The sequence below is a fragment of the Triticum aestivum genome, chromosome 2D (genome assembly GCF_018294505.1).
Source record: "Triticum aestivum cultivar Chinese Spring chromosome 2D, IWGSC CS RefSeq v2.1, whole genome shotgun sequence".
In the NCBI taxonomy this organism is placed as follows: Eukaryota; Viridiplantae; Streptophyta; class Magnoliopsida; order Poales; family Poaceae; genus Triticum; species Triticum aestivum.
The window spans coordinates 604629015-604701103 of record NC_057799.1 but is presented as its reverse complement, the minus strand read 5'-3'; the positions used below and the strand labels follow the sequence as shown (position 1 = coordinate 604701103).

Sequence of the window (72089 nt, the reverse complement as noted above, 5' to 3'; positions counted from 1 at the left end):
TTTATGGAGGACACCATGCTGGAGATAGAACTTCGCATAAGGTATTGCAATCCGGTTTTTATTGGCCTACTCTTTTTAAAGATGCCCGTAAGTTTGTCTTGTCTTGTGATGAATGTCAAAGAATTGGTAATATTAGTAGACATCAAGAAATGCCTATGAACTATTCACTTGTTATTGAACCATTTGATGTTTGGGGCTTTGATTATATGGGACTGTTTCCTTCCTCTAATAGGTATACACATATTTAGTTGCTGTTGATTACGTTACTAAGTGGGTAGAAGCTATTCCAACTAGTAGTGCTGATCATAACACCTCTATTAAGATGCTTAAAGAAGTTATTTTTCCGAGGTTTGGAGTCCATAGATATTTAATGACTGATGGTGGTTCACATTTTATTCATGGTGCCTTTCGTAAAATGCTTTCTAAGTATGATGTTAATCATAGAATTGCATCTCCTTACCACCCACAGTCTAGTGGTCAAGTAGAATTGAGTAATAGAGAGCTCAAATTAATTTTGCAAAAGACTGTTAATAGATCTAGAAAGAATTGGTCCAAAAAACTTGATGATGCATTATGGGCCTATAGAACTGCATATAAAAATCCTATGGGTATGTCTCCGTATAAAATGGTTTACGGAAAAGCATGTCACTTACCTCTCGAACTAGAACATAAAGCATATTGGGCCATTAAAGAGCTCAATTATGACTCCAAACTTGCCTGTGAGAAGAGACTATTTGATATTAGCTCACTTGATGAATGGAGAACCCAAGCCTATGAGAATGCCAAACTGTTTAAAGAAAAAGTTAAAAGATGGCATGACAAAAGAATACAAAAGCATGAGTTTAATGTAGGTGATTATGTTTTGTCATACAACTCTCGTTTAAGATTTTTTGCAGGAAAACTTCTCTCTAAATGGGAAGGTCCTTACGTTATTGAGGAGGTCTATCGTTCCGGTGCCATAAAAATCAACAACTTCGAAGGCACAAATCCAAAGGTGGTGAATGGTCAAAGAATCAAACATTATATCTCAAGTAATCCAATAAATGTTGAAACCAATGTTATTGAAACCATAACCCCGGAGGAATATATAAGGGACACTTTCCAGAACATTTCAGACTTCGAAAAGGAATAGCTATGTGGTACGGTAAGTAAACCGACTCCAAAACAGTTCTAATGGCAATTTTTCTCTGTTTTGGAATATTTAAGAAAATAGGAAAATAAGAAGTAGTCTGAAAGGGACACAAGGCATCCACAAGGGTGGAGGGCGCGCCCTACCCCCTGGGCGCGCCCCCTGCCTTGTGGGCACCTCGTGTGCCCTCCGGACACCGTTTTCTTGCTCGATACTTCTTTTGGTCGGTAAAAATTCATTATATAATCTCCTGAAGGTTTTGACCACCGTACCATGCAAATATCCTCTGTTTTTGTTTTGAGCTGTTTTCTGCCAGAGTTTTCAGGGCCAATCATCATGTCGTCCCCCTCCTCCAACAACACGGGCGATGATGCTTGGCTAATGAAGATAGAGCTGAAGAGAGAAGAACCCGGGGAGATCAACAAGGATGATAGGATCAAGAAGGCCACGGAGGATCAAGCTTCGGCAGCAGAAGAAGAAGACATCCTTCAACCTCATTACAATCTTCTTACCCCTACTGAAATTGAAGCTTTCAAGATGATTGAAATAGTTCAGGTGCTGAACAAGTATCTAACTCGTGAAAATATTCTGTTGCAAGAGCATATCACTGCACTCAAGGGCATTATTCGTAAGTTGGAGCACCTCCTACGCTCGATGTTGGAAGACAAGCCTACATCATCAACAACTCCATCATCACCACCTCCGAAGAAGGAGAACTGAGTATCGGGTATGGGCACTCCCCTTGGCAACTGCCAATCTTGGGGAGGTGCCCCGGTATCGTATCACCATCACACCTCTATCTTTACCGTTTTTCTTAGTTCAATCCTTTTGGTAATATCTTGATCTATTAGAATAAAGTTTTAGTATGATCTAGTTTTGAGTTTTGCTTTATGATCCTTCTATGTAATAGAGTCCGTGAGCTATATATAATAAAGATTAGTTTTGAGTCGGGGGCTTGGTTATCTTGCTATGCTCTTGAGGGAATAAAAATAAAAGAAAAGAGAAAGAATAAAAAGAAATAAAAGAGATCATATTGATCTTATGGAGAGTAATGACTTCACATATAAAAGAGTATGACGAATAAAAGTTGTTGAGAGTTGGCAAACATAGTTTTGGTCATCGTTGCAATTAACAGGAAGTAATGAAGAAAGAGAGGTTTTCACATATAAATATACTATCTTGGACATCTTTTATGATTGTGAGCACTCATTAAAATATGGCATGCTAAAAAGTTGATGTTGGACAAGGAAGACAACGTAATGGGTTATGTTTTTCTTATATCCGAAATAAAGTATATTGTCATGGATCATCCAACATGTTGAGTTTGCCTTTCCCTCTCATGCTTGCCAAATTCTTTGCACCAAGTAGAGATACTACTTGTGCTTCCGAATATCCTTAAAACCAGTTTTGCCATGAGAGTCCACCATATCTACCTATGGATTGAGTAAGATCCTTCAAGTAAGTTGTCATTGTTGCATGCAATAAAAATTGCTCTCTAAATATGTATGATCTATTAGTGTGGAGAAAATAAGCTTTTTACGATCTTGTGATATGGAAGCAATAAAAGCGACGGACTGCATAATAAAGGTCCATATAACAAGTGGCAATATAAAGTGACGTTCTTTTGCATTAAGATTTCATGCATCCAACCATAAAAGCACATGACAACCTCTGCTTCCCTCTGCGAAGGGCCTATCTTTTACTTTTGTCTTATACCTTATACAAGAGTCACGGTGATCTTCAACTTTCCTTTTTACATTTTATCCTTTGGCAAGCACATTGTGTTGGAAAGTTCCTGATATATATATATCCAATTGGATGTAAGTTATCATAAACTATTATTGTTGACATTACCCTTGAGGTAAATGGTTGGGAGGCAACACTATAAGCCCCTATCTTTCTCTGTGTCCGATTAAAACTCCATACCCATAAGTATTGCGTGAGTGTTAGCAATTGTGAAAGACTAAATGATAGTTGAGTATGTGGACTTGCTGAAAAGCTCTTATATTGACTCTTTCTGATGTTATGATAAATTGCAATTGCTTCAGTGACCGAGATCATACTTTGTTAGTTTTCAATGAAGTTTCTGATTCATACTTAACATTGTGAATAGATTGTTACTTTAGCATAAGAAATCATAGGACAATATATACATATGTTGCTGTTATAAGAATGATCATGATGCCCTCATGTCCGTATTTTATTTTATCGACACCTCTATCTCTAAACATGTGGACATATTTTTCCTTATCGGCTTCCGCTTGAGGACAAGCGAGGTCTAAGCTTGGAGGTGTTGATACGTCCATTTTGCATCATGCTTTTATATCGATATTTATTGCATTATGGGCTGTTATTACACATTATATAACAATACTTATGCCTATTATCTCTTATTTTACAAGGTTTACATGAAGCGGGAGAATGCTGGCAGCTGGAATTCTGGGCTGGAAAAGGAGCAAATATTAGAGACCTATTCTGCACAACTCCAAAAGTCCTGAAACTCCACGGAAGTCAGTTTTAGAATATATAAAAAATATTGGGCGAAGAAAGTTCCAGAGGGGGGCCACCCACCATCCACGAGGGTGGGGGCGCGCCCTACCCCCTGGGCGCGCCCCTGCCTCGTGGGCCCCCTAGCAGGCCTCCGATGCCCATCTTCTGCTATATGATGTCTTTCGCCCTGGAAAAAATCATAAGCAAGCTTTCGGGACGAAGCACCGCCGCCACGAGGCAGAACCTGGCGAAACCAATCTAGGGCTCCGGCAGAGCTGTTCTGCCGGGGAAACATCCCTCCGGGAGGGGGAAATCATCACCAGCGTCATCACCATCGATCGTCTCATTAGGAGGGGGTCAATCTCCATCAACATCTTCACCAGCACCATCTCCTCTCAAACCCTAGTTCATCTCTTGTATCCAATCTTTGTCCCAAAACCTCAGATTGGTAACTGTGGGTTGCTAGTAGTGTTGATTACTCCTTGTAGTTGATGCTAGTTGGTTTATTTGGTGGAAGATCATACGTTTAGATCCTTTATGCATATTAATATCCCTCTGATTATGAACATGAATATGATTTGTGAGTAGTTACGTTTGTTCCTGAGGACATGGGAGAAGTCTTGCTATCAGTAGTCAAATTTTGTATTCGTTCGATATTTTGATGAGATGTATGTTGTATTTCCTCTAGTGGTGTTATGTGAACGTCGACTACATGACACTTCACCTTTGTTTGGGCCTAGAGGAAGGCATTGGGAAGTAATAAGTAGATGATGGGTTGCTAGAGTGACAGAAGCTTAAACCCTAGTTTATGCGTTGCTTCGTAAGGGGCTGATTTGGATCCATATGTTTCATGCTATGGTTAGGTTTACCTTAATACTTCTTTTGTAGTTGTGGATGCTTGCAATAGGGGTTAATCATAAGTGGGATGCTTGTCCAAGGAAGGGCAGTACCCAAGCACTGGTCCACGCACATATCAAATTATCAAAGTAACGAACGCGAATCATATGAGCGTGATGAAAACAAGCTTGATGATAATTCCCATGTGTCCTCGGGAGCATTTTCCTTTATATAAGAGTTTGTCCAGGCTTGTCCTTTGCTACAAAAGGATTGGGCCATCTTGCTCCACCTTATTTACTTTTATTATTTGTTACTCGTTGCAAGTTACCTTATCACAAAACTATCTGTTACCGATAATTTCAGTGCTTGCAGAGAATACCTTACTGAAAACCGCTTGTCATTTCCTTCTGCTCCTCGTTGGGTTCGACACTCTTACTTATCGAAAGGACTACGACAGATCCCCTATACTTGTGGGTCATCAGGGGAAGGAAGGGAAGAGGGGGAGAAAGAACGGGGAGCCGACCCCTCCCCAATTCGGATTGGGCTTGGAGGGGCGCGTCCCACCACTTGGCCGCCTCCTCCTCTCTTCCACTAAGGCCCATTGACCCCCCCCCCCGGGGGGGTTCGGTAACCCCCCGGTACTCCGGTAAATATGTGATACACCCCAGAACTATTCCGGTGTCCGAATATAGTCATCCAATATATCAATCTTTATGTCTCGACCATTTCGAGACTCCTCGTCATGTACATGATCTCATCCGGGACTCCGAACTACCTTCGGTACATCAAAACACATAAACTCATGATACCGATCGTCATCGAACGTTAAGCGTGCAGACCCTACAGATTTGAGAACTATGTAGACATGACCGAGACTCATCTCTGGTCAATAACCAATAGCGGAACCTGGATGCTCATATTTGCTCCTACATATTCCACGAAGATCTTTATCGGTCAAACCGCATAACAACATACGTTGTTCCCTTTGTCATCGGTATGTTACTTGCCCGAGATTCAATCATCGGTATCATCATACCTAGTTCAATCTCGTTACCGGCAAGTCTCTTTACTCGTTCCGTAATGCATCATCTCGTAACTAACTCATTAGTCACATTGCTTGAAAGGCTTATAGTGATGTGCATTACCGAGAGGGCCTAGAGATACCTCTCCGACAATCGGAGTGACAAATCCTAATCTCGATCTATGCCAACTCAACAAACACCATCGGAGACACCTATAGAGCATCTTTATAATCACCCAGTTACGTTGTGACGTTTGATAGCACACTAAGTGTTCCTCCGGTATTCGGGAGTTGCATAATCTCATAGTCATAGGAACATGTATAAGTTATGAAGAAAGCAATAGCAATAAACTAAACGATCATAGTGCTAAGCTAACGGATGGGTCAAGTCAATCACATCATTCTCTAATGATGTGATCCCGTTCATCAAATGATAACTCATGTCTATGGCTAGGAAACTTAACCATCTTCGATTAACGAGCTAGTCAAGTAGAGGCATACTAGTGACACTTAGTTTGTCTATGTATTGACACATGTACTAAGTTTCGGTTAATACAATTCTAGCATGAATAATAAACATTTATCATGATACAAGGAAATATAAATAACAACTTGATTATTACCTCTAGGGCATATTTCCTTCATTATCGTCATGGATAGTTCTTCCTCTATTGCGTGCACTCCCGAGAACGAAGTTCTCAACTTTAAACAAAGGGGAGGGGAGAATTTAAAACATGCTTGGTATAGAATTTTCAATGCTCATAATAGATCTATCAGTAAGCAATCTACCGTTGTTCTTCTTTGTTTTTTATGTGGGCATCACCACTTGGTATAGATTCATCCTTGATATGATTACCGGTGGTCTTGATGTATCCCTCTCTTGATGCTTTTAATGCTATGGGAAATTTAGTAGGCTCACCACCTCTTATGATTAATGAAACAACTTTGACTCTTGAGCATGTTATGGAAAGATTAGATGCTATTGAAAATAAAATGCTTACCGAAGAGCATATTGAAAATTTGGATAAAAAGATGCATAATTTTGCTACTAAAATTGGGTCAAAAGCGGGAGAAGTTTCTAAGTTGTTAAAAGAAAAGGGAATCGTAATTCATGAAAGAATAGAAGAAAGCCCGTCTCGGATTGATAAACCGGAAGAAATCTTTAGTAATTTGAGTATGGCTTTTGCTTACACTAAAACTATTGAAAAAACTCCTGTAAAAATTGGCAAGACTACCCAAGTTACTAAGAGCAAGGGTGCCACTTCTAGTAAAGAGGATCTTAAGATGATTAGTATCCACCTGGATTTTGTTGAAGTTATAAGAGATCCCTTTGGCAAGAGTGAATTCTTTATATTTGTTCCTAGGAGTATTTTCATTGAAAACCTCTATGCTAAATCTCTAAGGAATTCTAAGTATTTGGTTGAAGAGTTGAACAAAGATGACAAAACTTAGATCCTTGCTTTATGCCTAGCTAAGGGCGTAAAACTATAGCGCTTGTTGGGAGGCAACCCAGTGAATACAATTTATTTTTGCTTTTTTCTTTCTGTTCTTGAGTGTTTGCACAATTATGCTACTGTTATGATTGTGTTTTTTGTGCGTTTAATTAGTGTTTGTGCCAAGTAAAGCCTTTAGGATCTTCTTGGGTGATAGTTGTTTGATCTTGCTGAAAAACAGAAACTTTTGCACCCACGAAAACAATTGTTAAAAATCAACAGAGCGTGATAAAATGCCAATTCTTTTTGCAGAAGATTAATATACAAATTACTCAGGTCGTCATAATTTTTCAAATTTTTTGGAGTTACAGTAGTATTCGAAATAGTCATATTTCTACAGATTGTTCTGTTTTTGACAGATTCTGTTTTCTTTGTGTTGTGTGCTTATTTTGATGGCTCTATGGTTTTTGCCATAGAAAAGTTGGAATACAGTAGATATAATGCAATAATAAAATATGAATTGGTTTGATACAGTACTTATAGTGGTGATTTTGCTTTCTTATACTAACGGATCTCACGAAGGTTTTGTTGAGTTTTGTGTGATTGAAGTTTTCAAGTTTTGGGTTATCTTACGATGGATGAAGGAATAAGGAGTAAGAAGAGCCTAAGCTTGGGGATGACCCGGCATCCCAAGCTATTATCCAAAAGGGAGCAAGCAACTAAGCTTGGGGATGCCCCGAGTGGCATCCCCTCTTTCTTCTAACGACCATCGGTATTTTACTCGAAGCTATATTTTTATTCGTCACATACTATGTGTTTTGCTTGGAGCGTCTTGTATGATATGAGTCTTTGCTTGTTTTATTTTGTGTTTTAAGTCTTGATTCCTTGCTGGACACACCTATTTGAGAGAGCCAAAATTATGTCATGACTTATTAGAATTGCTCTCTATGCTTCACTTAAATTTTTTATGAGCTATGGACTTGCTCTAGTGCTTCACTTATATCTTTTTGAGCACGGTGTGCTTATTTATTTTTGAATAAATGCTCTCTTGCTTCACTTAGATTTATTTGAGAGTTAGTAAAATTTTCAAGAAATTCTCTCTTGCTTTACTTAAATTAATTTGAGAGAAAGAAATATTATGCTCATGATCTTCAGTTATATTTGTTTGAGCTTATGAAAAGCAACACATGAAAATTAGTTCCAAAGTGATAGATATTCAAGAAGGATATAATAAAAACTTTCATGAAGACCATTGGACAAAATAAACTTGATTCTTAGTAATAGTTTTGAGATATGATGATGTGATATGTGAGTCATGTTGATGAGTAATTATGCTTCAATAAGAATATTGGTGTTAAGATTTGTGATTCCCTATGCAAGCACAAAAGTCAATAATCATGCAATGAAATTACATCCTACTTGTGGTGCATTATCCGGTGTTAATTATGCTTAATTCTCGCTTATGACACTACTAGGGGAAAACCTTACCAGTAGCGCTGGTTTTTGAGCTACCAGTAGCGCGGGCGCCCGCGCTACTGCTACGGTGCTACAGCTATTTTGTAGCAGTAGCGCTTGTTTAGGCCAGTGCTACTGGTATGTTCAGATACTAGTAGCGCGCCACTTGAAAGCGCTACTGGTAAATAAGCGCTGCTGGTAATATTTTGGCTCGCGCCACTGCGAAAATTTATGTTTTTTTTTCGCATTTTGGCGTTGTACATGTTTAAACAGATATATCTTTTATACAATAACAACTCATCATGAACTATTCTGTTTGAATAGCATATTCATTACCACTAGTCATCACCACCAAACAATGTTCGCCAATGAGACATCATATAACAAGTTGGTCACTAGTCATAATCACAACTCCTCCTCGTCAACAACTCTTAACACATTGTAGCACATAATAACACATTCTAGCTAGGACCTACTCCTCTCATAGGACCTACTCTACCCTCTCTTAGGTAAAATATCATAAAACAAGATAGGCATTGACTCTCCATTAAGGAAAATGGACTCTCCATAATAAAGAACGAAGATCATCCTGTCTCCAAGCCTTGGCCTACACACAATGTTGCTTCCAAGTAGCTCTCTACGATGGTTGAAACATTTTTCAAATCATTTATTATCATGGCTTCCTCGCTTTTAGAAATCCGGTATGGACATGAGTGATGTGGATACTGCGGCTGACCTGGCCGTGGTGGTCGTAAGCTCATAACATCAACGCGACCTCTCGGCAACATCAGATGAGGTACACAGTCCATCGGGATTTTCTGTTCAAAAACATAGTAATAACTTTGTAGTTAGCAATGTAGTTTAGTTTTAGAAGAATTTATGCAAAAGATGCACGGATGTCGTAATAGTAGAAAATCTTACCATGCTATCTCCATTGATGTTACCGTAGTTCAACACGTGCACTAGTGGCACTATTGACCATAATGTGGAGGAGTTTGATAATAGCTATTGTAATTCTCAAGATCAGTAAAAAATGCGATAAGACCATCTTTCTCCAAGTTAATTGTGCTTCATCATTGTAGTAGTAGTAGGTTCTATCTACCATCTTCCGTACATTTTTTGAAGAATGAAAATAAGCTGTCAACTATTTTGAAATAAACAATATAAATTACTTAATAAATATGTTTGAGAAACTCACACAGCGGTAGAGCTGGAAGCGTGTCAACAAGGACCCAAATGGTCATATTCTTTTCGTCGATGTTAGGATCACCAAGATCGAAGGTGAGAAGCATACCGTCATGAAAATCATACGCCTTGCAAAGTGCTTCCCAATTCAGGCAACCAAAATTGGATGAGTTCACAGAATTGTATAGATTTACAGCAAAATCATAACCATGATGGGTCCTTAGTTGAATTATCTTTGTCTCCATGCTTTCATGATCTTCAAAACCCATCTTCTCCAAGACATAGCGTCTTGCATGGCATGGGATAAGCTAGTCGAATTGTAAAAGACGGAAATTACACGTTGAAGAAGCAGAGAAGTCGTGCAAAAAATAACAAAAAACACTTGTCGTCGTTGCGTACCGTTTCAACATCGAAGTTCCCTTGGAGCTTGATGTTGAAGCGCCGACCTTCTACCAGGTGAGGCCTGTCGCACAGACCGCGCTCATCTTCGCAGTACTCGCACATAGCGAATTCCCTTTCGTCGTCAAACATGTCCTATATGTTCATTGTTGAAACAGACATGCATTCAATAAGCAAAACTAAAATCATAATAGAGATAAAACAAAGTACTCCATTCAAATTAGCATGCATTCAATAAGCAAATAACTAATAGGTAATTAATAATCCATCATCGAATACATATATAGTAGTTTGTAGCAAAGATCATCATATAATATCACTAATACATCTCGAATAATAGCTCCTCTAGGTTCAATGGGCCGCGGTGGACACCCAAAGAGAAGGAACCATCACATGATCATAGCTCCGGTGAGATCCTTGAAGAATCTGCCAGGTATTGGAGAACCTGTCGTCCGCCAACGCAACCATGTAGCGATGGACGTGCGCGTCCTCCTCCGTGATACAGTGTTGTACCACCTGCGCGGGGGACTCAAGCCTCTGCACCGATGCAGGCCCACGTGACCGCCACCAAAGACGCTCCGGGTCGATGACGCACTGGCTCCTCACTAAGATGCGCTCACCACAAAGTAGCACAACCCAGTACCAGCCCGACGGAGCCCAGTCCCGGACATGGCCGCTCTGCTCAAGCAGGCCTCCTCCGCCAAGTCGATGATGAGGATGCGGGATAGGCATCGTCGACGTCGAGAACAAAATGCTTAATTATGAAAACAAAATTAATAAACACTTAGCAAAATTCGGCATGACCTTTGCTAAAAGTAGGACATATCGAGCGCCTGAAATTTGCCAGAACGTAAACAAATCGACATTTCTGGCAAAACAAAGGCCACTCGGAAAAATATGACATTTCCAAAATATGACATGTCCACTGCAAATTTGCATATAACATGAACAATTGATTTAACTAGAAAACAACAACAATTGCTTTAACTACAAAAATACCTAGAATTCTGTTAACTACACCTAAAACAACGAAAACACCTAAAATTCTATTAAATACACCTAAAACACCTAAATTCCATTAACTACACCTAATTAAAAACCTAGCTAAATTTAAAAACCTAGGGTTCATACGAATTAACTAGGCTTCATATATACTACCTAATCTGTCCTAGCTAGGGTTCGATCATAACCTACATTATTCTAAGAACCTACATTTTTTCAACTATATAGGATTCAAAATAACTACTCTCTAATAACTATAATTAGGGAGGGAGGGAGGAGTACCTCTCGGCGGAGGACGGCCGGCGCGCGGGGGGGGGGGGGGGGGGGGGGGTTCGACCGGCGGGGGAGGATGGCCGGTGCGGGGGGGGGGGGGGGGGGGGGCGGCCGGCAGGGGAGGAGCGCCGGCGCGGGGAAGGGCAGCCGATGGGGGAAGAGGGCCCACACGGGAAGGGCGGCTGGAGTATGACGCGGGGGCGGTGGCCGGATCGGGGGATTGAGGGATTCTGTGAGTGTGAGCATGTGAGTGTGAGTGAGTGAGAGGGGAGGGGCGCGCGGGCCGGTGCGGGAGGAAGCAGAGGTGGGCTTAGCAGCAGCGCGGGGGAGGAGGCCCAGCGCTATAGCTAAAGCTGCAACAGGGGGCCGAGAGCGTGGCCCATCACTACTAGGGAAAATCCTGGCAGCAGCGCGGGTTTTAGGACTATCAGTAGCGCGGGCAGGAGCGCTACTGGTACGGCGCTACAGCTAAAGGTTAGCAGTAGCGTTGGTTAACCCACACTACTGCTACACCGACTTAGTAGTAGCGTTTTCTCGACGCGGCGCTACTGGTAATTACTAGTAGCACTTCTCCCAGCCCGCGCTACTACTATTATTCCATATTTTATTTCTTTTTTATTTCATGTTGTATTCATACACCTCTATACAAGTTTTCATACATCAGCAATTTAGAGATTGTTTTTACATCATAATGAGTTATTACATCATTGGGTGAAAGAACCGTGGACTAGTTTCAAGTGGATGGACATCCACTTGAAACTAATTCGCGGTTCTTTCACGCAATGGTATAATAAATATCATCATCATCATATCATTAACAACTTATCATCATAATACACCATTGTCATATAACACCTCCTCATGATCATCGTTTTCATCGATGAGACATCACATAGCAAGTTGGTCACTAGTCATAATCACAACTACTCCTCATCATCAACTCTAACACATTGTACCACATAATAAACATATTGTACCTCATAGGACCTACTACATTCTCTTAGGACCTACTATATTCTCTAAGGTAAAATGCAAAAAACAAGATAGCCCCTGGCTCTCCATTATGGAGAATGCAGATTATCCTGTCTCCAATTCTTGCCTTTCGCTTAATGTTGCTTCCAAGAACCTCCTTACGAATGTCCAAACATTTTTTCCACTCTTTGATTAGCATGTGTTCACCGGTTTCAGAAATCCGATATGCACAGGTGAGATCCGTAGGATGACCTGGCTGTATGTTCAGAACTTCAAGGCGACCATTGTAATACATCAGATGAGCTACACAATCCATCGGGATTTTCTGTTGAAAAACATAGTAATAACTTCGTAGTTAGCAATGATGTACTAGTTTTAGAAGTATGCAAAAGATGCACGGATGTCGTAATAGTAAAAAGTCCTACTAGGGTATCTCCATAGAAGTTATCGTGGTTCAACAAGTGCACTAGTGGCACGTATTCACCATAATTTGGAGGAGTTCGATAATAGGTATTGTAATTCTCAAAGAAAGTACAAAATGCGATCAGATGATTTTTCTCCTTATAAGTTAATTCAGAGCCATCGGTGTAGTGGGTTTTGTCTACCATCTTCCGCACATTCTTTGAAGAATGAAAATAAGCTATCAACGGAAATAAGCTGTCAACTATTTTGAAATAAACAATATAAATTAGTTAATAACTATGTTTGAGAAACTCACATAGCGGTAGAATCGAAGCGTATCAACAAGGACCCAAATGTCCATATTGTTTTGCTCGATGTCAGGATCACCAAGATCCATGGTGACAATCATACCCTCATAAAAACCATACATTTTGCAAAGTGCTTCCCAATTTTGGCAACCAAAATGGGTTACGCTCTGAGAATTGTACAGATTTACTTCAAAATCCATATCATGATATGTCCTTAGGTGTATTTTCTTTGTTTCAAAATTTTCATGGTCTTCAAAACCCATCCTCTCCAAGACATAGCGTCTTGCATGGCATGGGATAAGCTAGTCGAATTGTAAAAGATGAAAATTAGATGTTGAAATAGTTAAAGTCGTGCTTAATTACAAAAAAACTTGTCGTCGTTGCGTACCGTTTCAACGTCGAAGGTCTCCTCGAGCTTAATGCTGAAGCGCCGATCATCGTCCAGGTGAGGGCACCTGTCGCACAGACCTCGATCGTCGTGGCACCAGCTGCACTCCCTCGGGAGACTTTCGTCATCCGAGTACGACATTTCCTACATTCAGAATTCAAAGATTAAACTTGTACAATTAAATATATGTACTAAAATCATATTCTAGCATATCCAGGCCACTCGATATTTCCTACATATTCTGGCACAAGTCATGCCAGAATTCACGGAAAAATCTGGGATGACCTTTGCTAAAAAAGGACATATCGAGCGCCTGAAATTTGCCGGAACTGAAATTAATCAACACTCCGGCAAAACATAGGCCACTCGGAGGTGTAACCTGAACATGACCGGCCACTTGGGCAACCACATATCCTATTTGAGCAACACAGGATATACATGTTTTTATCTACATCATATATATCTTATAGGACTCATATTGACGTGGAGATTTGGCTGGTCTCACCTCGAGGTTGGCGGGGGTCGGTGACGGGGACGACGGCGGGGATGATGGAGGGGCTATTAATTCAACTAGTTCTTACTAATATAAACTTACTATAAATAGAAAAAAACTAGTTCTTTCTAAAAATAAAGTAGTTCAACTAGTTATATTAATTTTCTTACTAAAAATACATTAGTTCTATTAATTCAACTAGTTCAACTAGTTTATTAATTTACTTACTAAACTAGTTTAACTAAAACTAAACTAGTTCAACTAGTTTATTAATTTACTTACTAATTATTTTAAACACTTACTAAATAAACTAGTTCTATTAAGCACTTACTATAAATAAACTAGTTCTATTAAGCACTTACTAAATAAACTAGTTCTATTAATCACTTAATATAAATAAACTAGTTCTATTAATCACTTAATATAAATAAACTAGTTATATTAATCACTTACTAAATAAACTATTTCTATTAAACACTTGCTAAAAATTCTACTACCCTAGTTCTACCCTAAATTTTCTTACTTCTATTTTATTCAAAACACCTAAAATAGTCAAAAAAATATTCTGTTAAAAAACCTACATTCTACAATGTCTACATTCTAAAATCTACATTTAAATTACCTACAATTTGCAAGAACAGAGACAAGGGAGGGAGAGAGGAGAGAGGAGGGGGCGTCCGGAGGAGGAGGAGGGAGGGGCGGTGGGAGTAGGGCTGCCGGCGGAGGAGGGAGGAGGGAGGAAGGGAGGCCGGAGGAGGGGGGAGGGGCCGGCCGGAGGAGGAGGAGGGAGGGGCGGTGGGAGGAGGGCTGTCGGGGGAGGAGGGAGGAGGGAGGAGGGGCGGCCGAAGGAGGAGGGAGGAGGGGCCGGCCGGAGGCGGAGGGAGGAGGGCGGGGTGGAAGGAGGAGGGAGGAGGGAGGGAAGGAGGGAGTACCTCGGTGGAGGACGGACGACGGGTATCGGCGCGGGCGAGAGTGACTGAGAGGGAGAGTGAGTGAGAGAGGGTCGGCCGCGTGGGGAGGATAAGGTAGGGTTAGTAGTAGCGCGTGTGCGAGAAAAGCGCTACAGCTAAGAAGAATAGCAGTAGCGCTGGGCGAGGATACACGCTACTGCTAAGTTGGGTTAGCCATATGCGCCCAGTTCAAACATAGCAGCAGCGCTTTTTGCTAGTACACGCTACTGCTAAAGTTATAGCAGTAGCGCGGTTTATTTACGGGCGCTGCTACTAACTAGCAGTAGCGCATGATTTTGTCCAGCGCTACTGCTAAGGTGCTGTGTATAAGGTTTTCCCTAGTAGTGCATCAACAGTAGCGCTGGCCGGGAAATCCCGCCCTACTGCTAACATGCGCTTGCAGCGCTGGTGTTGTCCGGCGTACTGCTAAATAGCAGCAGCGTGGGGTCTTTAATCAAAGCTACTGCTAAATATCTACCTATAAGCATTTTCCTAGTAGTGTGAGATTATTTGTTTCTTGGTTGGTCGCTTCTCAATCTTTTGCTAGCCTTCATTTTGTACTAAGTATGATCTCTACTTGTGCATCCAAAAATCTTTTAACCAGTTTTGCCACATGAGTCCACTATATCTACCTATATGCGGTATTCTTTTGCCGTTCTAAGCAAATTTGTATATGCCATCTCCAATTTTCAAAAAAAACTTCTCTTTTGTGTGTTCGTACTACTCACGAAGGATTGAGGGGTGGCTCATATTTTCCATGCTAGATGTGTTATTCTCATGATGAGTGTTTATTCACTTGTCATTGCACGAGAGTAAGGCAAAGGTATTAGGGATGCCCAGTCCCGAAATGGAAAATGAATTTACTTTATGTTATCAAATAATAATTTCCTTGGAAAGTGTTGGTATGAAGGGCAACCGTGGATACGGTTAGCCATGGAAAGTGAAAGTATGGTTCAAAAAGGAATAAACTTTATTTTCTGTTTGGGAACCGCCTATGATATATCTAGCATGGAAAATGTTGGGAACTCTAAGTCGTTTTCGTTGGTGGGAAAGACACACCTCCCAAAATGTTTTTATCTCTAAGTTTTTCGCTTTGAGCTCTGGCACCTCTACAAATCCCTACTTTGCTTTGCGAAGGGCCTTTCTTTTACTTTATGCAATTTTTATTTTTGAATTTGAGTCTCCATCTTCTCTTATAAAAGCACCAACTAGGGGGCACTATGATCGTACTTGAGTATTGGGTGTAGTTAATATTCGAGTGTGTTTCATGAACAGATCAATGGTTGAGCATGATGGGCTAGGGATAACTTACTTTAGCATTGATATTGTGAAAGACATGGTTGCTTGTTGATATGCTTGAGTATTTAAGTTATCATGTCAAAACTAGACTATTGCTTTGAATCACATAGAAGCCCAAATGTCCATGCTATAAAGAAAAGAAATATGATATGACATGTTAGGCAGCACTCCACATCAAAAATTCTATTTTTATCACTTACCTACTCAAGGACGAGTAGGAGTTAAGCTTGGGGATGCTGATACGTCTCCAATGTATCTATAATTTTTTATTGTTCCACGCTGTTATATTATCAATCTTGGATGTTTTATAATCATTTTATAGCAATTTTATATCATTTTTTTGGTACTGACCTCTTGACATAGTGCCAAGTGCTAGTTGTTGTTTTCTGCATGTTTTTTACATCGCAGGAAATCAATACCAAACGGAGTCCAAATGCAACGAAACTTCACAGAGAATTTTTATGGACCAGAAGACAACCAATGGGCCAAGGATGCGCCTGGGGGGTGCTCCGACGAGAGCACTACCCACCAGGGCGCGCCCTGGTGGGTTGTGCCCACCTCGGGTGCCCCCCGGACCGCCTCTTTGCTCTATAAATACCCCAATATTCCAGAAACCCTAGGGGAGTCGACGAAAATCAATTCCAGCCGCCGCAGAGACTAGAACCACCAGATCCAATCTATACACCATCACGGAGGGGTTCACCACTTCCATTGGTGCCTCTCCGATGATGCGTGAGTAGTTCTTTGTAGACCTTCGGATCCATAGTAAGTAGCTAGATGGCTTCCTCTGTCTCGTTGAATTCTCAATACAATGGTCTCTTGGAGATCCATATGATGTAACTCTTTGCGGTGTGTTTGTTGGGATCCGTTGAACTTTGAGTTTATGATCAGATCTATCCTTTTATATCCATGAAAATTATTTGAGTTTCTTTGATCTCTTATATGCATGATCGCTTATAGCCTCGTATTTCTTCTCCGATATTTGGGTTTTGTTTGGCCAACTTGATCTATTTATCTTGCAATGGGAGGAGGTGCTTTGTAGTGGGTTCGATCTTACCGTGCTTGATCCCAGTGATAGAAGGGGAACCGACACATATGTATCATTGCTACTAAGGATAAACCGATGGGGTCTATCTCTACATAGATAGATCTTGTCTACATCATGTCATCGTTCTTATTGCATTACTCCCTTTCTCCATGAACTTAATACACTAGATGCATGCTGGATAGTGGTCGATGTGTGGAGTAATAGTAGTAGATGCAGGCAGGAGTCGGTCTACTAATCTTGGACGTGATGCCTATGTAATGATCATTGCCTGGATATCGTCATGATTATTTGAAGTTCTATCAATTGCCCAACAGTAATTTGTTCACCCACCATTTGCTATTTTTCTCGAGAGAAGCCACTAGTGAAACCTACGACCCCTGGGTCTCTTTCTCATATTATTTGCCTTTGCGATCTAATTTTCCTTTGCTTTTATTTTCAGATCTATTAAACCAAAAATACAAAAATACCTTGCTGTGTTTTATTATTATTTATTTTATTTGGCATTCGATCTATCAATCTACTACAATTTATTCACGTCCATTTTGCCTACTTCTGGCGCCGTTACCCGAAAGGGATTGACAACCCTTTTAACACGTCGGGTTGCGAGTGGTTGTTATTTGTGTGCAGGTGTTGTTTACGTTGTGTTGCTTGGTTCTCCTACTGGTTCGATAACCTCAGTTTCATCACGAAAGAAAATACCTACCGCTGCTGTGCTGCATCATCCCTTCCTCTTTGGGGAAATACCGACGTAGTCCTAGCAGACATCAATAGCCCACATTTTAGCGCATGATTTTTTTGGAAGACACGTTTCGGAGGTGGAAATACAACACATCATCACCGTAGATTCCTGTTTAATAGTATAAAATATCTGAAAACTTTTATTTTTCAGTTCAAAACTGACATAAAACCCCCAGTTGTTGCGTCTCTCACATCACACATCCAAAAAATCCAAAATATTTTCAGGATAGTCGATGATATATTTAGGTTTTTCTGTAAAAATAAAAAATAAACAAGTGAAAGTTTCACTTTGCTGAAAGATAATCTGCTTGTCAATTTGTAATGAGATATTTATCTTCCTTGCATGTGATACTCCCTCCATCCCGATTTATAAGTCTGGTTCGGATTTGTAGGTCTTCGAGGCAACTAGCAAAATATATGTTATTTGCCAAAAAAATATTTAGAAACTTAATCGATGATGAACTTCTCAAAAAGCGAGTTTGTCATTATCACGATTGAAATATACCCAAATATGAAAATTGACCGTCTTTCAATATTTCAAATACATGATTATAAACTAATAAATAGAGTAAAAATTGCCATGACACAACGAAAAAAAATCTACCTATATGTAGTATGAAATTGCCATGCTACATACAGAACAACAATTTAGTATGGTATAGTCAATAGATTTGCCATTGCACATTCAATAAATTTGTGGTGGTACAATACATAAAAAGCATACACACGATAAAATTGAAATGGTGTTAGTACAAGAAAACATGTACAATTAAATTTTACCATCGGCCATGGCAACTTTGGAAGAAAATGTTCTATAGATCATGGGAAACTTATAAAAAAAGGTTTGTACTTGTAAAGGATTTTTATTTGTTATATAAGCCATGACATTGTTGGGAAACCTATAATCATCACATGAAAACTTGTTGGAAAAAGCTTAATTTATCACATAGCAAATTAGGAAATTATAGATGTCTATACATAGGAAATTTTGTACTTCAACATGGCAAAAATCAATTTAAAGATGTCTAGTGGCATGGCAAATTCAGACAATAAAAGGATGAATATGTGTAGGGAAGTGCAAGAAAATTGTACTAGTGTCACTAGATCAATCATTATTGAATTTTCTATGACGCAAAAATAGAAATGCACCTACATTTTCCTTAAATGCAACAAAAAGGTTCCATGTTAAAACATGTTGTATAACATATCTAACCCGGGGCATGGACGCTTGTTACTAAGCGGAGGAAAGGGAAGAAAGGCCGGCCGTCGGGGCCGCCGCCGGTGGCGAAGACGGCAAGCGAAATTCGAGCGGCCAGACGCGACCATCGGGGCCGCCGCCACAGCCACCGCCGGTGGCAAAGACGGCAAGCGAAATTTGAGCGGCCAGACGGGCACGCTTGAATTCGTTGGTGGGCCGCGAAAACGGGTCCGACACAGCGTTGGTCGTGGGCTCTCCAGTTACCGGGTATGAGGCCCAGAGGGAGGCCCAAGCCACGCAGGTGATCACTCACGTCCCGTCGCTGCATGCATCGCCGGCACCCGAGGCATCGCATTGTGTTTCCGTGGCTAGGGTTTTTCGGCCTCCAGGGTTTCCGTCGGTAGGAGCTGGGAGGGCCTCGAGACGTACCTGCGGCGCCGGCGTGATGGCTGGCCGGGGTGGTCCGCCGCCTGCTAGGCAGGGGCCGCCACCCACTACGGGAGCGGGATGCGGTGGTCCGCCACCTAGGCAGGGGCCGCCGCCCGCTACGGGGGCGCCCGCCTTGGGGCCTCCGGCGAGGACGGCTACCGGCCGGGCTAACGTGTGGCAGCAGGAGGAGCCTGCCCCGCCGCCGGCAGCCAAGGCGCAGGCAGTTGGTCGTGGCCGCGATGCCGGTCCGGGATGGGCTGCGCAAGGCGGTAATGGCAGAGATCACCGCTACAACCGGTACGGACAGTGGGGTGATGACGGCTACGACGTTTATGGCGAAGGTCAGCATCGAGGGTCGTCTTGTGGCGGCGGCCAGGGTTTCAATGGATACAATGGCGGCGGACCGGGACGCGGTTTCCAGGGGCAGCCCGGAAATTTTGTGGAAGGTGTTGCTGGCCCCAACGACCGGTTCCGGGGTGGGCATCGTTTCTGTGGCAGGAGAGGAGGAGGGCGGCGCCCACCTCCACCACCGCCGGCTGCCGAGGTAGTGCAGACGCCCCAAGTGGCGATGATGGATATCACGGCAGTGGCGGCTTCACCTGCTTTACCCGAGGTGGCTGCGGACACGGTCCGGGCTCTGGCTGCGGTTAACATCCCGGTACCAAACTCTGGGGCTGCTAAGTCAGGTGATGGTGCAGCTGACAAGGGTACGGACAAAATTATGGTAAAAAGCTTTCGGATTGGGCTATGAAGAAGAAGAAGAAGAAGAAGCTGCCTTGCTATAGATGTGGCGAGCTGGGACATTTTGTCGCAGAGTGTACTAATGAGCTTTGTGATTACTGCCTCATATCGCAACATGTGTTTGGTGATTGTCCGCTTCTTTTAGGCCCTAAGCCGGGGGTTAATATATTCGAAGTATGCTGTCAGGAGTTGATGTTCTTTGAGTCACCTGATGTGACCCCTATGACTCATGTGGTGGAGAGTTCCTTTCCAGTAGTGGTTAAGTCATTCGTATGCTTCTTGGTGTTAAGTCATTCTCCTCCGTAACTTTTGGCATCAGTTTTATTTGGTTTTCTCTAAAAACACTTTTGGTCTCTCCGAAACACTTTTGAGTCTTTCTCGAAAAAGAAATTTAACATCTCCAAAACTATTTCAACGAGTTTCTCCGATGGTCCTAATCTGTCTAGTACTAAACAGATCGATGACCCTTATGCGTGTGACCCCACAGGTCCGGTAAAGTATAGACATGACCAGAACTCCTTTAATTCAATGATCACCAGCATAAACGTGGACAACTATATTGACCCCTATAGCCACAAGAATGAATATTGACAGAACCTGTAGTTACCATGTACACTTACTTTTGCTTTGCGATACTTTACAAAACCCGAGGTGAGATGTATCAACATCCCCATGACCTACAACTTGATCACTATGTCAGTTTCCTCGTTATCGGTTTTGTTCTCTTTTCTTGTTCCCGTGTTCTAGAATCCCCGTGAGTAAGGCAAGTTGTGTCAGGCCAGACGATGATGGATATCTTCACACCAAGAGGGCTCTAAAAATATATCTCCACTATTAGAGGAGCAAATTTCAGTCTCAAGCTATCTAGTCCCTTGTCATACTTTTTCGATGAATTTGTAAGTTGCCGTTACGGTTACTCTATTACGGTTGACGTTTGACAAACCCCAAAGTGCGTCATCCGGTATGATGAAACTCGATACTTCATGGCATAAGGAATCGTGGATACCACTGTTTTAAATAGCTAGCCGCTATATAGCCTTTTCAGCAAGGTGCCGCTAAATGATCCTATGTACAAATAACCCGCTATAGCCCGCTATAGCTCCGTTATAGCTGATTTTGAGCTCCGCCGCTATTTGGCAATAGCCCGCTATTTAAAACATTGGTGGATACATTAACACCTTTGTGTTATATACTATAAACTTGTGACAAAAGGATATATTAGTATAACAATCAATCTGGGACAGTTCAACACAGTGTCCTTCTAACACTATGTCCTCAAAGTTGTCAGCATCCTTATTATACCAACTTATGCCCATGATCAGTAAAATGAAACCATCATGCAACACTTGAGCAAATCTTAGAGGGGAGATTAGTATTCTATTTTACCGTTTATTATTCCACACATACATACGAGTTCTCCTATGAGCCTCTTGTATATGCTGACTCGAGAACCATTGCAATTATAGCCAGAACATCAACATTAATTACAAACATGAAAATAAATAATTACATTTATTATTGCATCTAGACCATATTTTTAATATGTATATACCACAGGAGATATTTTCATGGAGATGTTTGATATTATAGATATAAATATTATTTTTCTATAAACTTGGCCAAAGTTTAGTTTCACTTGTAGAAAAAAAATATGTGTGCAATATTTTATGAAACCTAGAGAACATATATTAAAATTTAAAAAATATAATTATGAGTTTAGTTTTAATAGTCGAGTGTGCGCAATGCATGTCTCCCTTAATGTGCGACAATCTATCACGCCTGATATGCACACCTGAGAACCATGCATGCACGTGCATTATCACACAAGGTACAAGCATCACTCTTTCTCTTGTTTTCCTTGCTGTCTTTTTCATACGTTCTTCTTTCCTCTTGGCTCTAGTACCATGTCTCCTCCTCCATGATATTGGCACCCCTGTCGGCCACCATCTAATGCTACCACTCGAAGACCTTTTTCATACCCTCTTTTACAACGCCTTCCCATCCGGGCACCACGCTGACCTCGTTTAGCCATGCCCGTATATTTGATTCCTTTTTGGCATTGGTGTAAATGGACCCATCATGCCCAAATCAGACGATAGTGTTCCAATCTTCACTAGTGGTTCATATCACCTCCCTTAGCCGTTTCGGCTCCGGGGAGGTGAGGGGAGCCACATATCAATGTGTGCCATAGAGTTAAGTCCTCTTTTGTGAGATTTGTGTCCTGTATGGCAGTGTCCCAGGGATAGAAGCATTGTCATAAGGAAGACAGTTACATATTAGAAAAAGGCTTACTAGTGGTGCACCAGTTCTGCCTACTAATGGCGCATTACTGGTGCGCCACTAGCACCACGCCACTAGAATATTTTAGTAATGGCGCACCACAGGTGCGCCATTAGTATCCCATAGGTGCGCCATTAGTAACTGGTATACTAATGGCGCACCAGATGGAAGTGCGCCATTAGTAGCATTTTTAAAAAAAAAATCGTTTTTTTCTTAATCTCAGGTCACTATTTCACATATGAGATATCCAACACATATATATACAACAAGCATCCATATAACAATCATATCCAACACACAAGTTTCATCATATATACATACATAGCCAACACATAGTTCCATCGTTACATATTACAAAAGTTTCACATTGTTCATCCAACATCGTTATCCATCCAACACCATATTACAAAAGTTTCACATAGTTCAGTTCTCATTGTTCTTCTCCTTCTCCTTCCTCAGCCTGATGCGCCAAGAGCGGCGAGGCGGTGGAGGCAGCTGTGGGATGTACCACAATTGGCGTGGTCATGTCGCCCAGCTGTGGGATCGCCGGCGCCACCACCGGTGCGTGGTCATTGTCAGGCACCACCACCATCGCGAGGCCATCTTCAGGCAGGACGGGCACGACCATCGCTAGGTCATCCTCAGCCACCACCATCTCTTGCCCATGGTCAGCCACCACCATCTCTTGCCCATGGTCAGCCACCACCATCTCTTGCCCTTGGTCAGCCACCACCAGCGCTAGGTCATCCTCAGCCTGATGCCCATCGTCATCCTGCAGCGGCCCACTCTGCTCCTCTTCTCCCGCACTCCAGTCTCTATCATCCTTCTTGCTGTCTTTGCTGCTGCCAGAATCGCTGCTGCTTTCGCTAAAGCCAGAATCGTTGTTGCTTTTGCTACAACCATAATCGCTGCTGCTTTGGCTGTAGCCAGTGTCGCTGCTGCTACTCCCATTGCCTGTCCAAATGCAACAATGGCCGTTAACAATCGATGTGAGACAAAGCCAAATGTAGAGGAATAAGAAGAGGCAGAACGCACTGGCATCTTCGTCGTCAATGTAGCGCATGCGACACACAGTCGTGTTGAAAACCTTCACGATGAGCATTGTGGCGTCATCGTCGTACCTGAAGAGAAGAAAGAACCCGGTCCGTAGGTCGTAGGCACTGTAGAACTTCTCCCAGCCACGGCACAGGTACATGTGGCCCTCCTCGATCACCAACTCCACGTCCCACAGCCTGCGAACCCCGCTGCCGGCCTGTCAGAGCTTCACATTATGTGGCGGATCTTCACCCAGCATGTTCATAAAAGTGTCAGGCAGCCTCTGCAATTTGGGACAAGGAGTGATGTAGCAAACAACAGAGTTATCATAATGAGATGGGTGAAGGGGAGATCTCTCGTTTTATATACCTGCCTCGTGGCTGATACTGAAGTCCCAAGTATGATACTGAAGAACTCGAAAGCATCCAACTCGTACTCCGGTGAGGCAGAGCGGCGGTGGCTGCTTCCCCCCATCTCTGATAAGCAGCAGAAGAGACCAATTAGTACCAGGATTATACATCGACTAATTATACATCTGACCCAATTTATAAAACATGCGATGTATTCCACAATACAAAGAACAACTACCATTAATAGGTTGTTGTTTAGAAGGTTTCCCACATGTGTATCAGAGAACAAACATATGATCTAAGGTGAAACATTAGTGCCATGGTTAGTGGTAATTGGTAAATGCTATTTCTTTCTTTAGTCGATTTCATTTGCCTTGGTCTGAGAAAAAATGCTACAGTTAGGAAATGCAAACATCAGATTAGAAATTATGTAGAATAGATAATCAACTTTGCTGATTCCTAATAATAGACTTATTGATTGACATTTAGGATCAAAATGCAACCAATGAAAAAAGAAAACAGAGGATCAGAGACAAGCCATGTCTTGCATTGTTTCTATTTTTGTGTTTACGGAAGTACCTAATGGTATTTTTATGATGTTTTGCAGCTGGTGAAAACGTATGAAATTGCATTGTTTTGCAGCTGGTGAAAGAAGCACCTAATTGCATTAACACATGTCCAGTTCCAATAGAAATCTTGGGGTACATTCATGCTTGAGACCCATAACAGGAGCTTACTAGCATTAACACATGCATTAACACATGCATCAAGCACCAGCTGCATTGTTTTGCAGCTGGTGAAAGAAGCACCTAAACTACAATACCTTACATGTAAGCAGTGCAAAAGGAGATGAAGAAGATATCAGTTGCTAAACCCGACAGCAATTGTTACACCGCTTTAATATCTCTCAACACTTTCTAGTAGCAACTAACAACCTATATCATCACATAAGGTTTGCCCTATTGAAGTTTTGCACGATTTGGAATATATAACAGTTAATGATGTAATATGGCAATGAAGCAATTGCATTAAAAAAACTAAGACATGTGGAAGAGTGGACATTGTACCTGTCAAGGGAGAGGATTGCTCTGCGACACCACCACTTCTCAAACTTGGCCTTCACAACACACTACATAGACAGATGCAAACTAAAATATGAATTCCTTTGCACTGGGATCATAAAACAAAATATTTAGAACTGAATCATATAGTAATTAATCACAATCTACAGGGCTGCTGCACTCTAATCTTTGCAAAAGAACAAAAAAATAACATTGTTTTAACCTAAACAGAAGTGCCAAATACTAAACAATGACCATTGTTGTTATACTAGTGAACTATCTGCTAGAGATTCTACACCCATACTGAAAGCAATGTACGAGGCTACGAGCTGCCACCTTTTTGGCGCACCAGGGAGGTCGAGCTGGGCTGCTAGACGTCGACGGGGCGGATCTCGACTGCGAGGGAGTCAGTCCATGGTGATGGAGTCGGCGCTGGACAGGTGGGAGGGAATGGGGAATGGTGGAGAGAGGGAGGAAGGAGGAAGGAGGAGAGGTACCTGGTCGCCGGAGGGGTCGGGGTCGGGGTCGGCGAAAGGGTCGCGGTCGGGATCCGAGCTCTTCCGGGTCCTCGCTCGCCGCGGTCGAAGGAGAGCAGGGGCCGTGGTGGAGCACGACAGGGGCAGGCGGGATGGGCGCGTCGGGGCCGCGCTCGCCGGCGTGCAGGCGCGGCGGACGGAGGGGGCGGTGGCGTACGGTTGGGGTCGAGGAGTGGGGGATCTAGCGAGCGAGGGAGGGAGGGAGGTGACAGTGCGAGGGGAACAAGTATAAAAATTCTAATGGCGCACCTCCCCCTGGTGCGCCATAAGTACGTCGATTCTAATGGCGCACCTCCCCTGGTGCGCCATTAAAATTTTGTTTTACTTACTAGCCCGACTGGTCAGGTTATATCCCACCTAACCCTATCTCCATCAGAACACGCCCACTAGCCCGACTGGTCAGCACGCAGCACACACACTAGGAGGTCCTGGGTTCGATTCCCAGGCTCCCCAATTTTTTTTATGCATTTAAAATGCTGTTTGATATTTATTTGTGTTTAAATATGTTTAAACTTGTTTAAATCATAACAGTAATATTTTTTTTATAAAAACAGTAATAATATTTATAAAAAATGCATTTAAAATGCTGTTTGATATTTATTTGTGTTTAAATATGTTGAAACTTGTTTAAATCATAACAGTAATATTTTTTTGTAAAAACAGTAATAATTTTTATAAAAACAGGGTGCGGGGGGTGCTCGGCGGCGGTGGAGCGGGGGAGGGTGCGGTGGGTCGTCGGGGGTTGCGGGGGATGCTCTGTCCTTGTCGTTACCGGTGTAGGATTCCATCGTTACCCCAGAGTTCTGATAACCATCGCTCTTCATGTCCTTGTCCTCGGTGTAGAATGTGTAGCTGTTGAATGCGAGGCGGAGGTTGCGGCACGCGCGGGCGAGGGCGAGGTTGGTGTCGGCCCTGCGGCGCTGCTCCGGCGAGAGTGGGGTGGGGTCGGAGGGGAGGATGGGGAGAGGGAGGCGGCGGGGGCGCGGATTGGGAGCGGACGGAGAGGAACTGGCGCGGGGGAGAGGGACGAAGGGGAACTGGCGAGGGAGAGGGAGGAATTAGCTATAGCATTCATTTGTGACGGTGGAGCAGGCCGGAGAGGGTGCAGGGGGTCGTCGGCGGCGGTGGAGCGGGCCGGGGAGGGTGCGGTGGGTCATCGGCGGCGGTGGAGCAGGGGAGCTAGGGTGCGGTGGGTCGTCGGCGGCGGTGGAGCGGGGGAGGGTGCGGTGGGTCGTCGGCGGCGGTGGAGCGGGGGGTCGGCGGCGGCGCCCGGTGGAGCGGGGTAGAGAGTGCGGGGGGTGCTCGGCGGCGAGGGGGGCCGGATCTGGCGAGGTGGGATAGCGATCGAGATGGAGGGGGATCGCTAGTAATGGTGCACTGTTCCCTGGTGTGCCATTAGTAGTTTTGCAAAAAAATAAAAAATAAAAAAAAATATAGTAGTGGCGCACTATGTGGCTAGTGCGCCATTACTAGTTAGAACTAGTAATGACGCACTGTGTCCTGGTGCGCCATTAGTATGTTTGGAAAAATAAAATAAAAAAAATTGTTACTAATGGCGCACCGTTTGTCTGGTGCGCCATTAGTGTTTTTCACACTAATGGCGCACCAGCACATGGTGCGCCATTACTATATAGCAATGGCGCACCACATGTCTGGTGCGCCATTAGTGGCCATTCCATCTATAGCCCTTTTCCTAGTAGTGATGGACTCATCATCCCCATCACGGTGTGCCCATCATGATCCACTCCATGGAACTAGTGGTTCTTAGTGTTTGCCTTTCATGCATTCGGTCTTCTTTGTTGTCGGTCTAGCTACAAAGTATTAGTCTAACGACATCCCTCGCAAGAAGTGTGTTTCCGATCATGGTGTATCCAATGATTTCCGTCTCTCGCATTTTCGGGTGGGCTACTCTCCTGCAGTTTTGGCAACAACGACATGAAAAGATTTGGTTTTACTTGGTGTTGGTAGTTGTTTTGGCTATTTCAATATGAAATTTTTCTTTCCGAAATCAATAAAGCTAAGTCGTTATTCTATGAAAATGGAACAAAACGGTCACACAATGTTCAACCTACTCGTTTGAACTATATTTTTTGGTCGTGCCTAGCATGCAAAGTATACCTATTGTGAGCGATAAAGAGCGCTCACTTGCAGCTGTAGTCGGTCCCACGTGGCCCGGTCGAGTTCCTAATTGTGTGTGCTATCAAGATCCAATTGTAGTGTGGTCTTTTTGTCGATCCGGTTTTGTATTCGGTTTCAACGTTTTTGTTCAATTTCTTTCTTTTCTTTTCTTTATTTTTCTCTTCTTTGGGGTTTCCTTTTCGGCAACATTGTGCACCAAGTACAGGCTGGCCCAAGCTCTGGACGGGTTCATTTTTATAATAAAAATATTTTCGTACCAAAACTAGAATTTTTGAAAAGTGTTCTGTACAAAAACATTTTTACAACAGGTTCCATAGTCTGTGAAACATGTAGTACGTTGGTAATGCCCATAAAAGTGACCGCTAATGAACTCATGTAATTACTCGACAAATTGCAGCCTCTGCACCTCTCACACCATGTCTTCCAAGCGTCCCATCCACATTTATTTTCATAAATCCTTGCCGTGGTCTAATCCACGCCTTCCAAACTGTAACACGAGCAAGTTGTGCCATTGTTTGCCGTGGACAGGCAGTGGCTTTGATCTCTACCATGAAGTGCTTCACAATAAGACGAGTGGACATTGGGGCCTAAAATTCCTGCTCATAAATAGCTTTTCTTATGGGGGTACGAAACTGCCCGTAAGGTCACCATTATCTCTTCAAAATCATCTCACTGCAACAAATCATGCATAGTAGCTAGCCAAAATTTTGCATTCGTGATTGTAGTCATAATCATATGTTCAAGCAATTCCTCCTTTGCAAGAGCCCACACCGACCTGGCCAAAGTGCATCCAACTAGTACATGCTTCTACGAATCACACATACCACATAGTGGGCAAAGTAAGGCATCAAACATCTTTCTATGATTAAAATTGTCAAGGTAGGGATTGAATGCTTTGCGAGACGCCACAATAAAACCTTAAGCTTCGCTGGTACCGCAATGCCCCACATACTAGTCCATTGCTTCGCCGCTGACACCGTGTCCGAAGTACCACTGTTACCAGCCAGCCCTCTCTCATAATTTTTGTGTTTACCAACATGCGGTATGCAGGACGAATCGAGAAACATCCATTTGTTTCATGAGCCCAAGACCAGAAGCCCGAAATATTCCTTGTGCACACTGTAAGGCCCAGGATCGAGGCGGCATCAATAGGTAAGAACGAGTAAGAACGAAGAGCCCGACGGTAGTCCCGGCATCGATGCTAGCAATAATCCTTCAATCGACTAGGATTGGACCATAACGACCAGTAACTAAATCCTAGCGCCTGGCCCAAGCGCCGGCGTTGTACAGGCCCTAAGAAAATCGGTGGGAGGAGGACCGAGGGGGTACTGTCGATTGATGGTGGGGGTAGTAACGAAGGAAGGAACGACCTACCTACTGCCCTTTTAAGTGTAGAGATGCCGAGCACAAAATAATAGGTTAGTGATAGAAAAATAAAACAAAAAAATAAACTTAAAAAATGCATGCAGGCGTCAAATGGGCTCGCCAACTTTGATTATAGTTAATTTTTTTTGGCAAGATTTGATTTGATTGGGTATGAGTACTGAAAGACAAGGAAAGTTTGGGTTTAGTTGAGATTTTCTTAAGATTTGATATGAATGAGTTAATGCATGATGTTTTTATTAAGTGCCAATTTGATTGAGATTTTTTAATATTTGATTTGAATAAGTTAGGGGTCGTTTGGTTTGTGACTAACTTTGCCGGCACACCTAACGTTAGGCAAGTTCGGTCAACTTAGGTGCTTGTTTGGTTCAAGCCACAGCTTAGGCAAGCCACACTAGGACCCCACATGGCATATACACAAAAAGTGTGATAAGATTCCCTCTCGGCAACTTGTGACTCTCATTTTAATGAGCTAACCTTAGGCAAGTTTGGTAAAAATATGTGGCAAAGTGTGGCAATGCAAAGCCTAGAACCAAACACCCCCTTAAAGCATGACGTTGTTTTGGAAAAGTGTTGATTGATTTGAATGGGTTAATGCATAATGTTGTTTTTGTTAATTGCCGATTTGATTCAAATTAAATTTTAAATGAGTTAATGCATTATGTTGTTTTGAGAAAGTGCCGATCTGATCGAGTTAATGCAAACGTCAAATGGCCAGCCCAAATTAGTTGTGCTTAAACGAAAGGTTGCCTATAAGAGGCTCGTAGGCAAAATATAGAATTGGTTGAAAGTAGGACGACACTACCAACTTCTCTTCAAAAGTAGAGATTAAAGTAGAGATTTAGGAGTAGAGATAACCGGACCTTTAAGGCGCGGAATAGGAACTGGGATAAAGAGCAGCGCCTGGCAGAGAAAATGGAGCGGCGGGTTACCATAACATCCATGTGCTAGTGCGGTTGACCGGTTGGGCTGGTCGTCGGCTGGACGGTCTGCTCGGCAGCACGGCGGCTGGCGGCCGGCGCGGCCAGGGCTTGTGGGTACGCAGGAGACCGGCAGTCTGGCGGCCATGCACTCTCGCAGTCGGAGGGCCGTCCACCACTTGTAATTTCTTCCCGAGGTGTTTGGTGGCTTGGTGCTAGCTGCTGATTGAGTCGGTGGGGATCGGAATCTATGGTGAGCAACTCGTTAAAGAGTCAATAATATTCCGTGAATAGATAGAAGATTGCAGTCACGGGTTCCTTGGTTCGATTTGTAGTTCCCGACCGTGCAAGCGAGGTGTTGGATGAAATGCTCAACTGAGTTCCGGCCGAGCGGGCACTCGATGGCACCTAGGCGGGGCCGAGCTGCATCGAGGTACTTTCTTCTTTCTTTCGCTGTCGGCCGGCTGGTCACCAAAATTGCCATTGCCTGGTAGCCTGGGAACCTTCAGCGACCTCTTGAACCAACCTACCTAGTGAACACACTCCATCCACCCAATTCGGATGGCATGCTGTGACCAACAGCAGCCAAGTTGGACACGAGTTTGAGTTTCCACATATAAAACACAAGACTGTGAAATCACTGATTATTATGCCACACTCGTTTCCCTTTCCTTTCTTACGACGGCATAGACTTTCCAGCTTGTACCAAAGAGACGTCCCTGATTGAGCTCAAGTTTATATCCAAATAGGACGATTGAGATGTCACTTGAGCTACTAGACAGGCAGGATTAGTCTATGCGTTTACTAATTCAGCTACTAGATTATGAACTCATAGGGAGTGCAGCATGCTTACATTGACTAGTCTATACGCGTACGTACTACTGTATCTGGTTGGCGTTGAAGTCAACTTAGAAGACCAAAGGATTTTAATTCCACACCAATTATGGAGGAGATAGATTACTAGTACGAGTATCAGCTGTCTAGCAAGTTCCCAAGCCATGCTAAGCTTGCCCAACAGCATGTTGCATGCTCATGCAACTTCTGGTAAGCCTGTATCTCGCCGCATGTCACAAGCAAAGCTCGTCGCCGCGACGCTCATGGCACTTCAGCTCCTCATGGCAACAGCCGTCACCGCCGTCCAGGTAGCCTTACCTGGGTGCCCGCAGGCCTGCGGCAACCTCACCGTCCCCTACCCTTTCGGCTTCCGGCGAGGCTGCTTTCGCAAGGGCTTCAACCTCACCTGCGACGAGACGCGCCGTCCGCCGAAGCTGCTCCTGGGCGACGGCGTGGAGGTGGACGCCATCTCCCTGGCGGACGGCACGGTACATGTCCAGACCAAGGTCGTGGCATTCCGACCACTTTACACAAACAGTGCCGTCGGCACGAGGAGATCTATCGACCGCAACTACTCGTGGTACGGCGGCCTGCCGGAAGTGTACAAGAGCGGCGCGCAGCTCGCGGTGTCCACCGAGCACAACGTCTTTGTGGCCATCGGGTGCAACTTCATCGGCTACCTCCTCGCAGTCAGCGATGGGGGTCGCGAGTATGTCAGCACATGCTCCACGCTGTGCAACGGCAAAACCCGGGACGCCTTGTGCACGGGCGTCGGCTGCTGCTGGACGACCATCGCGCAGCGCTACCCCGGGTACCAGGTGAAGTTCAAGGATTTGGACGATACGGTGGCAGCGTACGCGGGCCAAAGCCGTGCGTCGGTGGCCGCCTTCATAGTCGATCGCGAGTGGTTCGTAGGCACCATGCAGAACACTGTCAGCTTCAATGATTTTGTCAATGATGATTTCGGTAACGGGCCGTCCAGCATGCCCACCGTGCTGCAATGGTGGCTAGACGTAGATAGCGACCGTGACTTGGTCGTCAAGGATCCACGTTCTGCATCTCGTTGGAGATGCATAAGCTCCAATAGCTTCGCTGCCTACATCGGCGACGCAGTGAACAAAGTAAGGTGCAACTGCTCGGATGGATACGAGGGCAACTCGTACATCGTTGACGGATGTCAAGGTACCACCGCTCTCCCAACTTTCCCTCTGTTCATCATCCTTTAGAGTTTTGTTAAATCTTCTTACAGTCTTGCTAAGTCTCAGTCGTCTGAGAGATTTTACTTTGAGATCCATACAAAATTTCTTTTTAGTTTTTTTCTTTTTCTCTCTTGCATGTTATGTCACTTGAGTGAGGCTTGGTTAAATCTCAGTTGATTGAGAACTAGCCACACCCATCTTCTTATTACGTTGACAAGGATAGGACCCTTCAGACCGCATCACAAGAAAGCAGCCACCGCCACCCAAAACCCTTATCCACCGCCTTCGCCCTCCTTAATTTCCCCTTGTTGCTGCTAGAGACTAATGGCCGGGCCAAGCTCCAACACTAGTGAGTGAAGGTGGCGGATGGAGGTTTCGCTCTGGTTGGCTTCGGTGGCGATATACGATCTTGAGACAGTGCGCGGCTTGAGGCTGAGACTATGTCCATGCATCATTGCCATTTTTGGTAGGGTCGGTGCTCTGGTAGCAACGAGTTTGTCGCTGTGATCCCATCTGTAGGTACGCCGGCTGTAGCGGTAGCCTTATGGGGCCCAGTGAGGTGGTCTTCCCCCTCGGGCAGACGGTGGCGCCGTAGTCCTGCGTTGCTAGGCGGTTATCGCAATTGGGATTTCTGTAGTGCCGGTAAGATTCCTCTCTCGTCAATCTTCGTCGCTTATGTGATGATGGCATACACCGTTCGGATCATTTGGTGGCGACCGACACTTGGCTGCTTATGCGAGCACTTATCTCAAGACTTTGATTTGGTGGTGCTTCTTGAGTATACAGTCTCAAGCTATAGGGTCATAACCCTAAGTCCGGCCATGGTTGGTTATACCTGGCAATGATAGTGTGTTTCCTACCCTGTTGAAGACATTGCTTGGATTTGCTCAGACTTGATCTTCAGGATGAAAACCTAGTATTTGGCCTTCAGATGTTGGATCTGACATTGGCGGTGCTTGAACGTTGCTCCCTTCTGGAGGCGTGCTACTGGAGAACGTTTCTTATCATCCTTGTGATATCAAGAGAAGGTTGGTGCATATGGTCGTTGTAGTTCGTTGATTGTTATTTTGGTCACTTCAAAAAAAAATCATCACCTATGTATAGCTATGGTCTTGCTTTACTCAGCTATTTGCTGGCTTGATTCTTTGTGTCTATGCGTTGGTTTTGGTTGTCTGTATCCTAATTATGTAGATGCCAGATATGTGCTCAAGAGATCATAAGTTTCAATCACCCAAAGATTATAAGCTACTAAGATTAAAATGACACTCGTGGGTGGTGCAAGGGGGAATGCAAGGCTCTGTTATGTTTACGATAGGATAGATGCTCCGCGTGGGCGCAACCAGTGGGGTTGCGTTGCACAACGTGTGTTGGTGGTTTGTGCACGCTCTCTTTACTTATGTCTAATAGACGCAAGTTGTAGCGTGTCTCTATAGGTGATAGTGCTTGCGCCGCTAAACCCATTACCCCCTTTTGATACATGATGCACAAATAGTGCAGGTCTCCGGTAAGTCTTGTGGAGTATGTCATGTACTCACCTTTCTATAGCGAACACTTATACGTATATGGTGATGGACGGCATTAGATGGCTATCCCATAGACAGCGGTCGTCTGGGCAGGGAATGAACGCCTTTGCTGTGTTTATTGTTGATCAGGACTGATTCAACAGAAATGAAAACGAGATGATGGTCAACTTCACTTATCCATGCCAGCAAACCATGGTTGAGAGTGTTCTGGTAGTGTTGGAGGACATGTTGTCGTTGTCTGTCCAGCCCAATTCTTCGGAACTTAGAAGTTTAAGCTTGAACAACGATAGCTACTATGTTTTTGAAGATTATGAAAGAAGGCGGTGCAACTGTTCTAAAGGATACGAGGGTAACCCTTACATCGCTAATGGGTGCCAAGGTATGCTAGTAATAGTTTTTGGTATGTTCTTACCTAGTTGCGGTAGTTATAATGTTGTGAGAGCACATGCATGTTGGGGATCGTAGCAGAAATTTAAAATTTTCTACGCATCATCAAGATCAATCTATGGAGTCATCTAGCAACGAGGGAGAGGAGTGCATCTACATACCCTTGTAGACCGCGAGCGGAAGCGTTCAAGTGAACGGGGTTGATGGAGTCGTACTCGTCGTGATCCAAATCACCGATGACCGAGCGCCGAACGGACGGCACCTCCGCTTTCAACACACGTACGGAGCAGCAACGTCTCCTCCTTCTTGATCCAGCAAGGGGGAAGGAGAGGTTGATGGAGATCCAGCAGCACGACGGCGTGGTGGTGGAAGCAGCGGGGATCTCGGCAGGGCTTCGCCAAGCTCAGCGAGAGGGAGATGTGTCACGGGAGGGAGAGGGAGGCGCCAGGGGCTGTTGTGCGGCTGCCCTCCCTCCCCCCCCCCCACTATATATAGGGGCCCTGGGGGGCGCCGGCCCCGGGAGATCCAATCTCCAAGGGGGCGCCGGCCCCGGGAGATCCAATCTCCAAGGGGGCGGCGGCCAAAGGGGGTGGCTTCCCCCCCAAGCCAAGTGGGGCGCCCCCACCCCTAGGGTTTCCAACCCTAGGCGCAGGGGGTGGCCCAAGGGGGGCGCACCAGCCCACCAGGGGCTGGTTCCCCTCCCACTTCAGCCCATGGGGCCCTCCGGGATAGGTGGCCCCACCCGGTGGACCCCCGGGACCCTTCCGGTGGTCCCGGTACAATACCAGTGACCCCCGAAACTTCCCCGGTGGCCGAAACTGGACTTCCTATATATAATTCTTCACCTCCGGACCATTCCGGAACTCCTCGTGACGTCCGGGATCTCATCCGGGACTCTGAACAACTTTCAGATTTCTGCATACTAATATCTCTACAACCCTAGCGTCACCGAACCTTAAGTGTGTAGACCCTACGGGTTCGGGAGACATGCAGACATGACCGAGACGACTCTCCGGTCAATAACCAACAGCGGGATCTGGATACCCATGTTGGCTCCCACATGTTCCACGATGATCTCATCGGATGAACCACGATGTCGAGGATTCAATCAATCCCGTATACTATTCCCTTTGTCAATCGGTACGTTACTTGCCCGAGATTCGATCGTCGGTATCCCAATACCTCATTACCGGCAAGTCACTTTACTCGTACCGTAATGCATGATCCCGTGACCAACCACTTGGTCACTTTGAGCTCATTATGATGATGCATTACCGAGTGGGCCCAGAGATACCTCTCCGTCATACGGAGTGACAAATCCCAGTCTCGATTCGTGCCAACCCAACAGACACTTTCGGAGATACCCGTAGTGCACCTTTATAGCCACCCAGTTACGTTGTGACGTTTGGCACACCCAAAGCACTCCTATGGTATCCGGGAGTTGCACAATCTCATGGTCTAAGGAAATGATACTTGACATTTGAAAAAGCTCTAGCAAACGAACTACACGATCTTGTGCTATGCTTAGGATTGGGTCTTGTCCATCACATCATTCTCCTAATGATGTGATCCCGTTATCAATGACATCCAGTGTCCATAGTCAGGAAACCATGACTATCTGTTGATCAACGAGCTAGTCAACTAGAGGCTCACTAGGGACATGTTGTGGTCTATGTATTCACACATGCATTACGATTTCCGGATAACACAATTATAGCATGAACAATAGTCAATTATCATGAACAAGGAAATATAATAATAACCATTTTATTATTGCCTCTAGGGCATATTTCCAACAGTCTCCCACTTGCACTAGAGTCAATAATCTAGTTACATTGTGATGAATCGAACACCCATAGAGTTCTGGTGTTGATCATGTTTTGCTCTAGGGAGAGGTTTAGTCAACGGATCTGCTACATTCAGGTCCGTATGTACTTTACAAATATCTATGTCTCCATTTTGAACATTTTCACGAATGGAGTTGAAGCGATGCTTGATATGCCTGGTCTTCCTGTGAAACCTGGGCTCCTTGGCAAGGGCAATAGCTCCAGTGTTGTCACAGAAGAGAGTCATCGGGGCCGACGCATTAGGAATCACCCCTAGGTCGGGAATGAACTCCTTCATCCAAATTGCTTCTTGTGCTGCCTCTCAGGCCGCCATGTACTCCGCTTCACATGTAGATCCCGCCACGACGCTTTGCTTGCAACTGCACCAGCTTACTGCCCCACTATTCAAAATATACACGTATCCGGTTTGTGACTTAGAGTCATCCAGATCTGTGTCGAAGCTAGCATCGACGTAACCCTTTACGACGAGCTCTTCGTCACCTCCATAAACGAGAAACATATCCTTAGTCCTCTTCAGGTACTTCAGGATATTCTTGACCGCTGTCCAGTGTTCTATGCCGGGATTACTTTGGTACCTTCCTACCAAACTTACGGCAAGGTTTACATCAGGTCTGGTACACAGCATGGCATACATAATAGACCCTATGGCCGAGGCATAGGGGACGACACTCATCTTTTCTCTATCTTCTGTCGTGGTCGGGCATTGAGCCGTGCTCAATTGCACACCTTGCAATACAGGCAAGAACCCCTTCTTGGACTGGTCCATATTGAACTTCTTCAATATCTTGTCAAGGTACGTACTTTGTGAAAGACCAATAAGGCGTCTCGATCTATCTCTATAGATCTTGATGCCTAATATATAAGCAGCTTCTCCAAGGTCCTTCATTGAAAAACACTTATTCAAATAGGCCTTTATACTTTTCAAGAATTCTATATTATTTCCCATCAACAATATGTCATCCACATATAATATGAGAAATGCTACAGAGCTCCCACTCACTTTCTTGTAAACACAGGCTTCTCCATAAGTCTGTGTAAACCCAAACGCTTTGATCATCTCATCAAATCGAATGTTCCAACTCCGAGATGCTTGCACCAGCCCATAGATGGAGCGCTGGAGCTTGCATACCTTGTTAGCATTCTTAGGATCGACAAAACCTTCCAGCTGCATCATATACAATTCTTCCTTAAGAAAGCCGTTAAGGAATGCCGTCTTGACGTCCATTTGCCATATCTCATAATCATAGAATGCGGCAATTGCTAACATGATTCGGACGGACTTCAGCTTCGCTACGGGTGAGAAAGTCTCATCGTAGTCAACCCCTTGAACTTGTCGATAACCCTTAGCGACAAGTCGAGCCTTATAGATGGTCACATTACCATCCGCGTATGTCTTCTTCTTAAAGATCCATTTATTTTCTATGGCTCGCCGATCATCGGGCAAGTCAGTCAAAGTCCATACTTCGTTTTCATACATGGATCCTATCTCGGATTTCATGGCTTCTAGCCATTTGTCGGAATCTGGGCCCGCCATTGCTTCTTCATAGTTCGAAGGTTCACCATTGTCTAACAACATGATTTCCAAGACAGGGTTGCCGTACCACTCTGGCGCGGAACGTGTCCTTGTGGACCTACGAAGTTCAGTAGGAGCTTGATCCGAAGTACCTTGATCATCATCATCATTAACTTCCTCTCTAGTCGGTGCATGCACCACAGGAACATTTTCCTGAGCTGCGCTACTTTCCGCTTCAAGAGGTAGTACTTCATCAAGTTCCACTTTCCTCCCACTTACTTCTTTCGAGAGAAACTCTTTCTCCAGAAAGGATCCGTTCTTAGCAACAAAGATCTTGCCTTCGGATCTGAGGTAGAAGGTATACCCAATGGTTTCCTTTGGGTATCCTATGAAGACGCATTTCTCCGACTTGGGTTCGAGCTTTTCAGGTTGAAGTTTCTTGACATAAGCATCGCATCCCCAAACTTTTAGAAACGACAGCTTAGGTTTCTTCCCAAACCATAATTCATACGGTGTCGTCTCAACGGATTTCGACGGAGCCCTATTTAAAGTGAATGCGGCAGTCTCTAAAGCATAACCCCAGAATGATAGCGGTAGATCGGTAAGAGACATCATAGATCGCACCATATCCAATAGAGTGCGATTACGACGTTCGGACACACCATTACGCTGAGGTGTTCCAGGCGGCGTGAGTTGTGAAACAATTCCACATTTCCTTAAGTGTGTGCCAAATTCGTGACTCAAATATTCCCCTCCACGATCTAATCGTAAGAACTTTATTTTTCTGTCACGTTGATTCTCAACCTCACTCTGAAATTCCTTGAACTTTTCAAAGGTCTCAGACTTGTGTTTCATTAGGTAGACATACCCATATCTACTCAAGTCATCAGTGAGAGTGAGAACATAACGATAGCCACCGCGAGCCTCAACACTCATTGGACCGCACACATCAGTATGTATGATTTCTAATAAGTTGGTTGCTCGCTCCATTGTTCCGGAGAACGGAGTCTTGGTCATTTTGCCCATGAGGCATGGTTCGCATGTGTCAAATGATTCATAATCGAGAGACTCTGAAAGTCCATCAGCATGGAGCTTCTTCATGCGCTTGACACCAATGTGACCAAGGCGGCAGTGCCACAAGTATGTGGGACTATCGTTATCAACTTTACATCTTTTGGTATTCACACTATGAATATGTGTAACATCACGTTCGAGATTCATTAAGAATAAACCATTGACCAGTGGGGCATGACCATAAAACAAATCTCTCATATAAATAGAACAACCATTATTCTCGGATTTAAATGAGTAGCCATTTCGCATTAAACGAGATCCGGATACAATGTTCATGCTCAAAGCTGGCACTAAATAACAATTATTGAGGTTTAAAACTAATCCGTACGTAAATGTAGAGGTAGCGTGCCGACGGCGATCACATCGACCTTGGAACCATTCCCGACGCACATCGTCACCTCGTCCTTCGCCAGTCTCCGCTTATTCCGCAGCTCCTGTTTTGAGTTACAAATATGAGCAACCGCACCGGTATCAAATACCCAGGAGCTACTACGAGTACTGGTAAGGTACACATCAATTACATGTATATCACATATACCTTTGGTGTTGCCGGCCTTCTTGTCCGCTAAGTATTTGGGGCAGTTCCACTTTCAGTGACCACTTCCCTTGCAATAAAAGCACTCAGTCTCAGGCTTAGGTCCATTCTTTGGCTTCTTCCCGGGAACTGGCTTATCGGGCGCGGCAACTCCCTTGCCGTCCTTCTTGAAGTTCTTCTTACCCTTGCCTTTCTTGAACTTAGTGGTTTTATTCACCATCAACACTTGATGTTCCTTTTTGATCTCCACCTCCGCTGATTTCAGCATTGAATATACCTCAGGAATGGTCTTTTCCATCCCCTGCATATTGAAGTTCATCACAAAGCTCTTGTAGCTCGGTGGAAGCGACTGAAGGATTCTGTCAATGACCGCGTCATCCGGGAGATTAACTCCCAGCTGAGTCAAGCGGTTGTGTAACCCAGACATTTTGAGTATGTGCTCACTGACAGAACTATTTTCCTCCATCTTACAACTGAAGAACTTGTCGAAGACCTCATATCTCTCGATCCGGGCATGAGCTTGGAAAACCATTTTCAGCTCTTCGAACATCTCATATGCTCCGTGTTGCTCAAAACGCTTTTGGAGCCCCGGTTCTAAGTTGTACAGCATGCCGCACTGAACGAGGGAGTAATCATCAGCACGTGACTGCCAAGCGTTCATAATGTCTTGGTTCTCTGGGATGGGTGCATCACCTAGCGGTGCTTCTAGGACATAATCTTTCTTGGCAGCTATGAGGATGATCCTCAGGTTCCGGACCCAGTCCGTATAGTTGCTGCCATCATCTTTCAGCTTGGTTTTCTCTAGGAACGCGTTGAAGTTGAGGGCAACGTGGGCCATTTGATCTACAAGACATATTGTAAAGATCTTAGACTAAGTTCATGATAATTAAGTTCATCTAATCAAATTATTCAATGAACTCCCACTCAGATAGACATCCCTCTAGTCATCTAAGTGAAACATGATCCGAGTCAACTAGGCCGTGTCCGATCATCACGTGAGACGGACTAGTCAACATCGGTGAACATCTTCATGTTGATCGTATCTTCTATACGACTCATGCTCGCCCTTTCGGTCTTCCGTGTTCCGAGGCCATGTCTGTACATGCTAGGCTCGTCAAGTCAACCTAAGTGTATTGCGTGTGTAAATCTGGCTTACACCCGTTGTATTCGAACGTTAGAATCTATCACACCCGATCATCACGTGGTGCTTCGAAACAACGAACCTTCGCAACGGTGCACAGTTAGGGGGAACACTTTCTTGAAATTATTATAAGGGATCATCTTACTTACTACTGTCGTACTAAGCAAATAAGAAGCAAAACATGATAAACATCACATGCAATCAAATAGTGACATGATATGGCCAGTATCATATTGCTCCTTTGATCTCCATCTTCGGGGCGCCATGATCATCTTCGTCACCGGCATGACACCATGATCTCCATCATCGTGTCTTCATGAAGTTGTCACGCCAAAGATTACTTCTACTTCTATGGCTAACGTGTTTAGCAATAAAGTAAAGTAATTTACATGGCGTTATTCAATGACACGCAGGTCATACAAAAAATAAAGACAACACCTATGGCTCCTGCCGGTTGTCATACTCATCGACATGCAAGTCGTGATTCCTATTACAAGAACATGATCAATCTCATACATCACATATATTTCATTCATCACATCCTTTTGGCCATATCACATCACACGGCATATGCTGTAAAAACAAGTTAGACGTCCTCTAATTGTTGTTGCATGTTTTTACGTGGCTTCTATATGTTTCTAGCAAGAACGTTTCTTACCTACGTAAAACCACAATGTGATATGCCAATTTCTATTTACCCTTCATAAGGACCCTTTTCATCGAATCCGATCCGACTAAAGTGGGAGAGACAGACACCCGCTAGCCACCTTATGCAACTAGTGCATGTCAGTCGGTGGAACCTGTCTCACGTAAGCGTATGTGTAAGGTCGGTCCGGGCCGCTTCATCCCACGATGCCGCCGAATCAAGATAAGACTAGTAACGGCAAGTAAATTGACAATATCGACGCCCACAACCGCTTTGTGTTCTACTCGTGCATAGAAACTACGCATAGACCTAGCTCATGATGCCACTGTTGGGGATCGTAGCAGAAATTTAAAATTTTCTACGCATCACCAAGATCAATCTATGGAGTCATCTAGCAACGAGGGAGAGGAGTGCATCTACATACCCTTTTAGATCGCGAGCGGAAGTGTTCAAGTGAACGGGGTTGATGGAGTCGTACTCGTCGTGATCCAAATCACCGATGACCGAGCGCCGAACGGACGGCACCTCCGCTTTCAACACACGTACGGAGCAGCGACGTCTCCGCCTTCTTGATCCAGCAAGGGGGAAGGAGAGGTTGATGGAGATCCAGCAGCACGACAGCGTGGTGGTGGAAGCAGCGGGGATCTCGGCAGGGCTTCGCCAAGCTCAGCGAGAGGGAGAGGTGTCACGGGAGGGAGAGGGAGGCGCCAGGGGCTGTTGTGTGGCTGCCCTCCCTCCCCCCACTATATATAGGGGCCCTGGGGGGCGCCGGCCCCTGGGAGATCCAATCTCCAAGGGGGGCGGCGGCCAAAGGGGGTGGCTTCCCCCCCAAGCCAAGTGGGGCGCCCCCCACCCCTAGGGTTTCCAACCCTAGGCGCAGGGGGTGGCCCAAGGGGGGCGCACCAGCCCACCAGGGGCTGGTTCCCCTCCAACTTCAGCCCATGGGGCCCTCCGGGATAGGTGGCCCCACCCGGTGGACCCCCGGGACCCTTCCGGTGGTCCCGGTACAATACAGGTGACCTCCAAAACTTTCCCGGTGGCCGAAACTGGACTTCCTATATATAATTCTTCACCTCCGGACCATTCCGGAACTCCTCGTGACGTCCGGGATCTCATCCGGGACTCCGAACAACTTTCAGATTTCCGCATACTAATATCTCTACAACCCTAGCGTCACCGAACCTTAAGTGTGTAGACCCTACGGGTTCGGGAGACATGCAGACATGACCGAGACGACTCTCCGGTCAATAACCAACAGCGGGATCTGGATACCCATGTTGGCTCCCACATGTTCCACGATGATCTCATCGGATGAACCACGATGTCGAGGATTCAATCAATCCCGTATACAATTCCCTTTGTCAATCGGTACGTTACTTGCCCGAGATTCGATCGTCGGTATCCCAATACCTCGTTACCGGCAAGTCACTTTACTCGTACCGTAATGCATGATCCCGTGACCAACCACTTGGTCACTTTGAGCTCATTATGATGATGCATTACCGAGTGGGCCCAGAGATACCTCTCCGTCATACGGAGTGACAAATCCCAGTCTCGATTCGTGCCAACCCAACAGACACTTTCGGAGATACCCTTAGTGCACCTTTATAGCCACCCAGTTACGTTGTGACGTTTGGCACACACAAAGCACTCCTATTGTATCCGGGAGTTGCACAATCTCATGGTCTAAGGAAATGATACTTGACATTTGAAAAAACTCTAGCAAACGAACTACACGATCTTGTGCTATGCTTAGGATTGGGTCTTGTCCATCACATCATTCTCCTAATGATGTGATCCCGTTATCAATGACATCCAATGTCCATAGTCAGGAAACCATGACTATCTGTTGATCAACGAGCTAGTCAACTAGAGGCTCACTAGGGACATGTTGTGGTCTATGTATTCACACATGCATTACGATTTCCGGATAACACAATTATGGCATGAACAATAGACAATTATCATGAACAAGGAAATATAATAATAACCATTTTATTATTGCCTCTAGGGCATATTTCCACAATGCATGTGTTATCTTAGTTTTTAACATTCGATGTAAAACCCCCTTGTTTCCAACATTGTGCTTTTCCCCTACAGATATCGATGAGTGCTTACAGCCAGATGTTTATCCCTGCCATGGAACATGCATCAATATGCCAGGGACATACAGATGCTCAGCAAAGAAAAGAATCATCAGCTTAGCAGGTACATAAAACACACTTGATAGAAGTCTTCCGTTGTTGATAATTGCAAAGACAAACTTTCATGTTTTGTTCCTCAACTATTGCGAGTTTAGTTTTTTCCCTGAACTAAAATACAATAAATTTATATTAGAAACTTATTTTTGTTAAATACCACTATTACTAGGACCTAACTACTTAATATTCAGTTTACAATTAGTTATCTCTAATGCTTACTCAAATCATGACCAGGGTTGTAGATCACTCAAACATGGATAACTAAAAGGACGAGTATAAAGTACTTCCAATATGAATGGCCCAGTAGATAGTCATATTTCCCAAGAAAACCTTTTCATTGTACAATTTAGTAGTTTGAAAAATTGAGCTCGGCAGCTTGATTTCTTGAAGTGAACACAACATATATTGTTCAATCAATCTTATGTTCGCTTTCTGCAGGTCTAATTACCATAATAGCAATTGTTGCTGGTTTTGGCCTACTATTTTCACTCCTAGGTGTTGCCCAAGTCACAAAAAAACTCAAGAAACGAAGAGCCAAGAAGATCAGACAAAAATTCTTTAAGAAAAACCATGGACTGCTTCTGCAACAGTTAATCTCTTCGAACAAAGATATAGCCGAACAGATGAAGATTTTCAGCTTAGAAGAACTAGAACAAGCAACCAACAAATTTGATCATAATCGGATCCTTGGTGGCGGTGGGCATGGCATGGTGTATAAAGCCATCTTATCTGATCAACGTGTCGTGGCCATCAAGAAGGCCAAAATTGTTGTGCAGAGGGAAATCGACCAGTTCATAAATGAGGTTGCCATACTTTCACAGATAAACCACAGGAATGTGGTGAAACTTTTTGGTTGTTGTCTCGAGACAGAAGTTCCTCTACTAGTTTATGAGTTCATATCGAATGGAACTCTCTCTTGTCATCTCCATGGCAAAAGTGAGAACCATTTGTCATGGAAAACTCGATTGAGGATTGCGTTGGAAACTGCAAGGGCTATTGCATATCTACACTCTGCAGCTTCCATATCAGTATACCATAGAGATATCAAATGTGCCAATATTCTACTTACTGATACTTTAATAGCAAAAGTATCAGATTTTGGAGCTTCGAGGTCAATTGCAATAGATGAGACAGGAATACTTACAGTTGTCCAAGGAACCTATGGTTACCTTGATCCTGAATACTACTACACGAGTCGACTGACGGAGAAGAGTGATGTTTACAGCTTTGGTGTCATCCTAGCAGAGCTATTGACAAGTGTCACACCAGTTTTTTCTTCTCATTCATCAGAAGGAACAAGCCTAGCATCACACTTTGTATCACTAATGAGCAACAATCGCTTGTCAGATATTCTAGATACACAAATTATTCATGAAGGAGGAGTTGAAGATGCTGAGGTGGTTGCAACACTTGCACAAGCATGCTTAAGCTTAAAAGGGGAAGAAAGACCTACAATGAGGCAAGTGGAGACAACACTTGAAGATGTGCATAACTCAAAGGTCAAGCTCAGTTCTCAGACAACAAGAGTGAATCAGAATGCTATGAAAGATCAGCCATGGATGGGGAACAAAGGCGGTGAAGAAACTAGGTTATACAGCTTGGAGAAGGAGTTTATCCAATCATCCGAAATTCCTAGATGAGTTTACTTGCATGGTAAAATGAGTCAGGTATTATTGTTAGTTTGGGTGCCATGCTGCATGCCACATGTAAATTTCTTAAACAACAGCCGAGTGTAAATTAGGAACTGTTGATTGTAACCATATGTGTATTTCCTATGCTATTGAGTCATGCAGAACCAAATATGCAAAAGTAAATAAAATGAACCAAGTTACAGTTTTCTATTAAATATGAAGTTTGTCACACTTAATTCTGAAAGTTCGTGAGTACGTTGATGGGTCCATGAATGTACATATTGTAAATCCCCCCCCCCCCCCCCCCCCCCCCCCGCCCCCATACACACACATTCAAGAGCCGAATTTGCATCACATAGGTTTTGAGAGCACTGAGCTAACTTGTGAAATTATATATTGCAAGCACTTTCAGTGACGAGAAGGCAATGCAAATTTAGTGTTGCACAATAAGTTGCTACACCACTCTGAGTTGTTACTCGCTCCTCATCGCGCATCGGTCCATTAACCTTTTTGATGTCGTTATTTTTGTCGTGCCAAGGAAGCTCAGGTTGATTGACAAGTCCAAGCCTCAAGACCGGGAGCAAAGTTTATTATGCAATATAACTAATTGACAGCTCGTGAACTAGAAATATTAACTTAGCTAAAATTCCACGAGGTCGACACCAAAAGGATACATACATGGTCGACATCAGAAGTTTCTATGGCTAGAATTCCATGAGGTTGATGCCACCACGACGCAAGGCAACACCACCATTCCACGTGTATTCATCCACTCACGTCCATTGCCAAGACTCCACTACGCCACGCCTTGAGACCCGCCGTCGTCGATGCGATAGATGCAATATCGCTCCACCTCTTGGTCCCTCCAACCAACACTTGCTCCAAAATGATGCCCCTGAAATAGAGAAAGGCACCAAAGATGCCATCATAATCCAATTCGGGAGACCCAGATCCAGGGTTCCCCTTGAGCAGCCCAAACGAGGTGACGCAGACTGCAACGACGATGCCTCGACAAGAAAACGACGTTAAAGATGCTGCCATTAGGGGAGCCCGGCCCGTGCCGTGCTGGCATGTTCGGCCAGGTTTGGCCGGGGGCCTGCTCGGCAGCACGACGCTTCGAGGCCGGCGCGGCGAGGGTCGTGGGTAAGTAGGAGACCGGCAGTGCACTGGGGCAGGCGCAGGTCAGTCCACCTCTTCCTTCCCGAGGTACAGTTGGTAAGCAACTCGTTAGAGCATCTCCAACAGCCGCGCTAAAAAAGCGTTTGCGGCGCGCCGATCGCCTGCTTTTGCGCGGCGCGGAGCACTTGCTCCAGCGGCCGCTGCAAAGTTTAGCACACGCGAGCCGCTCCAGCAGCCGCTGCAAAAAACCTGCGTGCGCGCTCTCGCACAAACAACATATGCACTCTAAACACAACCAAGAAGATCAAACACAAACAAAATAAATCAACAATAAATAGATCAATTTTATTATTACAACTCAAACAAATAGTTTATCTTGCAATAGAACAAATAGTTCAACAATACAACATCAAACATGCAAAATCAAACGCACAAATCATGATGCTCTTTGTCGGCCATTCCATGCCCACCACTCCTCGAAGAGATCCTTCTGAAGATCATCATGCATTTCGACACGTCGAATGGCATGATAGGAGGCAACAAAACGGGCCACCCTGGCAGTCGTCCGCCGCACTCGCACGGGATGTCCCAAGAGCTCATACTGAGAGTAGTCTAAATCTTGGCCACACTCATTCTCGATGATCATGTTGTGCATCACATAAGCGTGCATGATGTACCAAAGCATCTTTTGATCCCAAAATCTTGCCGGTCCTCTCACAATAGCAAATTGGGCTTGCAAAATCCCAAAAGCTCTCTCCACATTTTTTCTAGCCGCCGCCTGAGCATTGTGGAAATCAAGATTTTTCTTACCTTCCGGTTTTTTCAACGGCTTCACAAATGTTTGCCACTTTGGGTAGATGCCATCCGCAAGATAGTAGCCATAGTTGTATGTATGGCCATTTGCTACAAACTGCACCGGTGGCAGTTCACCATTTGCAATCTTATTCATAAGTGGTGACCCATTAAGAACGTTGATGTCATTCAAAGATCTAGGCATTCCGGAAAAAAGCATGCCAAATCCAAGTCTCTTGACCGGCCACCGCTTTAAGGATTATAGTGGAACCCTTTTTTTGGCCGTGGAATTGCCCATGACATGCCTTAGGACAATTCTTCCAACTCCAATGCATACAATCTATTGAGCCAAGCATACCTGGGAAGCCGCGAGCTTTGTTCATCTCCAATAGCCTTGCGGCGTCTTTAGCATTGGATGATCTCAAATACTCCTGGCCAAACACTTGCACAATTCCGACTGCGAAGCGCTTGACACACATGATGGCTTGACTCTCACCCATGGCCAAGTGATCATCAACTAGATCAACGGGATACCGTATGCCAACATACGCAAAGCGGTTGTCAACTTCTGAAAGGTGCTATGCCCGAGCTCTCCGGCGGCATTCCTCCTTTGCTGAAAAAACCGGTCATGGCTCGCTAGTTTCTCTGCAATGCGTCTGAACAACTCGGTGCTCATCTTAAACCGGCGCCGGAAGTACGACTCGGGGTACACGGGATTATCCGCAAAATAGTGCCTGATCAATCTGTTGTCGGCATCGATCCTATCCCTCCAAATTTTCTACCGACCCATAACCGAACCACCGTGCTTTGGTTTTTTATTGATGTGCATAGCTAGGATCATTGCAAGATCCTCCTCCTCTTCAATATCAAATTCTTCTTCGGAAGAATCATATGACGAACTCATCTACAATGTTCAATTTAAACTAGACTATAAAAACTACAAACAACATGCACAAAATTCATGTAAAAAATGTGAAGTTGAAGCAATACATACCTTGCAAGCATTTTGTCGAACACCTTGTGGGCGCCGAGTGGCAGTGGGAGGCCGGGCGCTGTTCGCCGGAGGAATGGCGCGCGCGAGGGGCGGCGGCGCGCGGATGGAGAAGGAGGAAGCGGCAGCGGCGTGGGGATAGACCGGGGAAGCGCCGGAATGGTCGCCGGATAGGCCGGGGTGGTGCGGGCGGCGACGCCAGCGCCTGGGTCGGGGTAGGTGGAAGTCACGAGCGGGCGCTCGAGTGTGCGGCGCGGTAGCGGGCGCAGCAAATAAACGGCGCGCGATGGCGATTCGAACCGCGCGCTCAACTCTTTATTCCGCGCGCGCGGTTATTGCACGCCCGCTGGAGCTCGGTTAGCGATTGCGCGCGCGCTATAAATCACAAATTTGCGGCGGCTGTTGGAGATGCTCTTAAAAACTTGATATTTCCCGTGAACTCAAGATTGAAGTCATGAGTTCCTTAGTTCGATTTGGAGTCCCGGACCAGGCAGGGGAGGTGTTCGATGAAATGCTCCATTGAGTTCCGGCCGAGCGGGGGTGTCGATCGCGCCTAGGCGTGGCCGAGCTGCATCGATGTACTTTCTTCTTTTGCTCTCGCCCGGCCCGCCGGTCATCAAAATTGCCATTGCCTGTTCACTGGGAACCTTCAGCGAGGCCTTCCACCGAACCCGGATGGCACGGTGTGACCACTGACCTGACCAACAGTAGCCAAAAGCTGGGCACGAGTTTGAGTTTCCACATACTAAAACAGAAGAGATTATGCCATACGCGTTTCCCCTTCCTTTCTAAGGCATAGACTTTTCCTTACCAAAGAGACACGTTTGAGCTGAAGTTGAACAAAATACTCTAGGATGAGGACTGTTCTAACTCAGCTAGCACTAGACAGGCAAAATATGCCCATATAGTACTCCCTCCGTAAACTAATGTAAAAGCGTTTAGATCACTATTTTAATGTTCTAAACGCTCTTATATTAGTTTACAGAGGAAGTACTATTCTATATGACTATCCGTGCACTACTGTACCCGGTCGGCGTTGCAGTCAACCGAGAAGACCAAAGCTTTTCTAGTATTTAAGACAGGACCAAAGGCAACTAGAGTCAGAGTGACTAGTCTATTGCCCTACCAGCTCGAAGTTGAAATCAAGCAAGAGAAGACCGAACAATTATTTCTTCTACATAAAAAGAGTTCGATTAGCATTCTCTTACGAGTATCACCAAGCGTACGTCTAGCTAATTCACAACAGCATGCTCAAGTTGCAGGAGGAGAAGATGATCCTTCTCCTTCCCTCCATTCCTTCCCCACGAGCAAAGCTCATCGCGCCAATAGTAGTTGTACTGATGGCAGTTCAGCTCCTCATGGCAACGGTAGCCGCTGGTCCAGTAGCCTTGCCCGGCTGCCCGGAGGCCTGCGGCAACGTCACCGTCCCCTACCCTTTCGGCTTCCGACCAGGTTGCTTCCAGAGGAACTTCAACCTCACCTGCGACGAGACACACCACCCTCCGAGGCTGTTTCTTGGCGACGGCGTGGAAGTGGACTCCATATCCCTCTCAGAAGGCACGGTGCGTGTCCAGAGAAGCATTTTGAGGTCTTACGAAAACATGACGCGGCCGCAATCTCTCGGCTTTGGCGCCGCCTGGCCCGCCGCCGCCTGGCCCGGTCAGAATACCGGAGTGCGGCTGGCGGTGTCAACTGAGCACAACGTCTTCGTGGTCACCGGGTGCAGCCTCGTCGCCTACCTCATCGCCCAAGAAACAGTTACGAGCAATGGAGACGGGGCTAATGTCGGCGCATGCGCTGCGCTCTGTAACTTCGGGATTCCGGATCCAGGTCACACCTCGTGCTCGGGCATCGGCTGCTGCCGGACGACCATCTCGCAGAGTCTGGCTGCGTACGGTGTGCAGTTCAATCGGCTGGGCGGCACTCCGTTCGGGGCTGCTCATCCGTTCGGGGCTGCGTTCATGGTCGATCGCGGGTGGTTCACCGGGACCAACATCGCAGCCGTACAAAGTGCCACATATCAGGATTTGGGTAACTATGCCAACGTGACCAGCGTACCCACGGTGCTGGAATGGTGGCTGGATGTGGAAGCCGATCGTGACCTGCTCGTGAGGGATCTCGGTTCTGAGTCTGGTTGGAGATGCATAAGCTTGAACAGCGTCGCTCTCAACGTTAGCAACAATTACGGTGCAGTAAGTTGCAACTGCTCGAATGGATACGAAGGCAACCCTCACATCGTTAATGGATGCCAAGGTACCACCCCTACCACTATAACTACTACTCCCTCTGTCCCAAATCTAAGACAACTAATTTGAGACTGGAGGTAATACTTCCGACACCGGCCCCTTTATTTTTGAGAGAGCTTCTTCTATTAGGAGTAGTTACTTTTTTATACTGTAGCATATGTGAATGTGATATTGGGCTTTTAGAGCATCTCTAGCCGATCCCTAAAAAATAGAGGAGTAAACGGCCGAGTAAAGCTTAATGGACTATCTTTACTCCATTAAGTTTTGATCGGTTCTAGCCGATCCCCTAAATTTAAAAGAGTAAAACTTACATACTTTCTAGTGTCAAAAATATTCTTATATTATGAGACGGAGGGAGTATATAGCTTTTGCATTTCGTCGAGCACCCGACACACGTGCTTCGGCAGCAGCAGGGCGGACAAGGCGGCACGTGAAGTTGCGGTCTTGCAAGCCATTTAGTATGTGGGCACCATTTGATGAAGTTGCAGCTTTGTTGACTATGTAAGCCGTCTCGTCGGAGCAGTCGTGGAAGAAAAGGCGTACAGAATAGCAGAGTTGTGGATACTCTCTGGGGCATCAGGGTTGAGTCGTATCTGGCGATAGCTAGCTTAATGTTGCCGTGGGCGCTATACTGTATCGTACGCTGATCATGCGAGCCTGGGCATGAGCGTCGTGGCCATCGTATGCCGCTGTTTGTAGCTACTCTGTACTATCTTTTCTCCCCTACCTTAATACACCGACATGCAAGCCTTTTGCGTGTTCGCAAAAAAAAAGACTTGTTCAATAGACATGAACTGCACTTTGAACATACTCTACCTTTTAACTGAACTTGTTCTCCCTCTTTTCAGATATCGACGAGTGCCTACAGCCTGATGTGTGCCAGAACGGAACCTGCACCAATATGCCAGGGACATACCAATGTTCAGTGAAAAAAAGTGCCAGCCGCCTCCCAGGTACAAATATAACTACACTTGGTACAAGTCCTTGCTTAATGTTTATTAAGGTCCATAGAATAACGAAATTTTCTGTTATGTAGTACAATAGTAGAACAACTACATAATGCTACTAAATACATTTTCCAGTTTTAAATCAGTCGTCTTAATACTCAGAAAGCATCACCATTCACAAACAAAAGACAACACAAAAGGAAAACTAGTAAACCAGGTGATCACTGATGTGTAAACAATACTTCCAATATGATTGCTCTGATAAGTATTCTAAGTGTACCTTTGTCATGGCTTGGCTGAGTTGTTTTAAATTTAAGTTCAAATTTGTGAAATGCAGACATCGTGTACTACTATTGATCCTTACTTTCATTATCTGCAGGTTTGATTACCATAATTGCAATTAGTGCTGGTTTTGGCATAGTGTTTTCTCTTCTGGGTATTTCCAAAATCACCAATAAATTTAAGCAAAGAAGGGCCAAGAATTTGAGACGAAAGTTCTTCAAGAAAAATCATGGATTGCTTCTGCAACAGCTAATCTCTTCAAACCAAGATATAGCAGAAAGAATGAGGATTTTCAGTTTGGAAGAGCTGGACCAAGCAACCAACAAATTTGACCATAATCGCATCCTTGGTGGCGGTGGCCATGGAACAGTGTACAAAGGCATCTTATCTGATCAGCGTATTGTTGCCATCAAGAAGGCCAAAATTGTCGTTCAAAGGGAAATCGACCAGTTTATCAACGAGGTTGTCATACTTTCACAGACAAACCATAGGAATGTGGTGAAGCTCTTTGGCTGCTGCCTAGAGACAGAGGTTCCTCTACTTGTTTACGAGTTCATATCAAACAGAACCCTCTCATTTCATCTCCATGGGCAAAGTGAGAACCCGTTATCATGGAAAGATAGGTTGAGGATTGCACTGGAAACTGCAAGGGCCATTGCATATCTACACTCTGCTGCTTCAATATCAGTATACCACAGAGATATCAAATGTGCAAATATACTACTTACTGATACTTTAACATCAAAAGTATCAGATTTTGGAGCTTCAAGGTCAATTGCAATAGACGAGACAGGAATACTTACAGCTGTTCAAGGAACCCATGGTTACCTTGATCCTGAATACTACTACACTAGTCGACTCACGGAGAAAAGCGATGTTTACAGCTTTGGTGTCATCCTAGCAGAGTTACTGACAAGGGTAACACCAGTTTTTCGTTCCCATTCATCAGAAGTCACAAGCCTAGCATCGCATTTTGTGTCTCTTATAAGGGACAATCGATTAATAGATATTCTGGATACACAAATTGTTGAGGAGGGAGGGGCTGAAGATGCTGAAGTGGTTGCAAGACTGGCAGAAGCATGCTTAAGTTTAAAAGGTGAAGAAAGGCCTACAATGAGACAAGTGGAGACCACACTTGAGGATGTTCAGAACTCAATAGTCAATCTTAGTTCTCAGATCACAAGAGTGAACTGGAATGCTATAAATGATCAGTCATACAAGGAAAACAAAGGCGGAGAAGGAACCAGACTGTACAGCTTGGAAAAAGAGTTCATCCAATCATCTGAAATTCCAAGATGATTTTACTTACATTGTGAAGTGTTATTCCTATTATTAGTTTGGGCGCCAATTTGGAACTCTGAATTGTAACCATGTATGTAGTTCATACACACTGGGTCATGTATAACTCTGTATGTGAAAGTAAATAAATTTATTCCGGGTGCACTGTTTACAGTTAAAACATCTAGTTCTTGATACTGACTTTCAAAATCTTGCGAATATATGTTGACAGGTATCTATGAATGTACATTCTGTAAATACTTCACATCCCTACGCTGAATTTTCGTCACAGAGATTTGAAGATCGATGTATATTATCTATAAACAAACTTCTGAAATGCTTTGTTGTAGGTACTTTCATTGCTGAGAACTTGAGAAGGAAATGCAAATTTAGCAATTAGCATTGCCTTGGAAAATCCAGAACTTATGGATATTGATTATGCGAAGGAATGAGGCATGGAAGCAATTAGATAAATAAGTCGAAGTTCACTATCTAATCTACGCCTACTTGCCCATCTCTTACCTTGATCATCTAGGTCTGTAAATATGATACGAGTATGTTGTTTAGTTTACCTTTTGGAAGCAACAAGAAGAGAGAGTTCACACCACCCAACATCTCCCGTGTCAAGTCATTGTCAACCTCTGCCTCCATTGTCTTGTACCTTGACCTCCTTTAGATTTTTTTACAAGTATAGCCAATAAAGATCTTAACAATCTGTTAGATTTCATGCATAACCTGAACTCCCCTAGTGTCATTTTTATTTTACTTATCTATCATATTTTCTTCCTGTTCATGTAGTTGGAATATTTTTTATATGACTAATATTATTCTTTTGATGATCTTTTTTTAAACGGAACAATCGCATATGCTCATATACACGCACACACTACCCCTATGAACACCTTCGCGATACTGAGCTGACACAACATCTTTAGATCGACGAAGTCACTACAGGCGCCTCGTAGTCGACGGGAACATCTTCTCCCACTGAACGAACAGTGCTGGAAAGCCTGAAATAAATCCAGAAAAATGTGGGACCCAGTGCCGTTCCATCACACGAAACCTAACCATGTGAGTTTTGTTCAATTCTCTTTCTTTTGATCTCCGGTTAAACACTTTTCATTGTTGTATACTTCTGTATGTGTAATAATTTAAAGAAAAATGTAGTTGAACTGGGATGTAGATACGACCACTTACTTTGCACACGATCTTTGTGACATCTATCTATTGCATATTACCAAAAATACCTGATGTGCTACGAGTCAAGAATAACAACTCACATGAAAATCTATTATGTATTAAAAGTACACGACGAGCAACCAGGAGAAGGAGTAATTAGCCTGAAAATTCCAAAGAAGAGCAAAACATCTAACCGTTTATTTGAGGGATAAAAGTTTGTGACCATTAGATTTAAGATAATGAAAATTACCAACCTTTGCTACTAGATAAAACATATTCCCCCTAAAACTCTGAACTAGTTTTGTTTTACCCGTCCATGCATAAAAGGCAAGTTGAATCCTTCGTCCTCCCTCATGGCATGAGCTCATCGTCGCCGTCATCGATGCTGCCAAGTAGGGCTGGAGCTAATACAGAAGCATGAACCCCATGAAATCAGATCCTCACTAAATAGTTTATGATATTGTTAGTCTTCATTAATCCTGGGTTGATATCCCTCGCCCCACCTCCAATTGCACAGTTTTATTCTTTCTATTTCAGTAGAAGAAATATTAAAATAGAAAAGGTCCCCCTGAAATAGCTTTTACTAGAAGGGTTGGGCGCGCTTTACTGCGGCGTTGGTGTTGTTGGGTTTCTTCAAAAAATAATTACTCTGTTTCAAAATATAAGATTAATTTTTTTAAGTTCAAACCTTGTAAGTTTGATCAAATCTGTAGAGAAGTATATCAAAATCCATAATATTTTTTAAATTCATCATGAAATGAATTTCCATACTTTTTAGTTTAATATTGTAGATGTACATATTTTTGCTCTAAACTTGGTCAAAGTTAAAGAAAATTGTTTCATTTTTGTTTATAATGCAGTATTTGATGGGCCTTTCATGGTGTGATTATGTGTTATCCGCTAATCAACCTATCCTATGTGGGGAATTTTTGTGACAGTGGTCTCATGTACTACTATATTGATGCTACAATATCACATGGCGGTGCATTCTTTTTTTTCACGTGGTGGGAGGTTTCGCGGTATTGATATGTTTTTATAGGCCAGTTGCCGCTTATTGATTTGAAAAATCGTTGGCCCGATCAAAATCATTAACCAAATCCAAAATTGAATACCTCAATTGAATGAAAGAGTTTCAAAATTAGGGAACATAGTGAATTAAAAGAATTGAATGAGAGAGCTTGAGAAAGTGTTGACCCGGTAAAAATTGATTGACCCAATTCTAAACTGAATACCTCAACTAATTGTGAGGCCTTAAAAATTAGGAGGTATAATGCATAGTATAAAATAATTGAATGAGAGAGCTTTAGGAAATCGTTGACCTGATCAAAATCGGGTGACCCAATTCTAATTGGAGACCTTAATTGAATATGGGCTCTTTAAAACTAGGGAGCTTAGTGTTATAGAGAATGAGGAAGAAAGCTTGAGACAGTGGGAGATGCTCTAAGCAGATAGCAGACACAAAGGACAAGGGGCTAGATTATGCGTACAAACCCTCCAAACACAGATTTTCATATCTTTTTCTTGGTGAAAAAATTGTAGAAAGGGTTTGAACATAAGATAATTGCTTGTGCTTAGAAACTCAGGATGTACCTGCCATTGCTCTAAATTATCTCATGTGCGTAAATAACAAGGACGAGAATCAATCTTTGGTTGGATGGTTAGGAGGATGGTAGTACCCAGCCCATCAGAGATCAAATCATATCTTTGACACTTGTGTGTCTCATAAAGCCGGAATATTTTCTCAGCAAGACGTGATGACGTGCGTTTAGGATGAGTGTACGTGAGTTTCTGTGTCCATGTTGTCATTATAAAAAAAATAACAAGGCCAATATTGTGATGCCGTTTTTTGCAATTTTTATTCTATTTAAATTTGTTGCATTTTCCGAAAAAAGAGCTCAGATGCTCCTGCACATGAACACAAAAAAATAGAAAAAAAATTCTAAAAAAAATATGATTTTTTTACACTCAATTTTAACAAATTCCCTATGAGCTTGCAAATTTTCGTGGTGATATGATATCAGAGGAGCTCTGGTCAGAAAAGAAAACCCAGAGTTTTAAGAAAGGTTCAAATTTTAATTTCGGAGCACTGATTTTGTAATTTCTGCCCTGAGCTCCTTTATGTCACATGGTCATTAAAATTTGCACGCACATAGAAAACTTGTTCATCTTTGAAGTACAAAAAAATTCAGACTTTTTTTGAATTTTGTTCACCCAGGATCATCTCAGCTGGTGTCCAGCTATGGATTAACAAACGAACTTATTTGTTTCCCCCGTGCTAATGATTGATCCTTAGTGCCTTGCATGGCTATTTAAGGACATCGACACACCGGCCTTTCTCACACTCAACATGGCTTCCCACCTCACATCCGCATCTCTAGCTACGCTACTCGCGGGGCATAGCCACCGTCCTTTTTGCCTCGGCCGTCGACGGCGTGGGCAAGCAGGACGCCCCCAAACATCTCCATTTCTACATGCACGACGCCTACACTGGTCCCAAGCCCACCACCGTTCTAATCGTCAACGGGACCGGCCAGCCGCTGAAGGGCTCCGGCGGCGGCGCCCGGTTCGGTGACACGGTGGTCATGGACGACCGCCTCACCGAGGGCCCTACTCTGGCCTCGAGAGTCGTCGGGCGTGCCCAGGGATTCTACGTAACAGCGTCCCAGGGCGACCCCGCGATGCTCCTCGCCATGAACGTGCTGCTCGAGGACGGGCCTTATAACGGGAGCTCGCTGACCGTGATGGGCTGCAACAACATCGCGATGCCGGAGCGGGAGCTGGCGGTGGTTGGCGGGACCGGGGTTTTCAGGATGGCCACCGGGTACGTGCTCTGGAAAACTGCGAGCTGGACCGGGAGGAACGCCGTCCTTGAGCTGGATGCCTTCGTCTATGTCAGTCCGGCGGCCGCCGGTGCATGAAGAACACATGGTTTGCAGGGGTTTTCTGTTTGTTGGGAATAACATGCTCGTTGCCATCGGCATGTGTGGAGTTTGTGTCCTACTGTACTTGACTTCACTGTGTTGAACTCAATCATTCCTTTGCTTTCTTTGAGTCACTGTCTTCGTGTCCTATCCTAACTGAACTTGGCATCGCTGTCTTCATGTTGGACAATGGTCGGAGTTTTAACAAACGGATTTTTGTAGATAAGCCCTATAAACCGAAATGAGAGTTTGCTAGTACTCCCTCCGTAAAAAAATATAAGAGTATCATTGTTTGGCATCATAATGACCTCATTTATCCTCTCTTTTCTATACTAGAGTATTATATAGTGTATCAGTTTTGAACTTTTGAATCACAAAACTGAGAAGCAATCTGAACCATTGATAGAAGTTATCCAATGGTCAAAATCGGTGGGATTCGATGCTACAGTACCTGCTACAGTGCAATGAAGTTATTGTGGTTTTCTAGAAAGATCACATATACTTGGTTTTGAAACAAAAGTTCAGCTGCTTCGCTGCTACCGGCTATTTGTGCGGGTAGCTATTCTGAGAGCATCTCCAGCCGCTGCCCCAACAGGCCCTCCACAGGCGTTTTTGCCGCGCCGACGCCTAAAATTCGGCCCATTCGCGTCCCAGGAACCCCTTTTTCGCCGGCTTGGGACGAAATCGGCGCCGGTAGCCCCAGGCCGAACCCGGGGGGCGCTCGGGGGCGCCGGAGCGAGGGGTTTTGGTGCGAAAGCTCGGCGGGCCCGCCGAGTCAGCGGCACGCGCCTCGTCTTCCCCAGAACGCCTCGGTTCCCCACGGGGAATCAATGGCAAGGCTGCCGCCGGTCAGCCTTGCCATTGATTCCTCATGGGCGGCGCGTCACGGGCGGGCAGGCGCGGCGACGCCTTCCCTTCTGCCACACGTTTACACGGCCTGGGGCTATATAAAACAGAGGCCTCCCTCGCCGCTGGCCACACCAGCCCGAGTCCGCCGAGCCCAAACCAGTCGCCATCCCTCCCTTCCGCCGCCGAGCTCTGCCGCTCTCCCCTCCCCTCTCCTTCCCCTTCTCTCTCCATGGCCGAACGCTTCCCCGGCGACGCCACGGCGGCCAACGGCTTCGGCCGCCGCACGCTCCAGGAGTGCGAGTCCTGGCTTCTCTTCGAGGCGAACATCCCGGCGCCGTCGGACATGCGCGCCGGGCCGACGGGGTGGAAGTTCAGCAACGGCAGCGTCCCCATCCCCCTGTTCCCGACGTCGACGTGCGCCCCGGTGTCTTCGCCGCCAAGGTCGACCATGTGCGTTCGTCCCTATCGGAGGAGCAGCGCGCCCTCCCCCAGTACGCCGCCGACAACCACGTGGCTTGGACGGAATATTTCCAGCGGCGGCAGGCGCAGAGGCGGGCGTCCACGAACGGGGCGCCGGTGGTCGGCGACACAAAGAACAATGACGGCCGCCGCGTCTGGTGAGGGGTCCCCGGCCGCACCCTGCACGAGGTGATCGCACACCTCGAGGGCGGCAACAACCTGCCGCCAGCGTACCCAGCCGCGGTGGGCGTGCCGGCCCCTCGCGGGAGCGCCGGGCCGTGGGTGCCCAGGAGGTTCGCCGCCTCCTCCTCCTCCCGCTCTTCCTCCCACTCTTCCGGCTCGCCGGCGCTCTTCGGCGTCAAGGCAGAGCCCGCCGCGGAGACGCCGCTCGGCCGGCGCACCCGCAGCGCCGGCATCGTCATCAACGAGGGCGGCCGGCGTGCCGCCTCCTCGGCTCCTCCGCGTTTCGTCAAGCCCAAGACGGAGCCGGGCCTCGCCGCCATCAAGCCGGAGCCGGGGCTCCCTGTCGTGAAGACGGAGCCCGTCAAGGAGGAGGCGCTTGACGACGAAGCGGCCCTCAAATCGGCGCGTGACGACTGGGTGCAGACAGAGAGGGAGCGCCAGCGCGCTGCCTTCGCGCGGTTCGAAGCTCGCCGCCGTGGCCGGGACGAGGGAGGCATCATCGTCCTCGACGACAGCGACGACGACGCGCCGCCACCGCCTGTCCGCCATGGAGACGGCGGCAGGGGTCCAGCAGTGGCGGCCGCGCCATCAAGAAGGAAAAGGCCGCCGACGACGACGAGGACGGCGGCGACTTCGCCGCGCTGATCGACTTCTTCGCCCCGTAGTTTGCTTTTTTTAAATAATTTATGTAAAACGCCGAACATGTTCAATATGAATATCAAGTTTGCTGAATTTTAACCGAACTTTGCCGAATTCAAATAAAAAATGCATGGGCGACCCACCCGCTCGCCCTCGCGTCAATTTTAACGCCGGCTCGCCCCAAGGGGCGCGTAAAATCGCCGCCTGAGGGGCCAACGGCTGAAGATACTCTGACCAACCGCTCCTCTCACTGCACATGCACCGGAAGCTAGTCTGTGAGACAGCGTACACATCAATGGCGCAAGGCCCCATTCTGAGTCTGCCAAAACTTGTCACCTATCCTCAATTTATGGTTTCACGGTGTGCCTTTATAAATTTTTGACGTGCTTTGCACGTGCCAATGTACCAGTCTCATTTGTTTACAGAGGGAGTATCATAGTTTTGTATCATAGTGACCTCATTTATGCTCTCTTTTCTCATTTAGTTGTACGCCACCGGCCTAATAAACACGGATAAATGGAGTATTTAATTGTAGTCTAAAGGTAAATCAGGTTGTACAATTAATCAGAAAGACGTTTCAGTACAGGATATGCCCTACAGGTAGGTATGCAGGTCCGAGATCAACCGTGGGGCCAAAAATAAAATAATAGTTCCTGCTTTAGGTCACATCTACCACTCCTACCAAACACATTATTGATCACACTATTCAGAAAGTGAGCGTTCGTTAGGTCACATCTAATATTGTTGTTACAGCGCACGAGCGCGAAACAGCATTGCCCAGTACGAAGATAAGCACATGCAGAAAGTGTCCATATATGCCTGTTGCTGGTATGGAACCACGGGTACATAATGTTCAGTTACTTACTACTCCTCTGTAAATAAACATAAGAGCGTTTAGATCACTAAAATTAGTGATCAAAACGCTCTTATATTTCTTTACAGAGGGAGTACGCATTTTTTTTAAACTATCCTTGCAGTCATTTTTGGGGTTCTTACAATATTCCACAGCTACGATTTCTTTATCTCTGTCATTTACATTTTTTTACCTAAAAGTGGAATAACCTATATATGCATGAGAGTTTTCAGAAAATCTCATGGCTCTATATGAGAGATAATTGCCTCATGTGTATCATTTTGTATACTAGACATCACCACGGTCTAGCAAATTTGGCAAAAAGAAATTTAGCATTCTATAGCTGGAATTTTAAAGGAATTAGAATAATAGTTCGAATACATTTCTAACATTATCAATAACATGACTAATTTTACCTTGGCTACCTGGATAAAAAAATCTATATATCCAGAGATTGAACTTCAATACAAGTATGCACATAATTGTCTTAGAGAAGGAAAAGACCCGCATCTGCAACAACTAGATAATTCCCCCGCGCGTTGCTGCGGGAATTCTTAGTCCTACTCCTACGCCACGTGATAATGCATAAATAGAATAACTTGTCTGAATAAGATGGATATATGATCTTAAGATGATTTTTTTTGGAATGGACATAATACTTGCAGTATAATTATAAAGATAGCAAATATAGTGTTATGGCATAGGTAATCTCATATCATTTACATTAACAATATTGTATATAAACACTCTAAGAGCCGGATTCTCAAACGGAGATGCGATGAAAGGTTATGTACAAATTCCGATTACTTATTGTGTATTATATGTGAGTCCTGTTGTAAAGGCATTAAGATAATCAGCAAGAGCACCATCAAAAACTAAAAAGTGCATTGGAATAGCACCACTTGAGCTATCAAATGCTTAATAAAAAACAATTGCACAATTGCTAGTTTGATTCACGCGTTAAAGCTTGTGTTAAGCAATTCAGTAAGCATCTCCCAACAAAGCAGTAGGAGCAGTAAAAGAGCAGAGATACTGAATTAACTTAAAAGGTGGGTTCCTCCAGAAACAATGACATAAAATTAATCTCTCGAAGAAAAACTATATCTGAAAACTACAGATGTTCTAGGACTAAAGGTGCCAATGACCATGGGAAATAAATAGCAGGAATTCCAGTGCTTTAAGCATGGAACAAACAGAATAATAGATGCATGAATAGTAAGGAAAATCGGGTGAGTAGGAAAGAACAAAGTAAAGGCACATGAACTTCATCTTGGCAAGGTGATGATTCATGGAATGGGCCATGGAGATGGATCCAAAATCACAATTTCTTGGCTGCAAATATATGGGCATGAAGTCAGGTATACTATTTAATAACTTTTTTTTGAAAGAAAAAGCAGAGCAGTTTCTGTCTTATGCATTTGAAAACATGTATGAAACCTGAGTGACCGAGGTCAATTACATGAAGGTAATGTTAACGCTGTGCAGAAAGTACAGCTGGCCATTACCAAGCCGTGTTAAGCTAGAAACAGAGGAGGGGAAAGGGATAAGAGGTACAGGTTATGTATTAACTCTGTTAACAGGTTAACTGAACCTTGGTCCTGTGACTTCTGGCTGTTGGGAGCAGTGACTAAAATATGCTTTTGTACCTGATAAGATTAATTACTTTGTAGCTGATTTTGTACCTACAATATGCAAGATCGAGTTAATTAGGCAGATCCCAACTGCAAAGAGCCCTGTTCTTCCTCGCCCAATGCAAGGCACACCTACCGGCTCGCCGAGCTCCACGCCAGAGCAAAGGGAGGACTGAAGGGACTTCACGACGAGAAGCAGCAAGGTTCATGTTGCCTTGCGATGGAGCCGAGTGGAGTGTGGAGGGCGGCCTCAGCCAAGTGAAGCGGATGCGGAAGGTCAGAGGAGCCCGGCTAGGCGAAGCCGATGTGGGGCACTGGGGAGGCGCTGCAGGTCCCCGGCGACACCTTTCTCTTCTCTTTTTTGAAAGTTACACCGCGCAGGATTACTGGACTTGTATTAAGGTAGTACTCCTGCAACAGTATAATACGCAAAGGACGACGAAGCCGCAGACGTAGAAGAACACCCGCAGCCAACCCTGGTCACGGAGAAACACCATCGCTCGATGCTCTGTGCGCCGCAGTTGTAGTCCGCCCTTGAAGACGAATCTTGAAGGCGATATATAAACATGCATCGGACAGAGACACCCTCCATGCCTCGTCGAGATCGCGCCGGAATACCCCACCTGAATAGGTTGAGGCCTGATTCCGCCGAGATCGAGCCACATCTTTGAGTGGTGACATGGTAGTGCGTTGCAGAGCTGGATTCCGGCGGCGGCGGCCGAAGATGAGATGAGCAGACGAAGCGCTGCTTTGTTCATTAGAGAAAATGCACTGAGAGCCTAGGAGGTGGAGCCGTGGAGGATATGATGCATCTGGTCTTTTAGAATGGTTCGTATGTATCGCAAGGAGAAGCAGTATTGCGATCATATGGAGATCAAGCTAATTTATAGGGAGGGCAAAAAAAGATGAAAGGAAGGGGAGAAGACGGCACAATATGGATTTCGTGAGTATCTATGATGTGGGCTGCTTTAATTGCCAGTTCGCTAGTGGCAGAAAACAAAACGACTAGAAACGAATGGGCTGCCATGTACGCTAGACTAATGGGCTGCCAGTTTGCTAGCAACAGAAAACTGAACGGGCAGAAAAACAAACCACAGGACAAAAACCGAATAACCACTTTGTAGAAAGCCGATGACATGGCAGGATAGCTGAGGTGGATAGGTTGATGAGGTGGATAGGCTGCATGTCAAAAGAAATAAGATAGTGGGGATCAACTATTTAGGTATTATAGATGTGGAGTTTTGGGATTCTTTCCTCCTCCTTCTTTAATGAATGATACGCACGCTCGTGCGTATTTGAGAAAAAAATTGTCTTAGGGAAGGAAAATATACTAGAAAGTTCGTAGCATACTATATGTTGAGAGAAAATGTAAGGATTCACAACGTTTATTTCGTGGGGCTAAGCACAATACAATGACAAGAATGCGCTTTTGCTAATCCTCAGTTGCCTGAAAATCCACAAAATTATATCATCGGAAGTTGCACACTACCAACATTAAACTTGTACTCTAAATGTTTTGCAAGTCAGTTATATGTTAATGACTTTTTTAGCTCACATGCTAACAATGGAATGACGGCGATAATTCTCTTGTATGTTCGTACTACTAATGAATAAACAACCCAGTAAGAATGTCTACCTTTTTAGCATAGTGGTATGTGCTCTGCCTTGCATATTAAGGGATCCTTTGATTCAAAGGATTTCATATGTTTTTTTGGAGGATTAGGATTCTCAGGATTATTTCTATGTTGGTTTAAATCCTATAGGAATTTTTTCAAAGGATTTCTTTGCACTACTTCCCATAGGATTTCTAACATCCATTCCAAACCTCTCTGAAAGAATTCTTTGTATTTTCTATGATACAATCAAACAACCCAAAATCCTGTAGGACTGAGATGACCATGACATTTCAATCCTATGTTTTCCTATTCACGTGTTTTTTAGATCCTGTGAATCAAAAAGGCCTTAAAGCTTGAGGAGTTAAAGAAAGAAACGATAAACGGTGTAGTCACCACAGAGCGCAGCCTATACATCAGTGTTAGGGAACTGTACATCTAATGGTGCACACAAAGTACAGTTGGAGGATAAGCACATACAGAAAGTGTCCATATACGCCTACTGCTGGTATGGAATCACGGTGGTGTGTTGTTCAGTTATTTACCTATATTTTTGTCTGTCCTTACAATTATTTGGAGATTCCTAAGTTATTCTACTGCTATGATTTTTTTGCTGTCGTTCACATTTTTTGGACCTAAGATTGGAATAACATGTTGTTTAAATTGCCAATTTTTCAATTGATTTAATCCAGGAACAAAACATGATGATAACATTAGCAGTGTTAACCTCATTGTGATATTTTACCGTGCAAGCATGTGTTGTACTACACACAGAGTAGAAACATCTATGTAAACAGATCGTACCACTAAAATAGGAATAAACAAGAGAGGGATAAACGGATTATACCCTCCAGTCGGCCGGTTAAAGCAGCGGCGGCGACGGGAGCATCCTCGACAGTCTTCTTCTTGGATTCAGTGGTTTGACTCATCATGATGTTGAAGACGTCGAGGACGTAGTCGAAGTCGATGAACATCAATCAGCAGTCACGCTTGAGACACAGGAAGGAAGAGTAGGCTACAGAAGATCTGCGCCGCCACTGCTAGCAGGTGGGCAGGTGGGGGGGGGGGGGGCAAGGATGGAAGCCTGACGGTGTTAATTTAATTATAGCCCTCTCGAGTCGCCCACGAGACAATGATGCCAGGGGGCCGGGAGCCACGATGAGACTTTGTCAATCGGCCCACAGGAGGTTGGAGTCGTGCACTATCAAAATTGATGAAATCACCATACAAGTTATGTTTGGCTTTTGATATGTAATAGTTTTGATCGTACATAAAAAACATTAAATCGGAAACTCCATAATGGTGGGATAAAAGGAAAGGATTCAAAACTTTATTTTGGTGGAGCTTAATATGAACAATATGGATTTAGTGTTGCATATATAAGATAAGCCTCATTAGTTCGGAGTGGCTTGAAAATTCGAGTCTCCTAAATTACACTTATTTTGCAATGTTCATATATTTTTTAATTTTTAGTGTGTTTTTGGGTTCATATGTTACATAACCTGTAGAATATGATGTTCGACATTGATCCAAGAGATTACAAACATACAATTCACAAAGAAAATAAGAGCTTACAAATAATAATAGTACACTTACAGGAGGGGCTATAAAATTTCATTTAGGTTTTTTTTTATCATTTATGCCATTAGTTATATTCCCACTACTCAGTTTTGCCACTAGAAATTTCAACTGCTCAAAACTTCCATCGGGCCGTTAGGCGTTTGCTCAAAAATGGCACTAGACACCATCACTGTTAGCTCAAAGTTTGTTTATTATGTTACAATGATCAAAATACCCATGGACCAACATGTCAGCACTCCTTCTATCTCACTACGATAATGTGTGGGTCCCACTTGATCCCAACAACGTTCTTATTTTCATGTAGAATTATCCGCTTGCTTACTCCTGACAAGTGGGGCTCACACTTATCATTATGAGATAGAGAAACTAACATGTGGGTCCAGGGGTATTTTGGTCATATAACATGGTCAACATGTTTGACCTGGCAATAACAGTGTCTAATGGTATTTTCAAGGAAACATCTAATGGAACAATGGCGTTTTTAGGTTTCTAATGGCATTTTTGAGTAAGCATCTCACGGAACGATGACATTTTTAGTAGCTGTGACTTTTGATGGCCAAACTGAGTAGTGGAACACAACTAGTGGTATAAATTATAAAAACCCTTTCACTCATGACCTGATGTGGAAGAAAGCATATGGGTGGTTGAAATCGGCAGGGGCCGGGTTGAAATTAGGGAGCAGGTTTACAGAAAGCATAATCAAGGGGGGCGATCTTTGTGTAGGCTAATTCCGTAAGTCTAGCATTTTTGGTTGAGATTTACGGGAAGTTCTGGAAAGTTAAGATGACCAGATCTTACAAGCTCGTAGAATAATAATCTTTAACATGAATATGAACACAAGAATTGCAGTTTCAGCAGTTCAGCCGAAGCGTGTTTATGTCTCGCTTATAGCGACAAACGGTTCCCTCACCCACGAGCATGCTACAGGCCACTGGTGGGTTGGCCCAGTAAGGACGTGGGTCGCCACACTAACATCACTTAACTATGTTTTACCTTCTTCTAAAAAAAAAACTATGTTTTACATTCTTTTTCTCTTTTTACTTTTACTTATATTTTAAATGCATATATTTCAAAAGATTAAATTTACTTAGATATTAAAAAAACCATGAATTTAAAATATGTTAAGATAGTATAAAAAAGTTTCAGAGTTTAAAAAATGTTGATAACTTTCAAGAAAACTGTTCGTGACAATGAAAAAATGTTCCTTTGTTTCAAAAACAATGTATGTGAAAGTTTTGAAAAAATGTCTACACAATGTAAAAAATTATTTCGTATCAATACAAAATTGTAGATGATATTTTAAAAATATACTCCTGCATTTAGAAAAATGTCAGTGACATTTAAAAAGATGTTTGTACAATGGAAACAAGTATTCACGTAGGTTAAAGAAGGTTTATTTCCATTGAAAATGTATGTGATATTTTAAGAAATATTCATGTGTTTAAAAATATTTATAAAATTTTAAAAATGTTTGTGTAGTTTAAAAAGGATGTTTATTGCTATTAAAAACTGCACAACGTGTATTTGAAAATTTGTTCATGTATTTAAGAAAAATATACATCATTTATTTTAAAAATATCCAACTTGTATCAAAAAAATGTTTCACATGTGCGCTAAGAATGTAAATTATGTACTGTAAAAAGATAGACATGTATTAAAAAAACTAATAAAACCAACAAAGAAATTAGAAAAACAAAGAAAACCCATAAAACCAAATTACAATGAAGAAAGAAAGAAAAACAAAACAAAAAATGAAGAAAATTGAATCCGTACGAACCTACAGCCACACGAGCGGCAGCTAGCGAACTGCTAGCTGGTAATCGGTACTGGCGAGACATAGCTAACGTGGTTCAGGCGGGAAAATTTAAGTTCTCTAAGCAGGCCGTGGGCTTTTAAGTAGGTGGGTCAGTCCATACAGCGCCTAGTCAGTCGCTGGAGAGCACCGTAGACTGAGGGAGAAAGAAAATGCAGCGCCGGTCGTCGGATTGGGGCCTGGTCGGCGGCATAGCGCCTGGCTGCCGGCGGCAGGCCAGCGCGGCGGGCGTTGCGGTTACGCACGCATCCGGTGGCGCAGCAGCGCATCGATCCCTTTCGTGAGTCCATTAGAGTTCAGGTGGAGGATCTTGGCTGGGCAGGCGAGCTGTTTGATGAAATGCTCAAGTGAGCTCCGGTACTTCAGAGAGGAGTTCGATTCGAGGGCGTCTAGGCGGGGGCTGAGCAGCATTGAGGTAATTTCCTTTTCTTGAGGTTTTCGAATTGCCACTGCCTGGTTGCCTGGAGACCTGCGGCGAGCGTGGTCAACTGGGCATCTCCTTGTTGCCCTGGATGGCACGGTGCGAGATGGCGACTATGTGACCAGCTTAGTCCACCGAGATCACTATAGGCATAGTGCATAGGATCAGCATAGGACATGGGGTATCTATCTCCATGCCCTGGATGGCACGGTGCGACGACCAAGTGACCAGCATAGCGATCGATGCCCCCATAGTCCATGAGCATCACTATCGGCACAGACAAGTTGGACACGAGCTTCCATGTAAACCCAAAAATTGTCACATCACTGATTATGCCACGGAGAGTTTTCTTTATAGTACTAAATAGACATATTTGAGATGAAGTTGAATAACGAAATACTGTTTTTGGTGCCGGACCAATAAAACCTATCGGCACTGGAGACTTGAAGTCAACTTAGAAAGATGAAAGGTTTTCTAGACAACTTATAGAGGAGATCGATTACTAGTACGAGTATCACCATTGTCTAGCTAGTTCCCAAGCCAAGCTAACCAAACAGTAACAGCATGTGTGCTCATGCAACTTCCGGTAAGCCTGTATCTCGCACGCCACAAGCAAAGCTCGTCGTGCCAGCGCTGATGGCCCTTCAGCTCATCGTGGCAACAGTCGCCGCTGTCCCACTAGCCTTGCCTGGCTGCCCGGAGGCCTGCGGCAGGGTCATCGTCCCCTACCCTTTCGGCTTCCGGCAAGGCTGCTTCCACGCGGGCTTCAACCTCACCTGCGACGAGACACGCCACCCTCCGAAGCTGCTCCTGGGCAACGGCGTGGAGGTGGATGCCATCTCCCTGGTGGATGGCACGGTTCATGTGCAGAGCAAGACCGTGATTGCCACGCGGTCCGGCCCTATGAGAAACAGCACGCGGATGCCATCTTTCATCAACTCCAACGGCTCGTGGGTCAGCGGCCTAACGGGTACCGGCGGGCAGCAGCTCGCTCTGTCGTCCGAGCACAACGTATTCGTGGCCATCGGATGCAACTTCGTCGGCTACCTCGTTGCCCTGACCCTTTTGGCAGCGCTCCCAATCACATCAGCGCCTGCGCCGCGCTGTGCGATGGTTATCAGGGCCCCGAGGAGTTCACCTCATGCTCGGGCGTTGGCTGCTGCCAGACGATGTTCAAGGATTTGGTCGATAGAGAGGCCGTGTACCAGGTGACGTTCAAGGATTTGGACTATACGGATGCCAGTTACCAACCGTCGGAGTCAGTAGCCACGCTCATAGTCGATCGCGAGTGGTTCAACGGGAATGCGGGGGTGATGCTTAATAACACCTTCGGTTCTTATGACCACCATTGGGGAAGTTTAAGCCCCGGAGCCGTACCCACCGTATTAATTTGGTGGCTGGAACAAGAGCGTGACCGTGATATAGTGTTCTATGATCCTAATATCTCTCACTGGAGATGCCTAAGTTTGAACAGCGTCGTTACCTATGTTAATGGATTTGCAATAAGGTGCAGTTGCTTGGACGGATACGAAGGCAATCCTTACATGCGTCACGGATGCCAAGGTACCGCTACACACTCACCTCCGCCTATTTTTCATCCAGTGGCTGACACTTCTTACTGTATCTAATTAATATCTATATTTGTGTGGGAGAGTATAAAACTCATGAGTTTGTGCTCTGATGGTAAGCAAATCATTCCTATAATCTCTAAAAGGCAAATCATTCCTATAATCTCTTCCGAGAGAAAAAGGAAGGGTTCACAGGTTCTATTTTGGTGGGGGTCAAATTAGAACATGTGAATTAATAGATAAGAAAAATGTATAAAGTAAAATTAATTTCAGCCATTAAGTTCCATTGTAACACAAGAAGATCACATTAACCAGTTCAGTCACCATGTAGTAAATGTGGTCTGCTATGTCAAACTCGAAAAATGAGGCAGTTCAATCACTTTAGCAATTTGGAATTGCAAAGATAATTGCGTGTTCTAGAAAGGGCCAAGACTGTCTTCCCTATGAAATTTCATCTTCACAATATAACATGCTATCCTGCTAAAAAAATTCCTTCACGTTTCAATTATTCTGCCCTGCAACTTTAGTCACTACAGTTTATTGGTAGTCGTTTCGAGGTTCCTTGCTTGGAATCTTGGAAAGGACTTTGAATTCAACTCAAGGAGGGGGCGCAGCCAACCAGTAAGAACCTATGTACACTATGTTAGCCAAAACAAAACAATACTAGATTCAACTACTATCCTCTACTCTGATACTAGATTCGAGGATACGAGGGCAACCCCTTACATCACTGATGGGTGCCAAGGTATGTTACTTGTAGATTCTGCTGGGCTCTAATTTACGTAGTTGCGGTAGTTATAACGTTACGACAGAACATGCGTGTGTGCTATCTTAGTTTTTTCCATTCGATCTATAAACCCCCCTGCATTCCAACTGTGTTTTTTTCCTTCAGATATCAACGAATGCCTACAGCCAGGTGTTTATCCCTGCCATGGGACCTGCATCAATATGCCAGGGACATACCGATGCTCAGCAAAGAAAAGAATCATCAACTTACCAAGTACGGAAAACACACTCAATAAGGCTTTTGTTGGTGACAATTACAAAGAGAAAAGTCCATGTTTTGTTCATCAACTATTGTGAGTTTAGTTCTTTGCCTAATATACAGATATGTTTTACTAGAAAGTTAAATTTTAAATACTGCTGCTGCTAGGACCTAACTGCTTAATCCTTCAGTTTACAGTTAGTTATTTCTAATGCTAACTCAAAGCATCAGTAGGGTCGTAGATCAGTCAGACATGGATAACAAAAAGAAATAAAAGAATGACTATAAAGTACTTCCAATATGAATGGTCTAGTAGATATTTATATACCAACAAAACATTTTTATGGTATAGTTGAGTAGTCTGAAACAGATTTAATGCAGCAGCTTGATTTCTTGAAGTGAACAAAACATATACTGTTTTATCATTCTTACGTTTGCTTTCTGCAGGTCTAATTACCATAATAGCAATTGCTGCTGGTTTTGGCCTACTTTCTTCAGTCCTAGGTGTTGCCCAAGTCACAAAAAAACTCAAGAAACGAAGAGCCAAGAAGTTCAGACAGAAGTTGTTCAAGAAAAACCATGGATTGCTTCTGCAACAGTTAATCTCTTCGAACAAAGATATAGCTGAAAAGATGAAAATTTTCAGCTTACAAGAGCTAGAGCAAGCAACCAACAAGTTTGACCATAACCGGATCCTTGGCGGCGGTGGGCATGGCACCGTGTATAAGGGCATCTTATCTGATCAACGTGTTGTGGCCATCAAGAAGGCCAAAATTGTAGTTCAAAGGGAAATCGACCAGTCACTAGTAGAAAACTGGGCTTTGCTCACAGGGCAATATCCACATTAGTCCCGGTTCAGTCACGAACCGGGACTAATGCGAGCATTGGTCCCGGTTCGTGCGGCCAGGGGCCTGCCGGGCCTCGTGGGGGCATTGGTCCCGGTTCGTCCGGCCCCTTTGGTCCCGGTTGGTGGGACAAACCGGGACCAATGGGCCACGCTCCTGGCCCACCACCCTTTAGTCCCGGTTCATACCACAAACCGGGACTAAAGGGCTGGTCCTAGTTGCGGCCAGTGTTTAGTCCCACCTCGCCAACCGAAGGGCGCTCACACCAGTTTATAAGCCCGTCCCTCTCTGCCTTGTTGAGCTCCTCTCAAAGTGAAAATAGATGCCCTTATACAGGGAATTTGACCTAAATTCACAGTAAATTTCTTTGAATTTCATAGAAATTTATTATGAATTTAGGTTGAATTTTCTCTATAGGCGCATCTATGTTCATTTTTTTATATTAAATAAAATAAATAAACCTTAATAAAATAAATAAACCTTAATAAAATAAATAAACCTTAATAAAATAAAATAAAATAAACTATAGTAACTAAAATAAATAAACCTTAATAAATTAAATAAAAATAGCAGCAGTAAAATAGATAAAAATAGCTGCAGTAAAATAAATAAAAGTAAAATAATTAAAGTAAAATACATAAGTAATTAGAAATAAAATAAATAAGTTTTTTGTTGTAAGTAGAAACAAAACAGAACAAATAAAGCAAAAGAGAAAACAAAAAACAGAGAAAAAAAATTATGCCACCTACTTGGCCACCACGGCCTGAATACGACTTGAAACCCATCCATGGGCCAGGATTCAGGCCCGCAGAAGGCCCAGTAGGCCCCACAGGCAAAGAGAACGGTTAGGCCCGAAAGACTGGAGTTGAGAGGAGCTCGAGAGGGTGGGCGCAGCAGCGCTTATAAACCACTCTCGAGCCCTCTCAACTAGCGAGGTGGGACTAAACTTTTGACGCGGGGCAGCACAAGGCCTTTGGTCCCGGTTGGTGCCACCAACCGGGACTAAAGGGGCATTGGTACCGGTTCGTGGCACCAACCGGGACCAAAGGCCTTTAGTCCCGGTTGGTTCCACGAACCGGGACCAATGAGTTCCCTATATATACCCCATCGCCACAGCAGAGCACTCCACAGTGCTCTGTTTTTTCTGGCCGGCGAGGGGAGGGCATTTGGGTGCTCTAGCTCACCTCCTATGCACATGAGGTGTTCGATGAAATGTCTGAGCCACACTAGTTAATCTTTCTCCTCTCGAAACTCGACCTCCGAGCTCCATTTCCCCCGAGATTTGTCTAGGTTTAGCGGTCCGTCACTTCCCATCCCCATCTTCACCGCCGTCGATCGCCCGCGCCGATCTCGTCGCCAGCACCACCGTGGTGAGCCTCTTGTTCTTATCTTCTTTTTGAAAGGAAAAAAATTCTTACTTTAGATAGATACTTGTCTAATTTTGTTACTTTTATTATTCCTTCTTATTACATAGTGCGATGGTTTTGGTATCCGCCCCCGTCGGCCCTCGTCCTGTCTATGATTCGGATGTGGTATATATTATCTTTTTATAACTATTTGGTTCATTTATTGTTTATGACAAATATGCCGACCAACGTGACATAGATTTTATTTATCTAGGAGGTGGTTGAACCGGAAATTCTAACCGACCCTATTGTCGAGAGGTTAAATTTAGTTGAAGAAGAAAACAATTACTTGAAGGAAAAAATAAAAAAATTGAGGAGGAGAAGATGATATTGGAGTTGCATGTTGCGGATGTCGTCGATGATCACAAGATCAAGATGGATGCAATGCGCTTGAAGATTAGAAAGATTAGAAAATATGCCATTCATACCGAGGCTTGGTATCATTATGCCGTTGGATCAATTGTTACCTTGGTTGCGATTATGATCGCATTTGTTTTCGCATTGAAATGTTTTACATAGTTTCAATGTATGGTTTAATTAATTAGATGCTCTGGAGAGCTATATATATGTTGTTAGATGAGAACTATGTATGTACTTTGGTTTTAATGTGATGATGAACTTCTATTAATTTGGTCACTTAATTATCTATTCATGATGTTCTGTAATGGTTTTTGACACACTTAATTATATATAATGCACGCAGATGAACCGGCAATGGATGTACGGTGACAGACACACCTCCGAGTACATTAAGGGCGTGCATGATTTTCTCGAAGTGGCTGAGGCAAACAAGCAGAATGGTTTTATGTGTTGTCCATGCCCTATATGTGGGAATACGAAGTCTTACTCTGACCGGAAAATCCTTCACACCCACCTGCTTTACAAGGGTTTCATGCCACACTATAATGTTTGGACGAGGCACGGAGAAATAGGGGTTATGATGGAAGACGGCGAAGAAGAAGAGGACGATGACAACTATGTGCCCCCTGAATACGGTGATGCTGCAACGGGGGAAGCTGCTGAAGATCAAGAGGAACCAGATGATGTGCCCAATGATGCTGCA

General features: G+C 44.4%; 3 protein-coding genes and 1 pseudogene across 3 annotated transcripts; all 4 read left to right on the top strand.

Annotated features, from left to right (window-relative positions):
- Positions 1–30298: 30298 nt before the first annotated feature.
- On the top strand, positions 30299–44616 carry LOC123054900 (wall-associated receptor kinase-like 8). Its single transcript, XM_044478776.1, has 3 exons — positions 30299–31910; positions 42694–42801; positions 43233–44616. The coding sequence occupies exons 1-3, from the start codon at positions 30893–30895 to the stop codon at positions 44432–44434; spliced, it is 2328 nt and encodes a 775-aa protein (XP_044334711.1). The 5' UTR covers positions 30299–30892; the 3' UTR covers positions 44435–44616.
- A 4060-nt stretch (positions 44617–48676) lies between these two features.
- LOC123050340 (putative wall-associated receptor kinase-like 16) lies at positions 48677–52101 on the top strand. Its single transcript, XM_044473153.1, has 3 exons — positions 48677–49580; positions 50422–50526; positions 50900–52101. The coding sequence occupies exons 1-3, from the start codon at positions 48686–48688 to the stop codon at positions 52099–52101; spliced, it is 2202 nt and encodes a 733-aa protein (XP_044329088.1). The 5' UTR covers positions 48677–48685.
- A 3522-nt stretch (positions 52102–55623) lies between these two features.
- LOC123050339 (pterocarpan synthase 1-like) lies at positions 55624–56401 on the top strand. The gene has a single exon (XM_044473151.1). It carries the CDS (start codon positions 55731–55733, stop codon positions 56175–56177), a length of 447 nt encoding a protein of 148 aa, XP_044329086.1. The 5' UTR covers positions 55624–55730; the 3' UTR covers positions 56178–56401.
- A 10302-nt stretch (positions 56402–66703) lies between these two features.
- LOC123050338 (putative wall-associated receptor kinase-like 11) lies at positions 66704–69686 on the top strand (annotated as a pseudogene).
- The last annotated feature ends 2403 nt before the right edge of the window (positions 69687–72089 follow it).

What these genes read in the sequence shown, in the direction of transcription:
- LOC123050340 (XM_044473153.1), top strand. Translation starts at nt 48,686, where the DNA reads ATGGCAACGGTAGCCGCTGGTCCAGTAGCCTTGCCCGGCTGCCCGGAG. An exon ending in CATCGTTAATGGATGCCAAG is followed by an intron (nt 49,581 to 50,421) that starts GTACCACCCCTA and finishes CCCTCTTTTCAG; the next exon opens with ATATCGACGAGTGCCTACAG. An exon ending in AAGTGCCAGCCGCCTCCCAG is followed by an intron (nt 50,527 to 50,899) that starts GTACAAATATAA and finishes CATTATCTGCAG; the next exon opens with GTTTGATTACCATAATTGCA.
- LOC123054900 (XM_044478776.1), top strand. Translation starts at nt 30,893, where the DNA reads ATGCTAAGCTTGCCCAACAGCATGTTGCATGCTCATGCAACTTCTGGT. An exon ending in CATCGTTGACGGATGTCAAG is followed by an intron (nt 31,911 to 42,693) that starts GTACCACCGCTC and finishes TTTCCCCTACAG; the next exon opens with ATATCGATGAGTGCTTACAG. An exon ending in AAGAATCATCAGCTTAGCAG is followed by an intron (nt 42,802 to 43,232) that starts GTACATAAAACA and finishes CGCTTTCTGCAG; the next exon opens with GTCTAATTACCATAATAGCA.
- LOC123050339 (XM_044473151.1), top strand. Translation starts at nt 55,731, where the DNA reads ATGCACGACGCCTACACTGGTCCCAAGCCCACCACCGTTCTAATCGTC.